Source organism: Musa acuminata, chromosome BXJ2-9 (assembly GCF_036884655.1).
Source record: "Musa acuminata AAA Group cultivar baxijiao chromosome BXJ2-9, Cavendish_Baxijiao_AAA, whole genome shotgun sequence".
In the NCBI taxonomy this organism is placed as follows: Eukaryota; Viridiplantae; Streptophyta; class Magnoliopsida; order Zingiberales; family Musaceae; genus Musa; species Musa acuminata.
This window is the reverse complement of record NC_088346.1, coordinates 37,616,652-37,688,740: the sequence shown is the minus strand read 5'-3', so window position 1 is coordinate 37,688,740 and position 72,089 is coordinate 37,616,652. Positions and strand designations below refer to the sequence as shown.

Below are 72,089 nucleotides of genomic sequence, written 5' to 3'. Positions count from 1 at the left end.
AAGATTAAATTTTTTTTTTCATTAAATCCATATTTGACGATGATGATATGTTAATGTTGAGCCAAGATTTGTGTTCTTGATGATACTATGATCCTTTGGTTATTCTGGAAAAGACTAATTGTAAACTTGTTATTATTATTGGTGATAGTAGAAGTTTGAGGTGGACTACGATCCTGTGATTTTTCCTGCATTGGGTTTTCTACGTAAAAATTCGGTGTCTTACTTTGTGATTGATTTATTATTTTATTATTTACGCTACTCTAGTTAATATTTGTATTTTGGTAATAAGTTGGTATTTTAATTAGGAACCTATTTTGATACGCAAAGAGAGAAAAGAATTATTCTACTATAATAGTTTTTCACAATAAGTGGTATCAGAGCTAATGTTGTTTGGCAAAGGTTAGAAACCTCATTACGAAAAAGACAATGGGAAAAATAATTTCTCTCCTTAGAAGGCTTGTAAATTTGAAGGATAAAGATGATTGAGCACATAAGCCTATTTGAGAGTCTTACAAACAAGTTGGTTACCATGGAAACGTATGTGGTCACAATTTATAACTCCACGCCAAAGGGGACTCTAACTATAGATATGGTTAAAGATAGTTTGCTAAATGAAGATACTAGAAGGAAAGAATAGGAAGAATCTTTTTCTGGTGCATTTGTTACTAAAAAATAAGAAAGACGTTAAAGAAGTCATAGTAGAAATCCATATGGTTATAGAGGAAAATCCAAGTCTATAAGAGATATCAAATGTTTCCACTATAACATGCCAGGTCACATGAAGAAAGAGTGTAGGTTTTGGAAGCGAGAACAAAATAAAAGAAAAAAGAGAAAGAGACCAATACAATTGCTACCGAAGGAGATATCATTATTGTTTATGATGACGGTTGTATCAATCTTGTAGCTCAGGACATTAATTGGGTAATTGACTCTGGTACTTCATTTCATGTTACTTCTTATGATGATTTTTTTAGATCTTACGTTGTTGGTGATTTTAGTAATGTTAGAATGGGAAACAGTGGTACATCTAAGATTATGGGTATTAGAGATATTTGTTTGAAGATCAGTATTGAGAGTAAATTGATTCTCAAAGATGTCAGACGTGTTTTAGATATTCATTTAACTTAATTTCTACAAGCAGATTTGATGATGAGGGATTTACACACTATTTTGGTGAAAGTAAATGAAAACTCACTAAAGGTTATCTAATTGTGATGAGAGGAAAGAAGCGTAACTCTTTTTATATCATGGAAGCTAAAATACATAAAGGAGAGATTAATGTAATTCAGAAGGGTAAAAGATCTTTGGCAAAAGAGACTTGGACATATCAACGAGAAGGAACTTTAAACTCTTGCTAGAAAACAGTTCTTACTAGAGTTACAATGTACATCTCTTAAATATTATGATCATTGCTTAATTGGAAAAATACATAGAGTTTCCTTTCATACATATCTATCATCTAGAAGATTAAATGTTATTGGTTTGATTCATACTAATGTTTGTACTATGCTAACTAGAACTCTTTGAGATGCTCTTTATTTTGTTACTTTTATTTGTGACTATTTTAGAAAAGTTTGAGCTTTTTTTTTGAAATTTAAAGACTAGGTACTCGACGTTTTCAAAGAGTTTCATATCAATATTGAAAGAGAAACTAACAGAAAGCTAAAGTGTGTTTGAGCAGATAATAGTGGAGAGTACAGGGGTGGTCCTTTTGAGAATTATTGTAAGTTCTATGGTATCAAGCTTGAGAAAATAGTTCCTAAAACTCATCAATAGAATAGTGTGGCAGAAAGGATGAATAGAACCATTGAAGAAATGATTAGGTGTATGCTTTCTCACGCCAAGTTACCTAATCAATTTGGGAGGAGACTATGAGAAATACAATTGACCTTATAAATCTCTCTCCATTAGTTCCTATGAAAGGTGATGTTTTAAAGAGTATATGGAAAGGAAAAGATATATCTTATAATCAATTGAGAGTTTTTGGGTATAAATCATTTATTCATATTCCCAAAGATGAGTGGTTTAAGCTTGATAACAAGGCAAAAGCATGTATCTTCTTGGGATATGGTTATGAAGAGTTTGAGTATAGATTATGGGATCTAGTAAACAAGAAGATTATTAGAAGTAGAAATGTTGTGTTTCTTGAAGGCCAATTATTTGATGATGGTGATAATATTGAGAAGCTAAAAACCTCTATTCCTTGGAGTTTAGGTCCGGTTCCTTCACTTGTAGTTTATGATGATTATGGGGGAGATGAACAATAAGATTGTGGTGAGAATGCCAGTGATGATACTCTTACAGTTGATGATGTTGAACTAACTGAACAAGTACCTCCACCACTAATTAAAATTCCATTGAGAAGATCCACAAGAGAACGATAATCATTTACCAGATATCCTCCACATGAGTATGTTATGCTTACTAATGGGGGAGAGCTAGAAACTTACCAAGAAGCAATTCTATATGAGCATAAGAATGAGTGGATTAAAGTCATGTAAGAAGAAATGAGATTCTTGCTTGAGAATCACACCTATGACTTGGTAAAGGTACTTGAAGAGAACAAAACTCTCAAGAATAAATGAGTTTACAAATTGAAGACTGAAAATAATAGCTCATAACAAAGATACAAGGTACAACTAGTTTTGAAATGATTTTGTCAGAAGAAAGGTATTGACTTGGAAGAAATATTTTCTCCTATGGTGAAAATATCCTCTATCCGAATTGTTCTTGGTTTGGCTACCCACTTGAATTCAGAAGTTGAGTAACTTGATGTGAAAATAATATTTCTTTATGGTGACTTAGAAAAAGAAATTTACATGGAGCAACTAAAAAGTTTCAAAGTCAAGAGAAAAGAAAATCTAGTGTTCAAGCTCAGGAAAAGCTTATATGAACTCAAATAAGCACCTAAATAGACAAGAAGTTTGATTCCTTTATATTGAGCCAAGGGTACAATAGAACCACATCTGATCATTGTGTGTTTACAAAGAAGTTTTCATATGATTATTTCATTATTCTCCTATTATATGTTGATAGTATATTGATTGTTAGCCATGATACTAGTAAAATTGAAAAGCTTAAAGGAAAACTAAGTAAGTCTTTTGTCATGAAAGACTTGGGATCGGTAAAACAAATGCTTGGCATAAAGATTCTTCGTGATAGGCAGAAAATGAAGATTTGGCTATCTCAAGAGACTTACATTGAATAGGTTCTTAAAAGATTTAACATGAGTAAAGCCAAAGCAGTTTGTTCTCCACTTATAGGTCATTTCAAGCTTAGTTCAAAACAATATTCTACAAGTGAGAAAGAAAAAGAAGAAATGTTCAAAGTGTCATACTCATCTGTAGTAGGTAGTTTGATATTGCTATAGTTTATACTAGGCCAGATATAGCTCATGCAATTGTAGTTGTCAACTAATTTGTCTCTAATCTTGGTAAAAAACATTGGGCAGTAGTGAAATAGATATTAAGATGTCTAAGAGGTACTTCCAGGTTGTGTTTATGTTTTGACAGTGATGAACATGTGCTAGAGGGGAACGTAGACATGGTAGGTGATACTGACTCTAACAAGTCCACTTTGGGATTCTTGATGATATTTGCAGGGTGAATAGTCTCTTTGCAGTCTAAGTTACAGAATTACATTGCTCTATCAACCACAAATACAAAATATATAACAATTATTGAAGCCTATAAGGAAATTTTATAGATAAAAAAGTTTCTATAGGAATTGAGCTTGAAACAGGAAGGATATTCTGTTTATTATGACAATCAGAGTGTCATTCACCTCTCTAAGAATTCAATATACCATTCTATATCCAAGCATATTGATGTTAGATATCACTGGATTTGTGATGCACTTGAGATGAAAAAATTGCACTTGAAAAATGTACATACTAATGAGAATATATCAGATATGTTAACAAATTCTTTGTCTAAGGAGAAGCTTGAAGCATATAGGCGAAAAGCGGGCTTAGTACAACCCATCATATGAGCTGGAGGGGGAGAATTATTGGGTCCAGCCCATATATGGGCTTCGACTAGATAATTTCGACAATAAGCCCAAATCTGATTTATTAAAACAAATGAAAAAGAAAAGGAAGAGACGTGCACAGTGAGGGCAGAGAACAACGAATGTGTGCATGCAGCGAACAATGGCAGCGTGAGAAAGAAACAGATAGAGAAAAGGAGAAAAAGTTAAGGTTTTTGGGGCTTTTGCTGGATGATTGAGTAGCTAAACTTCATTAGTTTTTGCTCAAATTTTATATAAAGAATCCTTGCAATAAGCTCTACAATCTTAATGTACTAATCTATAGTTTATCCTCTCTAAGGTACTTTACTACTATATATACTTTGTGAGACCTAAAATTTTCTTTTCATAAAATCCATCTTTAATGTTGATGATATATTAATGTTGAGCTAGTGTTCTCGATGTTACTGTTATCCTTTGGTTATTCGAGAGAAGACTTATTATAAACTTGTTATCATTATTGGTGATAGTGGAAGTTTGAGGTAGACTATGGTCACGTGATTTTTTCCGCATCATAAAAATTTGGTGTTTCACTTTGTGATTGATTTATTTTTTACTATTTATGCTACTCTAATTAATATTTATATTTTGGTAACAAGTTAGTATTTTGATGAAAAATCTATTTTGATACACAAAGAGGAAAAAAAAAAATTCCACTGTAATAATTTTTCCCAACAGATTAAAAAGGTCCAATGGTGCAATACGGTTTGAAACCAAAGTTAGTGCAACATTTACAGGTTTGCATGAGATTGGTGAGTGCAACATTTACAGGTCTACATGAGATTGGTGATCAAGAAAAACCAAAAGGATCACATGGTTGGTGATTGAGATGTCGTGACAGAATAGAGTATTTGTTCTAGCAATAAACCATAAATGTAATATGCAAGAGGTTAAAGATATGAACAAAAAAAAACTCATATTCTATGCTACTCCTATTTCTATCATCATAATTATTAATAAATATAAATAAAAAAGAAAATATGAAAGAAGAAATCTCTAGTTTATATGTTATATGATCCTTAAGAATTTTTGTCCATATATAGAAAAGAATAGATGATCGAAGAAGAGATAATTAGAATAGTCAGGTTATATGTTAAGGTTGAAGTGGATTATCTTTTTATTAATCGATAACCTTAGTTAGAATATAATTAAAATTTTAATATATCTTAACCAAAGTTAAAGATAATATAATACTCTATCACTTTGACACATTAACTAGTAAAACATAAAACAAAAGAGTTCAAAATCTTACCCAATTGAATTTTAAAAATTTTAAAAATATTTTGAACATACAAATTTTATAAAACAACTCAATAAAAATATTAAATATAATAGTATTATATTAAGTCTAACCATTAATGTGAATCATAATGATTACATGTCATCAATATCATACTTCATTCTATATATACTACAACAAGTTAATCTTTTTTAATGCAGTCCAAAATGATCCTTGTAATTTATCTGGTTAATATAATTTTGCTATCATATTTAACTATAATATACATATTTATTTATTTAAATAAATAATATAATTGTAATGTCTACTAAAAAATATATCATTATATATTTTATAGGTTGCTCACAAGCCTTATCATAATAATAAGTTCTTTTAATACTTTAGACTATAATACATTAACAATTCAATCATTAATCATTATAGTGGAACTTAGATTTTCAATTAATATTAGTTATTTTTGGACTTTTTTTTCTAACCATTAAGTACTTTGTATGATTAGAATCACCTAAGTATTTATCATTCTTAGAAAAGAAAACTGCTACAATGATCACAAAATGTCTTCAATGAAATTATAATCAAAAGATTAAATTTCACAATCATAAAGCTTGATTAGTGACTTCAAAGCATGTCATAAAATTAACTTATATTATTGATAATATAATTTACATTATACTTTTCTTATAAATCACCCCTCTATCTAATATAAATATAAGTTATAAACTGAACTTATTGAGATAATTTATAAAATAATATTTGAAAATACCATTATCTCATGCTGATATGATTTCTTGCATATGAGCATATATCCTTTGTCCCTTATAGATATCTTATTATTTTATTTATAATCTTCCAATATTTTACTCATGGCTAACTCTAATACCTACCTAATATTTCAATTACAAAACTAATATCTAGTCTAGTAGATGCTTGAGCATATAATAGACATTCAATTGTGTTATATAAGAAATATTAATTTTAGAATACTATCTTTGATTGAAAATTTTCATATTTGCTTATAAGGTGTATCATTTGCTGAACAAAAGGTCAATTTGGTTTTGCTTCTCTAGAATAATTATAGATCATTTTTAGCAAGATCTTGCTTGGATTAAAACTTCCTATCAAGCTTTTGGCTTGGTCACGTTAAGTGGCATCCACTTTTAGCAATGTCGAGTGGCATCTGTCAGCCTTCGTTAAGCATCATTTCAAGACATATCCATCTTGGTCGAAGTCTTTAGATTTTGGCCAAAATTGTAGGCATTGGCTAGCATCAAATTGATATCATAGTAGGTTATGCTTAGCTATTTTAAACTGAGTCCTTTGCCATTTTATAGATTAAACTATTTCTATTGACAAGGTGTTTCGAGGTCTATCTATTATTGGAAAGCTTTCACTGTCTACTTTCAAACAAAACAATAATGGTATATGATTTCGAGTTATCTGCTAAAAGTTATTATCAAATTATTGGGGATCTATCAAGATATCATAATTTTATTTTAGATCCCCAATTCTTCATCAATCGCTCATCAATGAAGGATAAACATTGAAGAAATTAATTTACATACAAATTGATTAAGTTACGTCAACCTAATGAAACTTTGTAGTAGATGCTAACTAATCTCCTCCGAAGAATTTTAGTTGATCTTACTCGAAGCTATCGAAGTAATTCAATAGTGCAAGAAGTGAGCATAGTAATGATGCAACTGATTCTTCTAATTCTATGGGGACTTTTGGAGATCACTGGGCCATGAACCAATTGATGAGAGCTCTTGAAGGAATAGATAGAAGTATTCAAATTAATGTAGTAGAGTTTGCAAGCATGGTTAATCCCAATGAACATTGTGATTGGATTGTCTCTTTGGAAACACTCTTTGAGTGAAAGGTGCAGTTTGCGGCAACAAAACTAAAGGACATAATTTGATAGTAAGAATATCAATGGGGACTTGAGCGAAGAGGTGTTCTAAGGGTTAGCCCATGGGAATGAAATAAAACTATAGTTGGAAGGGAAGTTCTTGTTAGGATCGGAGAGGTACTAAGAGGGGGGGGGTGAATTAGTGCAGCGGATTAAAACTTCGGTTTTAGAAAATCTTTCGTACGATAAGAACGGAGCTTGAAAAGCTTAACTTAGATGCGCGTTCGTAGAGAAGTGCAGCAAGGTTATAAAGTACTTAAGAAAGTTTGCAGTAAGATAAATTGCGAGAAGTAAATGCAAACCAGAGATTACTCTAATTTTCGAGTGGTTCGGTCAAATGACCTACATCCACTTGCGAGGCCCCTCTTCGATGAGGCTCCCACCTTCCACTAGCAAATCTTTTGACAGGGAAGGGTAAATACCCCTCTTACAACTCTTTACAAGCGGTTCACTCTCTTACAGATTTTCGAGAAGGAACGAGGTGAAGACTAGCAAATTGAAAACAAGACCTTCTAAGACTTTTCTAAGACCTTTCTCTAAGTCAACTGCTGCTCAAAAAGTTGTAATCTCAGCTGAGATTTGAGGGGTATTTATAGGCATCAAGATGATTCAAATTTGGGCTCCAAATTTGAATTCTCGTGGAGTTCCCGATGCTGGCGGTGCCACCGCCTGTCAATGGCGGTGCCACCGCTTGTCCGTGTCAGGCGCTGACAGTGCTGGGCGGTGCCACCGCCCAGCCTAGGCGGTGCTACCGCCTGGCTCTCGGGCACTGGGCGGTGCCACCGCCAGACTCTTTGGTTGACTTGGTTGGGCTTCAAACTTCGCCCAAAACAAGTCTAATTTCGGGCCCAATTGGCCCCTAACTAGGATATAGGATTATCTCTTAATCCTAATCCTAATTACAAGTTAACTACATAACAAAACACATCCTAAGCAATTTTTTAACCGCGAGCATCGAGTCTTGATCCGACGAGCTTTCCGACAAACTTCTTCCGACGGACTTCCAACAAGCTCCCGAACTTGTGATGACTTTAATGAGTAGCCGAGCCTTCTTGGTGATCTCCGTGAACCTCCGACGATCTCTTCGGCGAACTTCCGAAAATTCCGACAGGTTCCCGATTTCTTCTCGGTTGGTTCCGGTAGCATCTCCGACGATTCTTCGGACTCTTAAACGTCCATCGAACTTGACTCCGATATCCTTGCTTTGTATTTTCTGGTTATCATAGTTAATCCTGCACACTTAACTCAATAATATGGATTAGATCAAATAACCCATCAATTGATTTTATCATCAAAATACGAGATTCAACAATCTCCCCCTTTTTGATGATGACAATCAATTGATGACGGAGTTAAACATAACTCCCCCTATCTATATGCCATATGTTAGGATCGGAGCAGCACTAAGAGGGGGGGGTGAATTAGTGCAGCGGATTAAAACTTCGGTTTTTAAAAAAATCTTTCGTATGATAAGAGCGGAACTTGACAAGCTTAATCTTGAAGGCGTATTCTTAAATATGCGCAGCAAAAGTAATAAGGAACTAAAGCATATAAGAAGATTTGCAATAATGTAAATAGCAATAATGAAATGCAAACCAAGGATCACGCCGATTTTAGAGTGGTTCGGTCAAATGACCTACTCGACTTGCGAGGCCCCTCTTCGATGAGGCTCCCACCTTCCACTAGCAAGTCTCTTGAAATGGAAGGGTAAATACCCCTCTTACAACTCTTTACAAGCGGTTCACTCTCTTACAGATTTTCGAGAAGAGATGAGGTAAACACTAGCAAATTGAAAAGAAGACAAGCTAACACTTTTCTAAGACCTTTCTCTCAAACTCTTGCTGCTCAAAAAGTTGTATTCTCAGCTGAGTTTTGAGGGGTATTTATAGGCCTCAAGAGGATTCAAATTTGGGCTCCAAAATTTGAATTCTCTTTGGTTTCCCGATGCTGGCGGTGCCACCGCCCAGCGTTCGAGTGCTGGACGGTGCAACCGCCCAGCCCAGGAGGTGTCACCGCCTAGCACTCGGGTGCTAGGCGGTGCCACCGCCCAGCCACCGCCTGGCTCTCCGGTTCACTTGGTTTGGCTTACTTTTAGCTCAAACCAAATTTGACTTTGGCCCCAGTTGGCCCCTAACCAGGATATAGGATTATCTTCTTAATCCTAATCCTAATTACAAGTGAACTACATAACAAAACACATCCTAAGCAATTTATCAACCGCGAACGTCAAGTCTTGTTCCGGCGAGCTTTCCGACGAACTTCTTCCGACGGGGTCCAAGCACGCTCCCGAACTTGTGATGACTTTAATGAGTAGCCGAGACTTCTCGGTGATCTCTGCGAACCTCCGACGATCTCTTTGGCGAACTTCCAACAGGTTCCCGATTTCTTCTCGGTTGGTTCCGGCAGCATCTCCGACGATTCTTTGGACTCTTAAACGTTCATCGAACTTGACTCCGGTATACTTGCTTTGTGTTTTCTGTTTATCGTAGTTAATCCTGTACACTTAGCTCAATAATATGGATTAGATCAAATAACCCATCAACTGATTTTATCATCAAAATCCGAGATTCAACAATCTCCCCCTTTTTGATGATGACAATCAATTGATGACGGAGTTAAACATAACTCCCCCTATCTATATGCCATATTATGAGAAGATAAAAAATACTTGAATTCCATCCCATTGGATTCAAGCATAACCCGATAAGTTCTAACCGTAGAGCTTATCGTGATCCTCATTAAACAATAGTGAGTACGAAACTTCTATGAAAATCATAAGTTAAATGAAGAGGGATGAATTTTACTACGACAGAAGATAAAGATTTTCAATATAAATTTTATGATATAGATGTAAGGCATGCTTTCAATATGATCAATCAATCTTGTGATATTTTCAAGGATTTTGCAAGGCATATAAGTCATTCATATCACACAAGTTTTTGTGATCCATATAAGTCATGCTATCATTATGGTATAGGTCATCACTTAGTCATTACTTCTCCCCCTTTGTCATCAATAAAAAGAGACAAGCCAGCGAATTGATGATCATAAAAAAATTTAGCATTTAACAGTAAACAAGGTTCATCATTCAAATTTGCCAGAAATAGTTTATCCAAAAGAAATCATGCAGATCAAAACAGTAGTTATCTAAAAGGAAGGATCAGTTATCGTTTAATAGATGACAAACTTTGAACTTGTTGTTAAAAGCAAACAGAACAGAATAAAAAGATACATCAATTTAATCCTTAGGAGGTAATCCACGGTGCTGATACATGATATCTATTTTTTCATTCATTTGTCGTAGTGTCTTCAAAATTTCAACTTGTTGATTTTGAATTTGTTCTTGCTGTGATTTGATCTGAGACAGTTCCGCCATAATGCGATCTTCAGAGGAGGAAATAAGAGCTGAAGGTGCTGCGCCAAAAGGACTAGGAGGAGGAGATTCATTTCCCATAAGAATTGGTGTTTCGGGGTATTCTATTGGTGGAGGAATTGGATCCGTCCTTCTAGGCTGGGATGCAAATGTGCACCTAAGTCTTTTCAGCAGGTTTTTATTAATTATGTTATATCTATCATTTTGAATAGATTCTTCATCGGGTGGGATGCAAATGTCATAGGCATGAAGAAATCTAGTAATTAACCTCCCATATGGCAGCATAGTATCTTTAGCCATAATATCCTGCATGTGTTGCCGAATTGAGTACCCAAAACAATTATGCTGACCGGTCATAATCCAATACATGGTACTCATCTCTATTTGACTTATTTCGTCAAGATGAAATTGTTTGGGGAATATGATGCTTGTGATAATGTGATGAAGAATTTTAGAGTTGAAAGGCAGTAAGTGTTCACAGCTCTTGGGTAGGAAGTCAAGGTTTGGATTTTCAAAAATTGTTTCTACGGCTTCGGTATAGGTTGCTCCTATTGAGTTGACGTCCCATTTACCTTTAAAATAGCATCCTCTATCTTTTTCAGTTATGCCAATTAGCTCACAAATGGTGCTGTCAAATATTCTAATGGGTGTTCCTAGAAGGTAAGTGCTTAGGCTATCATTGTCCTCATATAGGTTGGCATAGAACAATCTAACTAATCGTGGATAGATTGGTTCATCTAGTTGTAGTAGAGGTAGAGCCTCTAGGTGTGCAAAACATCTAATGGGATCTAAGTCTTCTAGTTCATCCAAATCAACGTATTTTCCCTTATGGATACCTCGTCTTTCAAATTTTGGAAAACTAAGGGCTACCTCTTTTGATCTAAAAAGATCATGGTCAAATGAATCTCCTTCAATCCTTTTTCCTTTTGATTTCTTAGGAGCCATTATCTAGACAGGATGATGATGAAATTGTGAAAAATAAGCAAGGGAAAGAGAAAGGAAAAGAGGGAATGAGATACCAAAAAGAGGGATTTCAAGTGTTACCTTATGGAGATTATGTTGAGAGATGGAAGGCTTGGACCACCAAGAATCCTTCTCCAATGCTTCTAAGAGGTAGAATGAGGGTTAGAGGAAATGGGAGAGGGTTTTGAGAGCTCTTTCTTCGGGTTGGGGGCGGTATCACCGCCGGCCCTAACCCCTTGAGTTAATAAGGGTCGCTCGGTCGGTGCCACCGCCAAACCGAGCGGTGTCACCGCCTGGCGCCCGAGCGCTCAGGCGATGCAACCGCTAGATCTGGCGGTGCCACCGCTGGCTTCCTGTGGAGGAAAGAAAAAAAAATTTTCTTCCTCCCCCTCCCTTTTTTTTGTTTGCTTCCCTCAAGATAATAAGTTATACTTTAATGGATCATTTTGAATTGAAGAAGAAATCAAATCCACAAAGGAAAGGAAAAGGACGAGTCATTTTTCGTGAAGCTCATTTTAGGGACAATTTAACATGCCTAATTCCCTTCTAATGAATTCAAATTGATCTTCATTCAGAGCTTTTGTGAATATATCTGCTAATTGATGCTTTGTGTCAATGAATTCTAGAACAACATTATTGTTAAGGACATGATCGCGTATGAAATGATGCCTAACGTCGATGTGTTTAGTTCTAGAATGCTGAATTGGATTTTTAGTAAGACATATGGCACTAGTATTATCACATTTTATGGGAATATTTCTAAAGTGAATTCCATAGTCTTCTAATGTATTTTTCATCCATACAACTTGTGCACAGCATGCACTCGCAGCAATGTATTCGGCTTCCGCCGTAGATAGTGCAACTGAATTTTGTTTCTTGGAAGTCCAAGAAACAAGTGCATGTCCTAAAAATTGGCATGTTCCGGATGTACTTTTTCTATCTATTCTGCATCCGCCAAAATCGGCATCCGCATAGGCTATTAAATCAAAATTTTCATATTTTGGATACCATAATCCTAAATTTGGAGTTCCTTTAAGATATCTAAATATTCTTTTAACACTTTTAAGATGAGATAATTTAGGATTTGATTGAAACCTAGCATAAAGTCCTACACTAAACATAATATCCGGTCTAGTCGCGGTAAGGTAGAGTAGACTACCTATCATTCCCCTATATGTTTTTTGATCGAAATTTTCACTATTTTCATCCATATCTAACTTAGTCGCAGTACTCATAGGGGTGTTTATAGCTTTTTGAATTATCCATGTTAAATCGTTTTAACAATTCTAATGTGTATTTAGATTGGTTAATAAATATACCATCCTTAAGTTGTTTGATTTGTAATCCTAAAAAGAAAGTTAATTCCCCCATTAAACTCATTTCGAATTCATGACTCATAGATTTGGCAAATGATTCACATAGTGATTCATCCGAAGAGCCAAAAATAATATCATCAACATAAATTTGCACAATAAGAAAATTATTTTCAAAATGTTTAATAAACAATGTAGTATCAACCTTGCCTTTGGTAAAATTATTTAAAATAAGAAAGGAACTAAGCCTTTCATACCAAGCTCTAGGAGCTTGTTTCAAGCCATAGAGAGCCTTAGTCAATTTGAATACATGATTAGGAAAAAGAGTATTTTCAAATCCGGGAGGTTGTTCGACATATACTTCTTCGGAAATAAAACCATTTAAGAAGGCACTTTTGACATCCATTTGAAATAGTTTAAAATTATAACTACTAGCATAGGCAAGGAGCATCCTTATGGCTTCTAATCGAGCCACGGGAGCGAAGGTTTCTTCGTAATCGATACCTTCTTCTTGGTTGAAACCTTTAGCCACTAATTTAGTCTTGTTTCTAACCACGATACCATTTTCGTCTTGCTTGTTTCTAAAGACCCACTTAGTACCAATGACTAAATGGTCACTAGGTCTAGGAACAAGCTCCCACACCTTATTTCTCTCAAATTAATTTAATTCCTCTTTCATTGCAATAACCCAAAAATCATCTTTTATGGCCTCGTCAATGCACTTAGGTTCGATTTGAGAGAGGAAGGCGGCATTAGCACAAAAATTCTTGAAAGAGGAACGAGTTTGAATCCCTTTAGATGTATCCCCTATAATTAGCTCCTTTAGATGAGCATCTATATACTTCCATTCCTTAGGTAAGGAAATTTCGGAAGAAGGTGCATCCAAGTTGCTATTTTGAGGAGGGGGTTCATTTAAATTCAAATTATCAAAACCAAGATCATCATCAAAATCATTTTTCTTGAAATTTGAGACTTCATTAAAAACTACATGAATAGACTCTTCAATTACTAAGGTTCTTTTATTAAAAACCCGAAAAGCTTTCGAAACGGAAGAGTAACCAAGAAAGATGCCTTCATCGGATTTAGCATCAAATTTTCCTAAGGCATCCATTTCATTTAAAATAAAGCATTTACAACTGAAAACTTTAAAATAGGAAATATTTGGTTTTTTGTTATTCCATAATTCATAGGGAGTTTTTGATAAGGATGGTCTTACTAGGACTCTATTCATGATGTAGCAAGCCATATTTACGGCTTCGGCCCAAAAATACTTAGGTAAACTATGTTCATTTAACATAGTTCTTGCTATTTCTTGTAGGTTTCTATTTTTTCTTTCAACTACTCCATTTTGTTGGGGATTTCTCGGAGTGGAGAAGTTGTGATTGTATCCATTAACTTCACAAAAATTTTGAAAGTCGCGGTTTTAAAATTCGCCACCGTGATCACTCCGAATTGATGAAATCATAAAACCTTTTTCGTTTTGAGTGAGTTTACAAAATTTAGAGAAACACTTGAAACAATCACTTTTCTGAGTTAAGAAATAGGTCCAAGTGTATCTAGAGTAGTCATCCACAATCACAAAGGCATATTTGCTTCCACCTAGACTTGTTGTATCAATTGGTCCAAATAAGTCCAAATGGATCAATTGTAACGGTCTAGTGGTGCTAATTTGATTTTTTGGTTTGAAGCTTGTTTTTATTTGTTTCCCTAGTTGACATGCGTCGCATACCTTATCCTTAATAAACTTCATATTCGGAATCCCTCGTACTAATTCTAGAGATGAGATTTTAGATATTGTTTTCATGCTTGCATGGCCTAATCTCCTATATCAAAGCCAAGCATCAGCATTTACGGCGGAGAAACACATTTCATTACTTAGTTCATCAAGATTGATGGTATAGACATTATTTTGTTTTAAAGCAATCATAGTCATGTTATGATTTAGTTTTTCAATAATGCACATATTTGATTCAAATCTAACGATATAATCTTTATCGCATAACTGACTAATGCTCAATAGATTATGTTTCAATCCATCAACTAGTAACACATCATCAATGGAAAAACTTGATTTGTTACCTATGGTTCCCTTGCCAATGATTTTGCCTTTGTTGTTGTCTCCGAAGGTGACATAGCCTTCGTTCATGCTAGTGAGCTTGGAGAATTGGGATGGATCTTCGGTCATATGCCTTGAGCATCCACTATCAAGATACAATCTCTTGCTCCTAGCATGTGATGGTGTATGTTTCTACAAGAAGGAATTATTTTTAGGTACCCATTTACTTTTGGGTGCCTCAAAAACTAATCTAACTTGTTTATCATGTTGTATAGACTTGATCATGGTTCCTTTAGGAACCCAAATCAATTTGTTCGGACTAATTTTCTTGAATGGACATTGGTAAGTTATATGTCCATATTTGCAACAAAAGTTGCAATTGCTTTGATGTTGAACATGTAAGATAGGACCTTTAACGAAGGTGGTTGGATTTTGGTGAGTACTTCTCACAAATCCGATTCCACTCCTTTTAGGAACGTGACCTTTATTTATAAGGATCATGTTTAAGGACTTGCTACCGACCTCGAATTTCTTCAAGGTGTCCTTAAGTACTAAGTTCTCATTTCGGAGAGTTTCTAAATCATGGCATTTAACACATGGAGCTAGATAATCATGATATTCTGTTTTTAATTTATCAAAAGCACAAGTAAGACTATCATGCTCTTTTCTTAGCAATTTGTATTTTCTACTAATTGTCTTACATTCATCAAATAACTCATGGAAGGCATTTAATAAATCATGATAAGGTAATTCTGCATTAATTAAATTCGTTACCTCTTCTTCGAAGGCCATTAGGGCGTAGTGAGCAACTTGCTCGGTGTTGGACTCCTCTTCTTCGGATGTGCTTGAGTCATCCCATGTTACCTTGAGCGCCCTCTTCTTTGGTGTTCTCTTTTTGGCTTGAGGGCAATCGTTCTTGTAGTGTCCCGGTTTTTTGCATTCATAGCAAATCACTTGGTCCTTCTTTTGTTCAAATTTATTTTTTGTATTATTTTTAAATTTGTTCTTCCTTAAATATTTTTTGAATTTTTGAGTCAAAAGTGCAATGTCATTATCACTGTCCTCATCACTTGATGTTCCTTTCAAGTGGTCTTCTTGTGATTTGAGTGCCATATCCTTCCTGTTCTTTGGAAGGGGGTTCTCGAGCTCGTCATGTGCTTGACATGTCATTTCGTAGGTCATTAGAGACCCAATGAGTTCTTCAAGAGGAAATGTTTTAAGGTCTTTGGCCTCTTGAATGGCCGTAACTTTTGGATCCCAACTTTTAGGGAGGGATCTTAAGATTTTAGCTACTAGTTCAAAGTTAGTAAAATCTTTACCAAGAGCTTTGAGTCCATTGATGACATCCGTAAACCGGGTGTACATGTCTCCGATGGACTCACTTGGTTTCATTCGGAAAAGTTCGTAAGAGTGCACAAGAATGTTGATTTTGGACTCTTTCACTCGGCTAGTGCCTTCATGAGTGACCTCAAGAGTTCTCCAAATATCAAAAGCCGAATCACAAATTGAAACACGATTAAATTCGTTTTTGTCTAGTGCATAAAACAAGGCATTCATAGCCTTTGCATTTAAAGCAAAACCCTTCTTCTCCAATTCATTCCATTCGCTCATCGGAAGAGAAGATTTTTGAAATCCGTTTTCAACAATAGTCCAAAGCTCGAAATCCATAGAAATGAGGAAGATCCTCATCCGAGTCTTCCAATACGTGTAATCCGACCCATTAAACATAGGTGGACGTGTGATAGAATGGCCCTCTTGCATGCCGGAGTAAGCCATCTCTCTTGGGTATTAAACCAAATATGAGAGATAACCTCGCTCTGATACCAATTGTTAGGATCGGAGCGGCACTAAAAGGGGGGGGGGGTGAATTAGTGCAACGGATTAAAACTTCGATTTTAGAAAATCTTTCGTACGATATGAACGGAGCTTGAAAAGCTTAACTTAGATGCGCATTCATAGAGAAGTGCAGCAAGGTTATAAAGTACTTAAGAAAGTTTGCAGTAAGATAAATTGCGATAAGTAAATGCAAACCAGAGATTACTCCAATTTTCGAGTGGTTCGGTCAAATGACCTACATCCACTTGCGAGGCTCCTCTTCGATGAGGCTCCCACCTTCCACTAGCAAATCTCTTGATAGGGAAGGGTAAATACCCCTCTTACAACTCTTTACAAGCGGTTCACTCTCTTACAGATTTTCGAGAAGGAATGAGGTGAACACTAGCAAATTGAAAACAAGACCTTCTAAGACTTTTCTAAGACCTTTCTCTCAGTCAATTGCTGCTAAAAAATTTGTAATCTCAGCTAAGATTTGAGGGGTATTTATAGGCCTCAAGAGGATTCAAATTTGGGCTCCAAATTTGAATTCTCATGGAGTTCCCGATGCTGGCGGTGCCACCGCCTCTCCGTGTCAGGCGCTGACAGTGCTGGGCGGTGCCACCGCCTGGCTCTCGGGTACTGGGCGGTGCCACCGCCCAGCTCTCGGGTGCTGGGCGGTGCAACCGCCCAGTCTGGCAGTGCCACCGCCAAACTCTTTGGTTGACTTGGTTGGGCTTCAAACTTAGCCCAAAACAAGTCTAATTTCGGGCCCAGTTGGCCCCTAACTAGGATATAGGATTATCTCTTAATACTAATCCTAATTACAAGTTAACTACATAACAAAACACATCCTAAGCAATTTTTTAACCGAGAGCGTCGAGTCTTGATCCGGCGAGCTTTCCGACGAACTTCTTCCGACGGACTTCCAGCAAGCTCCCGAACTTGTGATGACTTTAATGAGTAGTCGAGCCTTCTCGGTGATCTCCGTGAACCTCCGACGATCTCTTCGGCGAACTTCCGAAAATTCCGACAGGTTCCCGATTTCTTCTCGGTTGGTTCCAGCAGCATCTTTGACGATTCTTCGGACTCTTAAATGTTCATCGAACTTGACTCCGGTATCCTTGCTTTGTGTTTTCTGGTTATCGTAGTTAATCCTACACACTTAACTTAATAATATGGATTAGATCAAATAACCCATCAATTGATTTTATCATCAAAATCCGAGATTCAACAGTTCCTACCTTTAGATTACCCTGAAACTCTCTGTTGATAATTTCACCAATTATCCCAAAAGAATGATCAATATGTTCTTGATTATATCGAGCATTTCTACAAGCTAATGAGTCAAATTAGCTGAATGAAAATAATGATCAACTTGTGGCTAGATACTTAAGTGGGCTAAAGTTCAACTTACATGGTGAACTTTTGATGCATTCTATTCACTCTCTTGAGGAGGCTTATCAAATGATACATAAGGCTGAGGAGAAAAGCAAATGAGGACTATTCAAGAAGTGCAAAAATTCTAAAACTACAAAGGAAAAAAAATGATATTCTAAGGTAAGAAAGGTGCAACATCTGATTATCAAAACTCACATGTTAGGGGAAGAAATAAAAATCAACAAAAGGGTAGTTCTTCTTAAGTACCAAATATTTCAAATTAGTGAAATTAGCCACTGTTCTTATGAGTGTCTTATAAAGAAAGTTGAAGTTAATTTTATAAAAGAGAAACCCAAAAGAGAGGATAATGATCCTATCTATAACAAGGAACCTAAAGGTACCATCGAAGAAGTCCATCCAACATATCATGATAGTGGAGAAGATGATCAATGATAGAGAAAAAATATTTTCAAGATGTATTGCTTATCTCATGGTAAGAAATATCTTATAATGATTGATTTTGGCAGTATAGAGAATATAGTTTCAAAGCTTATGGTGAATAAACTGAAGCTTACATCTGTATATCATCCAAAGCCATAAAAGATTTTATAGTTTAAGAAGGGTGGAGAAATCTTGGTGTCTCAAAGGTGCAAGGTAAAACTCTCTTTTGGGAGGTAAGGTTTCATAGTTCAAGAAGGTGCAAAGTCAAACTATTTATTAGGAGGTACGAAGATAAACTTTATTTTGATGTAGGATGCATATTATTTATTTCTTGGTAGGCCATGGTAATTTGATCAAAATAACCACTAAGATAGGAGAAAGAACACTTATTCTTTAGTTAAAAATGGAGTGAGATTTTTTTTTGCAGCCATGAAAAATAGTTCCTACCAGTTTACAATTTGACAATTTAGTTAGTTTGATAAGTTACAAAGAGTTTGAGTAGTCTAACGAGAAAGGGAGATGACAAAGAGGGAGCTAAGGAGATTCAGAAGAAGTGAAAAATATGATAAGACCAGTTTGAAGGGATGGCTCTATATGACCTTTCAACTAGTTTACCCCCTCTTCATGATATCCAACATTAGATCTATTTCATTTCAAGTGCTATACTTTATAATTTTTTTCATTTTCATATATCATCAAAAGAAAATGCTAAATTACAAAGATACATAGAGAGTTAACAATGCAGAGGATTGATCATAGAATCACAAGTTTTTAGGGTGTTGACATATTTAACATGCTTATGGGTACTAGGGTCTAGCTAAAATTGACCTTCATAATGATTATTACTAAATTCATATTATACGGAGTGTTAAATAAAAGATGACTTTTAAAATTAAAGAGGGGTTATATGAATAACTTGTCATACTATTTTAACTTACCAATTCCCTTAGCACTTTTATAAGGTTGATGACTCCAGCCTTGAAAGGGTTTATAGGAAATTATGTTCTTGTTTTTTTTTTATGATATCTTGGTATATAGTCAAAAGAAATTATATCATCTAGAGTATTCAAAAAATATGTTGAAGGTTCTCCACAACAATCAGTTATATAATAATCTCAGAAAATGTTATTTCATGACTAATAAAATTATATTTCTAGGCTATGTGGTAATTGCAGGTGGCTTGCAAATGGATAAGAAAAAGATGAAGGCTATTCTTGTTTGGCCTACACCTAAGAATTTCACTAGTATTTAAATCTTTCATAGCTTGATATCATTTTATCAATGGTTCATTAAAAATTTTAGCACCATTGTTGCTCTTATTGAGGATGTCTTGAAGAACAAATAATTTATAGGGAGCAACAAAGTTAAAGAAAGTTTCAAATTGTTGAAGAAAAGACTTGTACAAACACTAGAATTAGCAGTGGATAAAAATGACCAATTTAAATTATTTTAGAAAATATCGTATGATGAAACTCTTAGTTTCATGAAAAATCGTTTTGAGAATATGTTTAACTTGAATAAACTTGTAAGTGAGTTAAGAAGAAGGGATTGGACAGTTTGCAATGAAATGATGTAGCAAAAGTAAAGTATGCACTAAGAGCACGCCAATTTTATAGTGGTTCGGTCGTCCGACCTATATCCACTTTTGATTCCTCCTCTATCAAGGTCATCAGCATTTACTAATGGTTTTCCTTCAATAGGCAAAGACCAACCACATTAAAGCGCTTTCTCCTTTTCACGAGTATAGGAGATAGTCCTTATAAGTCTCACACATCTTCTTGGATGATTACAAAACTAAAGAGAGGGAGGAGGACGACGATTTGCACTTTTACGACTCTTTTACACACCAATACTTAAAGATTTTTTTTCACTATGTTTACACTTTGTTACCCTTTCATGCAGAAAAAAGTGGGATATTTATAGGCTCCAATGACTTCAAAATTAGAGCCAAAAATTATCTTATCCTTGGTTTTCAGGGTACTGACAGTACCAACGCCTAACACTCTGACATTGGGCAGTACCACTGCTTGACAGAGTCTTGGATATTGAGCTCTAGCATTACTATTGTTTGATAAGATGGTACTATCGCTTGGCAATAATAACTACCGACGGTACCACCACTCAATCTGGGTAGTACCATCGCTTAGACCACCTAGGAGATTGTTCCCTAGGTAGTTCCACCGCCCCAGTCTAGTGGTGCCACCGCTAGACAGGGTCCGATAACCTAGTTGGGCGTTCAATCTAGCCCAAACCAATCCAATTATAGGCCCAGTTGGCTCTTAATATGGTTAATGGGATTACCTCTTAAACCTAACCCAAATCATGTGCTAACTACTACTTTTAAGGCAAACACTAAACAAAACAAGCCTGGTAAGTCTATGTTTCTTCCGGCGAGCTTTCGGCAGACTTTAGATGATCTCTTGGCAATCTCCCAATGGACTCCCAGCAAGTTGTTGGACTTCACGTTGATCTTCTTGGCGAGTTCCGACGAGCTTTTTCTCTATCAATTCTGTTAGCATTTCCGACGAACCTCTGGATTTCTGTCGAAGTCTCAAACTCCCAACGAAATCTCAATCTTGACTCTGACACTTCCTTTTGCTTTTTGCCTCAATCGCTATCATAGTTAATCCTACACACTTTTCTCAACATATAGATTTGATTAAATAATTTATCAATTGATTTCATCGTCAAAATCTAAGATTCAACAATACTCCTTTTTTTATGATGACAATCAATTAATGATAGAGTTAACCTTAACTCTCCCTATCTATATGTCATACTTGAGAAAAGACACTCTTGAATTCAAAGCTTTTGAATTCAAGCATCAAACTGATAAGTTATATGTATTTAAACTTATCGACATACACATCATGATACCAATCATGATTTACCATTTCAAAATATGATATCACGTATTTATCACAATACAAATGATATCAAGGCATGACATCCATTTTTAAGTCCAATATAGAATGATGATAGACAATCATCATTTTCAAGTATGATACGAATTTCAAATATTAAATTTAGCAAGATTCAAATTTCAAAGATGACATTTCATCAATATGAGGCATGATATCAATTGTAAGTAGGAAATTAAGTGTGATAATCACGATGATAGACATTTATCATTTTGATATGAAATCAAGTATGATTTTAAGAATAAAACATTTTCAAGTATTCATACCACATTACGATATGTTTCAAGCATTTATGATACATATGCAATACATTTTGATAATTTTCAAGTATTTACGATGTATGTGTCCATTCCAATCATATTTCAAGCAATCACAAATTATTTACGATAAGATACATTTGACACATTATTTCAAGCATTCATAATGTCAATTTGTCATCAATTTATCACATTTCTCCCCCTTTGTCATCAACAAAAAGGAAATGGACAATCGTCTCAAGCAAGGAAAGGTTCATGAATAGTGTATTTATCAAAAAGAATTGAAATATTGAAAGTTTATGAATATTTTATGAGATAAAATTGTAAATAAAATCCGTTTCTAAAAAAAAATTCACATAAGTGAAATCCGTGATAGATATATTTGTCAATGAAATCCATAAGTGAAGAGACTAAGTGTACCAAAAATCTAAGTGATGGAACAAGAGTATGAAGTAAATTTGATACCAAGTTACGAGTAAGATAGAAATTTCAGATTTCATGATAACTTTAATTGTGAAAAATTGAGAAAGTCCGAAAAGATATACAACAAACTCATGTATTCGGATAATTTAACATCCCTAACTTTACAAATAATCATCACAATCTATAAAAATTCTTCTTTCATGGGGAGAGTAAGGAAGAATTCATGGGAAAGAAGCATCAAATGAAGGATAAAAAATCTATAAATAAATCAAATGCTTTTTCTTATAAATAAAAGAAAGAAGAATTCATAGGAATTAATAAAAGATCAAGTCACTAATCCAAAAATCCATGAATCATGGGCAAATAGAAGGAGGAAGGACTCATGATCATCACATGAAAATAAGACATCAAGTTGTAAATACCGAAAGTGGAATCTTTTCTTTTGTAAATATCACGAGAGAGAAAAAGAGCTCAAGTTACGAAAAAAAAAGAGAAGTTCAAAAAAATATATCAAGGAATTTATGCATTCAAAAGATTTATCATGCCTAATTCTTAGAGTGTTGCATGTATTATACCATCATCAAGAAATACATCATTGAAAAGCATATTATGTCGAAAGGTACATTATTATCATGAGTATTACATACATAATCAAAGTGCATTGTATCATCATACCTTTCTCCCCATTTGTCATCAACAAAAGGGAGAAAAATACAACTAGTATATTTTTAAAACATGCAATTTCTACTTCACTATAAAATATGCAAACTTAGCAAGTTTTAGAGATATGAAAATTAGAAAAAATAATTTTTTGAGATGTACAAGATAGTATGTCTTTGCATCTTCTTGAAATCTGTAAGTTAGCAAATTTTGCTTCTCTTGAGATTTACAAAATATCACTTCTTGCTTCTCTTTTGATATGAGGAAGCTAGCAAGTTTTGCTCCCCCTTTGTCATTGTAAAAAAAGAAGGGATGGTTACAATAGTGCAAAACTTTTCTCATTACATTATTTTTCAAATCATCATATGAAATATACCAAGAAAAATTAACCTGAGGATGAGATATACAATTCATGAAAATAAATTTTAAGTTGTGAATATCAAGAGACAAATTATGATTCTTTTAGATAGCAAAACAAAGAATCATATTAAACAATCTTGATTCATAAGAATCTCAAGTTATTATTATCTAAGAATCAAGATCATGATTTATATATTAAAAAAAATCACAAGTTATAATTCAAAAAATCATGATTCATAAAAAAAAATCTTCTCTTTAGTAAACAACAAGAAGAAAAGAGAACTTGGTTTATGCATAAGAAATATTGAGTCATCAAGTGAAGGAATCATGATTCATGTGACAAAAAGATTATCGATTTATGTATTTGAAATGTTTTTAAACTATCATTACTTCAACTCATTATGCCTAATTTTAAAATGTAAAACCATCAAGTTTGATACAAACATTTATTTTCAAAATAGTCATCATTATTTTCAACTCATTCAATTTGTCAAATCATCAAAATCACTTTCAAAGGATTCTAAATGACGTAAATAGATTTATCAATTTCTTATTAAAAACTCAATAAAATTTTAGTGATAGAGACATTTTTAAGAATAATGCATTCTCCCTTATTTATGAGTTTCAATTTATGTGATATATTTTATACAAACATGCCTTTTTCTTTTTTATCAAATAAAAACATGCATCATCCTTTAAAACCGAAAACCAAAAAAAATCTTCAAGACAAAGTGTGTAGCACATAATCTCAAACCATAGGATTTCAAATTATATCATTAAATCATCAAGCGTGATTTCATTGAATATAAAACATCTTCATTTAAATTTATTTTGTTACCGATAGTTCTAATTCTAATGATATTTCCTTTATTATTTTGGCTAGAGAGCTTTATGAGGTATTTTGGATCTCCGGTCATAAGCCTTGAGCATCAACTATCATGGTACAATCTCTTGCTCCTAGCTTATGATGATAAGCATTTCTATAAAAATAGTGATTTTTAGGTAACCATTTGAACTTCGGTACCTCAAAAATCGATCTACTCAACTTATCATCTTGCATGGAGTTCTTTACGGTTCTTTTAGGAACCTAAATCAATTTATGTGGATTATATCTCTTAAACGGATATTTACAAGTAATATGTCTAATTTTACAATAAAAGTTACATTTGGTGGAGGGTGATATATGCAAAGTAGGACCTTTAACAAAGGTGGTTGGATTTTTGCGATAGCTACTCATAAATCCGATTTCACCTCTTCTATGAACATGATCCTTATTGGCAAGGATCATGTTTAAGGACTTGCTACCAACCTTAAACTTTTCTAAAGTTTCTTTGAGTAGCAAGTTTTCCTTCTCAAGTGCCACTAAATATTCACACTTAGTGCATGGAGGTAATGAAGGATTATTTAAAAGGGCATGCTCCTTTTTTAAACAATTAAACTTTTTGCTCATTATTCTTAATTTATCAAACAAATCATGAAAAACACTTAAAATCTCATTGAAAGATAAATTTGCATCTAATGAACCACTTACCTTAACTCCAATAGTAATTAGTGCGTAGTTGGCAATTTCCTTGTTGCTTTGTTTTTCGTTTTCAAAATCGTTTAAGTCATCCCAGTTTGCTTTGAGTGCCTTATTCTTCTTTGGTTGTTTCTTCTTCATTTGAGGATATTCACTTTTGAAATGTCTCGGTTTTTTGCATTCATAGCATATAACTTGTTCTTTCTTGGGTTCAATTTTATTTTTAGTATCATTTTTTGATTTATTTACTTTTATGAATTTTTTGAATTTTCTTGTCAAGAGCCCCAAGTCATCATCATAGTCCTCATCACTTGAATTTCCTTTCAAGTGGTCTTCATGAGTTCTTAGTGACATATCTTTCATGTTCTTTGGAAGGTTGTTCTCAAGCTCTTCATGAGCATTATAAGTTATTTCATAGATCATCAAAGACCCAATAAGTTCTTCGAGTGGAAAGTTATTCAAGTCCTTGGCTTCTTGAATTACTATTATTTTAGGATCCCAACTCTTTGGGAGGGATCTTAATATTTTGTTAACAAGTTCAAAATTAGAAAAACTTTTACCAAGTCCTTTTAGACCATTGATAACATCCGTAAACCGGGTGTATGTGTCTCCAATTATCTCACTTGGTTTCATCTGAAACAATTCATAAGTATGGACCAAACGATTAATTTTGGACTCCTTTATTAGTGCCCTTGTGAGTAATTTCAAGTGTATGCCAAATATTGAAAGCCATTTCATAAATAGACACTCGATTAAACTCATTTTTATCTAAAGTGCAAAATAAGACATTCATAGCCTTGGTATTCAAAGCAAAAGTCTTCTTCTCCAACTCATTCCAATCGTTCATTGGAAGAGAAGACTTTCGAAAACTATTTTCCATAATGTTCCATAACTCAAAATCCATATAAATTAAAAAAATCCTCATTCTAGTTTTCCAAAGGTGTAATCTATCCTATTGAATATGGGTGGACGTGTAATTAAGTGACCCTCTTGGTTACTGGTAAATGTCATCTCTCTTGGGTTTCAAACCAAAATGAGAAGAACCTTACTCTAATACCAATTATGAGGATCAAGAATGATACTAATTTTGGAGGTGAATTAGTGCAGTAGATAAAAATGATCAATTTAAACGATTTCGAAAACCTTCATATGATGAAACACTTAGTTCTATGAAAAACCATTTTGAGAATATGTTTAACTTGAATAAACTTGTAAGTGAGTAGAGAAGAGGGGATTGGATAGTTTGCAATGAAGTAATGTAGCAAAAGTAAAGTGTAAACCAAGAGCACGCTAATTTTCTAGTGGTTCGGTTGTCCGACCTACATCCACTTCTGATTCCTCCTTCGTCAAGGTCACTGGCATCCACTAATGGTCTTCCTTCAATAAGTAAAGACCAACCACATTTTTATAGTGCATTCTCCTTTTCACATGTTTAGGAGATAATCCTTACAAACCTCACACCTCTTCTTGGATGATTACAAAGCTAAAGAGAGGGATGAGGACTCTTTACACTTTTACGACTCTTTTACATCCCAACACATCAAATTTTTTTCTCACTATGATTGCACTTTGTTACCCTTTTATGTAGAAAAGGGTGATGTATTTATAGGCCCTAAAGACTTTAAAATTAGAGCAAAAAAGTATCTCATCTTTGTTATGATCGGAGCGGCACTAAAAGGGGGGGTAAATTAGTGCAGCAGATTAAAACGTTGGTTTCAACAAATCTTTCGTACGATAAAAATCGGAATCGGAAGTGCTTAACTTGAAAGCGTATTCGCAAAGTTGTGTAGTAAAGGTAATGATGAAATAAAGCAAGTAAGAAGGTTTGCAGTAATGTAAATAGTAGTAATGAAATGCAAACCAGATATTACACTGTTTTTGAAGTGGTTCGGTCAAGTGACCTACATCCACTTGCGAGGCCCCTCTTCGATGAGGCTCCCACCTTCCACTAGCAAATCTCTTGAAAGGGAAGGGTGAATACCCCTCTTACAACTCTTTTACAAGCGGTTCACTCTCTTACAGATTTTCAGCAAGAAAGAAGGAGGTGAACACTAGCAAATTGAAAACAAGACTAGCTAAGACTTTTCTAAGGCCTTTCTCAAAATGTTATAATCTCAGCTGAGATTTGAGGGGTATTTATAGGCCTTAAGAGGATTCAAATTTGGGCTCCAAATTTGAATTCTCGTTGGGTTCCCGATGCTGGCGGTGCCACCGCCTGTCAGTGTCAGACGCTGATAGTGCTGGGCGGTGCAACCGCACAGTCTGGCAGTGCCACCGTCAGACCCTTCGGTTCACTTGTTTGGGCTTCAAATTTTGCCCAAACCAAGTCTAATTTTGGGCCCAGTTGGCCTCTAACCAGGATATAGGATTAACTCTTAATCCTAATCCTAATTACAAGTGAACTACATAACAAAACACATCCTAAGCAATTTTTCAACCGCGAACGTCGAGTCTTATTCCGGTGAGCTTTCCGACGAACTTCTTCCGATAGGCTCCCAGCAAGCTCCCGAACTTGTGATGACTTTAATGAGTAGCCAAGCCTTCTCAGTGATCTCCGTGAACCTCCAACGATCACTTCGGCGAACTTCTGAAAATTCTGACAGGTTCCCGATTTCTGCTCGGTTGGTTCCGGCAGCATCTCCGACGATTCTTCGGACATTTAAACGTCCATCGAACTTGACTCTGGTATCCTTGCTTTGTGTTTTCTGGTTATCATAGTTAATCCTGCACACTTAACTCAATAATATGGATTAGATCAATTAACCCATCAATTGATTTTATCATCAAAATCCGAGATTCAACTATCTCCCCCTTTTTGATGATGACAATCAATTGATGACAGAGTTAAACATAACTCCCCCTATCTATATGCCATATTATGAGAAGATAAAAACACTTGAATTTCATCCCATTGAATTCAAGCATAAACCGATAAGTTATAACCGTAGAACTTATCGTTATTCTCATTAAGCATAATGTAAATGCGAAACTTCGATGAAAATCCTTTTCAAGTCGAAAGATAAGAGACAAATTTTACTACGACAGGAGATAAAGATTTTCAACATGAATTTCATGATATACATGTTAGACATGCTTTCAATATGATCAATCGATCTTGCGATATTCTCAAGGATTTTGCAAGGCATTTAAGACATTTATCGATCGATCACTTTTCTCAAAGATTTTGCACGGCATATTCTCAAAGATTTTGAAAAGCTTTTGTAATTCATATAAGTCATGCTATTAAAATGATACAAGTCATCACTTTTCTCCCCCTTTGTCATCAACAAAAAGGGAATGAGACTTGAAGCACATAGTTTGTCATACAAAGATTTTATCATTCAAAATTAAGTATGCTAAAATATTTACGCATAGTTCATCTTAAATGAAAATTCAGCATTCATCCATATTATCAAATCTCTTCGTTCTATAAGTAACAAAAGTTGTAGATGTACAAGGAAAAGATTGGGATAAGACAAAAAACATTTCAAGTAGTAACTCCAATAAGTCAAGATCATAATTCGAATACAGATTCATTCAAATTCAATTCGTCAACTTGAAACTCATAATCAAGCCATCAAAATCAATTTCGAGATTCAAAATATCATAAAATCATTAATCTTGATCAGATGGGAGCGGTGTTTGACTCAAGATAGGATAAGAAAATTTAACATGTCATTAGAATCGAAAGAGAAGGATCAGTTCACCGAGGAACGGAGAGAGAATGAAAAACTTTACGAAAAATCCATTCAAACAAGTTTATTGTTTAGGGACAATTTAACATACCTAATTCCCTTCTAATGAATTCAAATTGGTCTTCATTCAAGGCTTTTGTAAATATATCTGCTAATTGATGCTTTGTGTCAATGAATTCTAGAACAACATCATTGTTAAGGACATGATCGCGCATGAAATGATGCCTAACGTCGATGCGCGAGTGCTGAATTGGATTTTTAGTATGACATATGGCATTAGTATTATCACATTTTATAGGAATGTTTTTAAAGTAAATTTCATAGTCTTCTAATGTATTTTTCATCCAGACAACTTGTGCACAACATGCACTTGCAACAATGTATTCGGCTTCCGCTGTAGATAGTGCAACTAAATTTTGTTTCTTGGAAGTCCAAGAAACAAGTACATATCCTAAAAATTGGCATGTTCCGGATGTACTTTTTCTATCTATCCTGCATCCGCCAAAATCGGCATCTGCATAAGCTATTAAATCGAATTTTTCAAATTTTGGATACCACAGTCCTAGATTTGGAGTTCCTTTAAGATACCTAAATATTCTTTTAACACTTTTAAGATGAGATAATTTAGGATTTGATTGAAACCTTGCACAAAGTCCTACACTAAACATAATATCCGGTCTAGTCGCAGTAAAGTAGAGTAGACTATCTATCATTCCCCTATATGTTTTTTGATCGAAATTTTCACTATTTTCATCCATATCTAACATAGTCACAGTACTCATAGGGGTGTTTATTGCTTTTGAATTATCCATGTTAAATCATTTTAACAATTCTAATGTATATTTAGATTGGTTAAGAAATATACCATCCCTAAGTTGTTTGATTTGTAATCCTAAAAAGAATATTAATTCACCCATTAAACTCATTTCAAATTCATGACTCATACATTTGGCAAATGATTCACATAGTGATTCATCCGAAGAGCCAAAAATAATATTGTCAACATAAATTTGCACAATAAGAAAATTATCTTCAAAATATTTAATAAACAATGTAGTATCAACCTTGCCTTTGGTAAAATTATTTAAAATAAGAAAGGAACTAAGCCTTTCATACCAAGCTCTTGGAGCTTGTTTCAATCCATAGAGAGCCTTAGTCAATTTGAATACATGATTAGAAAGAAGAGAATTTTCAAATCCGGGAGGTAGTTCGACATATACTTCTTCAGAAATAAAACCATTCAAGAAGCTTTTGACATCCATTTGAAATAATTTAAAATTATTACTACTAGCATAGGCAAGGAGCATCCTTATGGCTTCTAATCGAGCCACGGGAGCGAAGGTTTCTTTGTAATCGATACCTTCTTCTTGGTTGAAACCTTTGGCCACTAATCTAGCCTTGTTTCTAACCACGATACCATTTTCGTCTTGCTTGTTTCTAAAGACCCATTTAGTACCAATGACAAAATGGTCACTAGGTCTAGGAACAAGCTTTCATACCTTATTTCTCTCAAATTGATTCAATTCCTATTGCATTGCGATAACCCAAAAATCATCTTTTATGGCCTCGTCAATGCATTTAGGTTCGATTTGAGAAAGGAAGGCGGCGTTGGCACAAAAATTCTTGAAAGAGGAACGAGTTTGAACCCCTTTTGATGTATCTCCTATAATTAGCTCCTTTGGATGAGCATCTATATACTTCCTTTCCTTGGGTATGGAAATTTCGGAAGAAGGTGTATCCAAGTTGCTATTTTGAGGAGGGGGTTCGTTTAAATTCAAATTATCAAAACCAAGATTATCATCAAAATCATTTTTCTTTAAATTAGAAATTTCATTAAAAACTCTTCTATTACTAAGGTTCTTTTGTTAAAAACCCGAAAATCCTTAGAAACGGAAGAGTAACCAAGAAAGATGCCTTCATCGGATTTAGCATCAAATTTTCCTAAGGCATCATTTTCATTCAAAATAAAGCATTTACAACCAAAAACTTTAAAATAGGAAATATTTGGTTTTTTGTTATTCCATAATTCATAGGGATTTTTTGATAGGGATGGTCTAATTAGGACCCTATTCATGATGTTGCAAGCCATATTTACGGCTTCGGCCCAAAAATACTTAGGTAAACTATGTTCAGTTAACATAGTTCTTGTCATTTCTTGTAGGTTTCTATTTTTTCTTTCAACTACTCCATTTTGTTGAGGATTTCTCAGAGTGGAGAAGTTGTGATTGTATCCATTAACTTCACAAAAATTTTGAAAGTCACGGTTTTGAAATTCACCACCGTGATCACTCCGAATTGATGAAATCATGAAACCTTTTTTGTTTTGAGTGAGTTTACAAAATTTAGAGAAACACTTGAAACAATCACTTTTGTGAGTTAAGAAATAGGTCCAAGTGTATCTAGTATAGTTATCCACAATTACAAATGCATATTTGCTTCCTCCTACACTTGTCGTATCAATTGTTCCAAATAAGTCCAAATGAATCAATTGTAATGGTCTAGTGGTGTTAATTTGAGTTTTTGATTTGAAACTAGTTTTTATTTGTTTACCTAGTTGACATGCATCGCATACTTTGTCCTTAATAAACTTTATATTTGGAATTCCTCGCACTAATTCTCTAGATAAAATCTTAGATATTATTTTCATGCTTGAATGGCCTAGTCTCCTATGCCAAAGCCAAGCATCATCATTTAAAGCAGAGAAGCACATTTCATTACTTAGTTCATCAAGGTTAATGGTGTAGACATTATTTTGTTTTAATGCAATCATAGTCATGTTATGATTTGGTTTTTCAATAATACATATATTTGATTCAAATCTAATGATATAACCTTTATCGCATAATTGACTAACACTCAAGAGATTATGTTTCAATCCATCAACTAGTAAGACATCATCAATAGAAAATTTTAATTTGTTACCTATGGTTCCCTTACCAATGATTTTCCATTGGTTGTTGTCTCCAAAGGTGACGTACCCTTCTTCTTTGCTAGTGAGCATAGAGAAATGAGATGGATCTCCAGTCATATGTCTTGAGCATCCACTATCTAGATACCATCTCTTGCTCCTAGCTTGTGATGATGTATGTTTCTACAAGAATAGATTATTTTTAGGTACCCATTTTCTTTTGGGTGCCTTAAAAACTTATTTATCATATTGCATAGAATTGATCATGGTTCCTTTAGGAACCCAAATTAGTTTGTTCGGACTAATTTTCTTGGATTACATTTATAAGTTTTATGTCCATATTTGCAACAAAAGTTACAATGGCTTTGGTGCCGAACATATAAGACGAGGCCTTTAATGAAGGTGGTTGGATTTTGGTGAGGACTTCTCACAAATCCGATTCCACTTCTTTTAGGAACGTGACCCTTATTTGTAAGGATCATGTTCAAAGATTTGCTACCAACCTCGAATTTCTTCAATGTGTAATTAAGTAGCAAGTTCTCCTTTTGGAGAGATTCTAGATCATGGCATTTTATATATGGAGCTAAACTATCATGATATTCAGTTTTTAATTTATCGATATCACAAGTGAGACTATCATGCTCATTTTTTAACAATTTATATTTTCTACTAATTATCTTATATTTATCAAATAACTCATGGAAAGCATTTAATAATTCATGATAAGGTAAATCTGCATCAATTAAATCCGTTACCTCTTCTCCGATGCCATTAGGGCATAATAAGCAACTTGCTTGGTGTTGGACTCCTCATTAGGGCATAATGAGCAACTTGCTCGGTGTTGGACTCCTCTTCTTCGGACGCGCTTGAATCATCCCACAATGCTTTGAGCGCCTTCTTCTTCGATGTTCTCTTTTTGACTTGAGAACAATCGTTCTTGTAATGTCCCGGTTTTTTGCATTCATAGCAAATCACTTGGTCCTTCTTTTGTTCAAATTTATTTTTTGTATTATTTTTAAATTTATTCTTCCTTAAATATTTTTTAATTTTTTGAGTCAAAAGTGCAATGTCATTGTCACTGTCTTCATCACTTGATGTTCCTTTCAAGTGGTCTTCTTGTGATTTGAGTGTCATATCCTTCCTATTCTTTGGAAGGGGGTTCTCGAGCTCATCATGAGCTTGACATGTCATTTCGTAGGTCATTAGAGACCCAATGAGTTCTTCAAGAGGGAATGTTTTAAGGTCTTTGGCCTCTTGAATGGCCATAACTTTTGGATCCCAACTTTTAGGGAGGGATCTTAAGATTTTAGTTACTAGTTCAAAGTTAGTAAAATATTTACCAAGAGCTTTGAGTCCATTGATGACATCCGTAAACTGGGTGTACATGTCTCCGATGGACTTACTTGGTTTCATTCGAAAAAGTTCGTAAGAGTGCACTAGGATATTGATTGTGGACTTTTTCACTCGGCTAGTGCCTTAATGAGTGACCTCAAGAGTTCTCCAAATATCAAAAGCCGAATCACAAATTGAAACACGATTAAATTCATTTTTGTCTAGTACACAAAACAAGGCATTCATAGCCTTTGCATTTAAAGCAAAAACCTTCTTCTCCGATTCATTCCATTCGCTCATCGGAAGAGAAGATTTTTGAAATCCATTTTCAACAATAGTCCAAAGCTCGAAATCCATAGAAATGAGGAAGATCCTCATCCGAGTCTTCTAATACGTGTAATCCGACCCATTAAACATAGGTGGACGTGTGATAGAGTGTCCCTCATGCATGCCGGAGTAAGCCATCTCTCTTGGGTATAAAACCAAATATAAGAGTGAGCCTTGCTCTGATACCAATTGTTAGGATCGGAGCGGCACTAAGAGGGGGGGGGTGAATTAGTGCAGCGGATTAAAACGTTGGTTTCAACAAATCTTTCGTACGATAAAAATCAGAATCGGAAGTGCTTAACTTGAAAGCGTATTCGCAAAGTTGTGCAGCAAAGGTAATGATGAAATAAAGCAAGTAAGAAGGTTTGCAGTAATGTAAATAGCAGTAATGAAATGCAAACCAGAGATTACGCAGTTTTTGAAGTGGTTCGGTCAAGTGACCTACATCCACTTGCGAGGCCCCTCTTCGATGAGGCTCCCACCTTCCACTAGCAAATCTCTTGAAAGAGAAGGGTGAATACCCCTCTTACAACTCTTTTACAAGCGGTTCACTCTCTTACATATTTTCAGCAAGAAAGAAGGAGGTAAACACTAGCAAATTGAAAACAAGACTAGCTAAGTCTTTTCTAAGGCCTTTCTCTTAAACAATTGCTGCTCAAAAAGTTGTAATCTCAGCTGAGATTTGAGGGGTATTTATAGGCCTCAAGAGGGCTCCAAATTTGAATTCTCGTTGGGTTCCCGATGCTGGCGGTGCCACCGCTTGTCAGTGTCAGATGCTGACAGTGCTGGGCGGTGCCACCGTCCAGCTCTCGGGTACTGGGCGGTGCCATCGCCCAGCTCTCGGGTGCTGGGCGGTGCAACCGCCCAGTCTGGCAGTGACACCGCCAGACCCTTCGGTTCACTTGTTTGGGCTTCAAATTTTACCCAAACCAAGTCTAATTTTGTGCCCAGTTGGCCCCTAACCAGGATATAAGATTATCTCTTAATCTTAATCCTAATTACAAGTGAACTACATAACAAAACACATCCTAAGCAATTTTTTAACCGCGAACGTCGAGTCTTGTTCCAGCGAGCTTTCCGACGAACTTCTTCCGACGGACTCCCAGCAAGCTCCCGAACTTGTGATAACTTTAATGAGTGGCCAAGCATTCTCGATGATCTCCATGAACCTCCGACGATCTCTTCGGCGAACTTCCGAAAATTCCGACAGGTTCCCGATTTCTTCTTGGTTGGTTCCGGCAGCATCTCCGACGATTCTTCGGACTCTTAAACGTCCATCGAACTTGACTCCGGTATCCTTGCTTTGTGTTTTCTGGTTATCGTAGTTAATATTGCACACTTAACTCAATAATATGGATTAGATCAATTAACCCATCAATTGATTTTATCATCAAAATTCGAGATTCAACAATCTTATGTTTCTTGGGTACTGATAATACCACTGCTAATACTAGGCGGTACCACAGCCTGACACTCTGACACTGGGTGGTACCACCACTTGATAGAGTCTCAGATACTGAGCTTTAGTTGTGCCATCGCCTGATAGTAATAACTGTCGACGGTACCATCGCTCAAGTTGAGCAGTACCACCGCTTAGTCTGGGTGGTACCACCACCTAGATCACTTGGGAGACCATTCCCTGGGTGGTTCCACCACCGCCAGACAGGGTCCAACAACCTAGTTGGGCCTTGAATCCGGCCTAAACTAGTCCAATTACGAGCCTAGTTGGCCCTTAATAGGGTTAATGGGATTATCTCCAAAATCTAACCATAATCATGTGCTAACTACTACTTTTAAGGCATACACTAAATAAAATAAGCCCGGTAAGTTTATGTTTCTTCCGGTGAGCTTTCGACGAACTTCTGACGATCTCTCGGCAATCTCCTAGTGGACTTCTAACAAGCTCCTGGACTTCACGACCATCTTTTTGGCGAATTCTAATAAGCTTCTTCTCGATCAATTCCAATAGCATTTCTGATGAACCTTCAGACTTTCGACGAACTCTCGAACTCCCAATAAAATCTCGATATTAACTCCAGTACTTCGTTTTGCTTTATGCCTTAATCGCTATCGTAGTTAATCCTGCACACTTTTCTCAATATATAGATTTGATCAAATAATTTATCAATTAATTTTATCATCAAAATTCGAGATTCAACAGCTCTTATGGTGGATGTCTTGAAGAACAAATAGTTTATAGGGAGCAACAAAGTTAAAAAATGTTTTATATTGTTGAAGAAAAGACTTGTACAAACACTAGCATTAACATTGTTCCACTTCTTCGAGACATTTTTCGGGATCGATGTAGACGAAATGAATACAATTCTACACTACAAATAAGGAAGTGGAATAGATAGAACATTGAATCATGCGACATCACTTATTTTATTCTAGGGATCTTACATAACCTATTAATGCATAACATGATTCTGGTACGATCATAGAAAATGTTCTTTCAAACGAACCGACCTATCCTCTACTACATAGGAGGCTTATGTGGTGGTTGGATGTGGAGACACATTTGGTTGTGAATTCCAATATGACAGATAAAATTACTTATTTTAGTAAGAAAATAAGTGACTATAGGTGGGAGTATACAACATATGACAGAGTTGTATATGGTACATTATTTAAGCCTTGTGGCATTGGAAATGGTATCTTTGTGAAGGTTGTTCTTTATTCATACCATCAAATTTTAAGGTTCCTCAAGGTATAAAAGAAGCATGCAAAATGTTCGCTTACTTGGAAACTTCAGCTTTGATTTGAATCATAAGGCTGGTTCATGTAATAAGGTAGCAGATGCCAGTAGGAAATATAGCTTGTTGATCACTCTTTCTTATGAGATTGTTGGATTTGATCTTTCACCAAAAAAACCCTTTCTTCTCTAAAGTCTTACAAATGTTGGAGTAGGAAAAAATAAAGATTACATAATATGGATAGCTATCTTTTCAAAGGAAATTAGCTTTGCTTGCTAGAAGGTTCTTTATGAGTATTTATCATGAAAGAATTGCATGGTGGTGGGTTGGAGGATATTTTGGATAAGACAAAAAAGAAGCATTTATTAAAGAAAGTACTTTTAGCCTAATATGAAACAGAATGTTGCTTGATTTGTATAAAGATGTCATATTTATCAAAATACTCCCAAGGAGTAGCGCATAATACTAATTTATACTAGCCCCTTCCTATTTCTAATACTCCTTGGGAGGATGTCTCGATGGATTTTGTTTTTGGTTTGCCTAAAATACATCATGAGTATGATTGCATTTTAGTGGTTATTGATAGATTCTCAAAGATGGTTCACTTCCTACCTTATAAAAATTCTCATAATGCCTCACATGTGGCCAATTTATTATTCATTGAAGTAATTCTATAGTTAGAAGGTCTATTACTTCATATTATGATATGTGAATTGTCAATCAATTTTGGAAGATACTTTGTAGGCTTGTGGGTACTAAACTAGAGTTTTCTAATGCCTATCTTCCATGGCCAAACTAAGGTGATAAATCACTCTCTTGAGAATTTATTAAGAAGCTTGTTTGGCGACAATCCTAAAAGATGGAAGTTCATTCTTTCTTAAGCTAAATTTGCCAACAATAACTATCTAACAGATCAATAAAAAAAGCTCAATTTGAAGTGGTTTATGGCAAAAAAGAAACCTTAATCAAGTTGTGGACTTAGTTTTACCTATAAATCAGTCACCTGTTAGCATTCATGATAAGCTCATGAATAATTGAGACAAACTTTCTAACTCTACAACTCGAAGGCAGATGTGGGGTATAAAAAGTTTGAAAGAGGTGATTTTGTCATGGTTTATCTTTCAAAAAAAAGATTACTTTCTGGGACATATACTGAACTTAAGCAAAAGAAGTTTAGCTTGTCAATTTAAAAAAAGCTCGAGTCAAATATTTATTGTTTGGAGTTACTGGATGGGTTAGCAATCAATCTAATTTTCAATATGTATGACTTGAGCCCAATGGGGATGAGTGTTAATTCTAAATTTTAATGATGAAATCAATTAATAAATTAAATAAACTAATATGCTTTTAATATTAGTTATGTAGAAAATACATTAATTATAGACTTAGACTATCGAATGACCAAAAATACCGAGTAATATAGTTGGACATTGTGTCAAAAGATTATCATGCCAAAAATTCAATATCGAGATCGAGGATTGACCGACGAGCTAGATGTTAAAAGTTTATATTTCATATCGAAAGGATTGTATATTATGTTAAAAGATCAAATGTCATGATCAAGTCAATATACTTTAGGATTTGATGATTTGGTGAAGGATAAAATGATATACCACATATTTGAATGAAGTATCGAAAGATCAAATAACATATTAAAAATAGTGGATAACATGTCGAAAGCTTTAAATGTGTGTTAGATGAGTGGTTGATTCATCGAGATCTTAATCAATATCATTTTATGCTAATTTAAGTCAGTATTAAGATAAAATATAATCTACTAATGAGATAGATATGCACTATTGGTTCTATCAAGAAGCAAGCCACGATGAGGTCATCACAGCATAAAAATAGTAAACACATATTAATTGGATTGGTATTATTGTTAAATTTTGTCTTCAATCAAATCAAAATATTATCTTATAAATGATCTGATGCGTAGTGGATTTTAGACAAGCAAATAAATTATGAGGGAACACTTAGGACGCACTTCATTCGACTTGTCATATTATACACGTGGGTTGTTTTCGTTTTAACAAAGAACAAATTATCACCCACGTAACAAAGCTATCATCATCGGCTCCACCACCATAGTGAGTGCAGATCCATATTCCAACAAAAACCAAAAAAGAAAGGTATTATGACATGTGATGCTCGGCTCCATGTTTTCTATGTATTTTATATCGTATTAATTTTTTATCACAAAGAACTCGTGTCACTTCCGCGGATATTGCTTGATGTCTTCAACCGGTCTCCTTCCTCTGAGTTCCACCTTCTCCCAGTTGTCAAAAACTATTCTTAGAGTGGACTCAACTTTTGCAACTAAACGGTATATTTTAGCTTCAACAGGAAGATGCAGTTTGCGCATGCTATTCACATTTCTGCCTAATCCTCCCTCACTTTTTCTTGATTATGGTGCAAACATTGCATGAAATATTAATATCAAGTCCCATTCACGAAACAATAGTAGCACTGTGTAATACTCCCAAACTGCCAACCAAACATCTAGATGACTTCCTTCCTATACTCTCTAATCTCTGTAGGAGATAAAACAATGATAGATTGTAAAGTAAATTTCCAACCATAAAGTTTGAACAGATAGCATGTCAAAGATGAGCTGTCTCAAGAAATTTACCAAACAATAATTTTGACAACCCAACAAAGATAATAAAATAGAAAAATAAAGAAAATATAAAAACATCAAATTTACGTGGTTCGGTCAATTGATCTACATCCAATGAGGAGCAAATCACTATTATAAAAGGGACCATTACAAATACCTTAGGAAGATGTTCCTAAGCCACAAAACAGGCTTCAAAACTCATACCCTTATTTATAGTTGCAATGGGAGATGAAAGCTTGATTTTCCTGATATGGGACTATGTGGGACTTGCCAAACTAACAAATCTCCACCTTGGCATGTCCCAACAAAACTTACTCCACCTTCTTCACAAAAGCCCCAACGAACAATCACCAATAACGAACACTAACCAACTCCAAGCACTACTTGAACTTATAAACCGGAAGAGACTTCGTAAGCATATTAGCTGGATTGTCCTTCGTATGAATTTTCTAAACAAGGACCTTTCCCTCAACAATGGTATCCCGAATAAAATAAAACTTCACATCGATGTGTTTCGTCCTCTCATTATACATCCGGTCTTTAATCAAATGAATAACACTTTGACTATCACAATAAATTATAGTAACATCTTGATGCAGACATAATTCGCCGAACAAGCCTTTTAACTATAAGACTTCTTTGATCGCCTCTGTAGTTGATAAAGCCACAACAGGTTATAAGGAAGCTTTCCAACTAACTGTACAACCGCTAACGCAAAAAACAAAGCCTGTCAAAGATCTTCGTTTATCAAGATCCGTAGCATAATCAGAGTCGACGAAACCAACCAAAGTGTCATGATTTTTCCCAAACTCCAAACAAGCATCTAAACTCCCTTACAAGTATTTGAGAATCCACTTCACAGCCTGCAAATGTGTTTTACCCCAGCGAGACATATATCTGCGAACCACACTGACTGCTTGTGAAATATCTGGACGAGTACAAACCATTACATACATAATACTACCGATGACACTGGAATATGGAACTTGCACCATATATTCTTTCTCTTCAATTGATTGTGGTGACTGAGCAGTAGATAACCGAAAATGGCTAGCAAGAGGAGTACTTACTGGCTTAGCGTTTTTCATGCCAAACCTCTCCAAGACTTTCTTGAGGTAATTTTTCTAGGTCAAAAATAATTTTCCAACTCCTCATTTTTTTTTTATCTCTTTGCTAAGAATTTTCTTAGCTGCTCCCAAATCTTTCATTTCAAATTCACAACTCAGCTGCATTTTTAAAATTTGAATTTCTGATAAATTCTTAGTTGCAATAAGCATGTCATCAACATAAAGTAACAAATACACAAAAGAATAATCAGTTAACTTCCAGAAGTAGACACAGCTATCATACATGCTCCTCGTGTAACCATAACCCAACATAAAAGAATCAAACCTCTTATACCACAGTCTTGGAGACTGCTTCAATCCGTACAAGGATTTCTTTAACAAGCCAACATGATCTTCCTTACCATCAACTTCAAATCCATGAGATTTCTCCATGTAAATTTGTTCTTCCAGTTCACCATATAAGAAAGCTGTCTTGACATCAAGTTGCTCCAATTCCAAATCATACATGGCAACTAAAGCAAGCAAAACACGAATAGAGCTATGTTTAATAATAGGTAAAAATACATTATTAAAATCAACACCATGTATCTGACTATAGCCCTTTGCAACCAATCGTGCTTTGTACTTTGCATCTTCAACCCCTGGAATACCTTCCTTCCTTTTGAAGACCCATTTGCATCCAACAATTTTCTTACCCGAAGGTGACTTCACAAGATCCCAAGTTCTATTCCGATGGAGAGATTCAATTTCTTCATTCATCGCTATTAACCACTTAGCGGAATTATCACAAGAAACTACATCTGAGTAGATAGTAGGCTCACCAACTTCACTTATTTTTTTTGCAACAAACAAAGCATATGCAACCAAATTTGCATATCTTGGTGGTGGTCGAATATCTCTCCGTGGTCTTTCCTTGGCTATGGAATAGTGCTCTTCCTCTATATCATCTTCGTCAGTAGACTTAGGACTATCTACTGGCATTCTTTTAGTAGAAGAGTTTAACTTAAAAGAATATGAACTACCAATCTCAAGCTCCCTGCGCACTATCATTTGTACAACTAGTAGATTCCTCTTTGGAATATAACATAGATAATTCATCAACAGTAACATCTCTACTGATTATAAATTTTTGGGATTTGGGATCAAAACACTATAATCTGTATCCTTTCACCCCAGAAGCATACTTAAGGAAAATACACTTTTTCGCTCGAGGCTCTAATTTTCCTTCATTTACATGCATGTATGTTAGACACCCAAAAATTTTTAAATCAGAGTAATCAGTAAGAGTACCTGACCAAACTTCCTCCGGAGTTTTAAAGTTAAGTACTGTAGAAGGAGCACGGTTGACAACGTAATAGGTCATATTAATCGCCTTTGCCCAAAAGTCCTTTGTCAACCCTGCATTTGAGATCATACACCTTGCTCTCTCAAAGAGTGTTCTATTCATACGTTCAACCACACCATTTTGCTGATGCGCCATCCTAACAATGCGATGCCGAACAATTCCTTCATTTTTGTAGAATTCATCAAAGTCACCTTCACAATCTTCCATGTCATTATTTGTTCGAAGCCGCTTAATCCGTTTACCTATTTGATTATCAATCAAAGCCTTCCATTGTTTAAAGGTTAGAAAAATATCATTTTTATGCTTTAGAAAATAAACCCAAACTTTCTTGGAATTATTGTCAATGAAAGTCAACATATACCTGGCACAACCCTTAGACTGAACACGAGCTAGACCCCAAAGGTTTAAATGAATATAGTCAAGAGTACCTTTCATTTTGTGAATTGCCAAAGAATTGAAGCTGACTCTTTTCTGCTTTTCAAAAACGTAGCGTTCACAAAAATCTAGTGGCCTAGTACTCTATTCGCAAAGAAGACCTCTTTTGCTCAATATGCTCAAACATTTTCACTCATATGACCCAAACGTATATGTCATAATTTGGTGATTTCAGAATCAGACAATGATAATGACGAGACTACAACTAAGCCTGGGAATAGTAGTTCCCTACAAAATATACAAGCTACCAGACCTACAAGCTTTCATAACAATTAGAGCACTTCTAGAAACTTTCATAACTCCATCTTCAACTACGTATTTACACCCAAGAGTCTCCAGGGTGCCTATAGAGATGAGATTCTTTTTTAAATCAGGAACATGTTTAATATTAGTGAGCATCCTTATAATACCATAATGTATTTTAATTCGGATTGTGCCTCTACCAACAACATCACACGCGGTATTATTGCCCATCAAAACAATTCTACCATTACAAGATTCATATGTGGAAAACAAATCTCTATTAGGACACATGTGATAAAAACAACCTGAATCTAAAATCCAATCATTTTTAGACCTCATCCTGTCATCAGTAGCAAAGAAAATATTTCCAACATTCTCATCAGCCGCTACACTAGCTTCAGCGGACTCAGTAGTTTTCTCAATAATTTTTTAATTTAAAGTAATCAGCCTTAATGTGCCCTATTTTATGATAATATCTACATTCTAAATTTCTATGCTTGGATTTAGATCTAGATTTAAATCTACTACTATTAAATTCTCTTTTATCCATTCTACCCTTGACAACTAGACCTTCAGCCTGATTCCCTCTACTTTCCCCAGTGATATCCTTGTCTATCTACTCCTTAGATTGTAGTACAGATTTAATTTCCTAATACGAAATTATTTCTTTTCCATAAATCATAGTATCACAGAAATACTTAAAGGATTGGGGAAGAGAACACAAAAGTAATAAGGCCTTATCCTCGTCATCAATTTTCGCATCTATATTCTCCATATCCATAACTAAGGATTTAAATTTATCAAGATGTGAGAGTATAGATGTACCTTCAGTCATCCAAAGTATATACAAACTCTAATTCAAGTAGAGATAATTCTCCACTATTCTCTTCATATACAAGGCTTTAAGTTTGTCCCAAATGCTCTTAGCCGTAGTTTCTGTAGCTACCTCCTATAAAACCTCGTTAGAGAGATTTAGAATAATGCTTGATCGAGTCTTTTTATGCATACCCATAATATCTTCCTTTGACGTACCATCTGGAATGTTCTTAGCCCCCTATAGTGCCAAATCAACTCCGTTTTGAACCAGAATGATTTCCATCTGAGTTGTCACATGCCGAAGTTGATATTTCTGTCGAATTTCTTAACAACGATCTTTATTATTGTCATCGCTGCCAAAAGATCCCGAAACCATGCTCTGATACCAATTTGTTAGAGCTGGCCCCAAGAAATTTACCAAAAGATAATTTTGGCAACCCAACAAAGACAATAAAGCAGAAAAATAAAAGAAAGACAAGAACACCAAATTTACGTGGTTCGGTCAATTGACCTACATCCATGGACGAAGGAGGAGCAAATCACTACTATAAAAATGACTATTACAAATGCCTTAGGAAGATGTTTCTAGGCCATAAAACACCTGAAACTACTAAACAAGAAAAGTCTAAACAAACAATTAGGTTTTCTTGTAGTCCCTTATTTATAGTTGCAATAGGAGATGAAAGCTTCATTTTCCTGATATGGGACTATGTGAGACTTGCCAAACTAATAGATCTCCTTTTATTTTGATCACTAGTATAACATAACTAACAACACTGCTCCTAATGTCAAAACTCTTACTAAAGACCATGCTCATATTTGTAATACCTTACAAATAACAAAGGATCCATTTCATAGCCTTCCAATGAACCTTACCTTGACAGGGTTACTCATGTAGAACGAGTATAAACCATAGCATATATAATGCTCCCAACTGCACTAGCATAAGGAACACAAGAAGTCTGCTCCTTTTCCTCCTCGTATCATGGCAATTAATATACTGAAAGCCTAAAATACACTACAAATGAAGTACTCACAGGTTTAGGCTTTTGCAAACTAGAATATTCAAAAACTTTCTCAATGTAGCTTTTCTAAGAGAACCAACTTTCCATCTTTTTGTCCCCATTTCCATGCCTAAATTTTCATTGCAGCACCTAAATCATTTATTTCAGATGGGATTATAAAGGGATATATTTTTTTGTATACGAATAAATAATAGCAGGTCATAACACATAGTAGAATTAAATGAAATCACAATCAAATAGAATACCAAGATTTATATGGAAAAACCTCTCTAACATGAAGGATAAAAATCAAGGGACAAACCAGAGATAATCCACTATAAGAATAATGAATATATAAATCTCAGTCTTTTGCCAAAAACCCAAGTAACAATCTCAAGAGAATAATTTGGATACAAGGATTACATTACTGTGCACAAAATTCAAATTCTCAAGTAATCACAATAAAAATTTACGGTAAATCTGATCTAACCTAATATAAGAACACTACCTAGATGATTAATAATAGTCTCTCTGCATTGTCTTTGTCTTCTTCCCTTTCCTTCTCTTATTTCTCTATCCTTTTCTCCTCTTTTTTGAATCAAGTTACTACCGTAATTTTCTGCCTTGTTGTTGTAGGCTTTTCCCCTATTTTTGTAGCCACCATACATCCCTTATTAGATCTAGGGTTAGGTTAAAAGAGTGGTGGGCTATGGGCTGTTAAAGCCCACTATAGGCTGAACTTATGGGTTGTTAGCCCAATAACCTCCCCCTTTAGCCCATAAGGGAAGCTGTACCATGACTCCTCGATGTGAAGTCATGCCAACCAGCTGTCGGCATATCTTCTGCCTTTCTTTTGGTAAGGTCTTTGTCAACATGTCTTGTTCGTTGTCATCTGTGTGAATTTTCTAAAGCCACAACTGTTTCTCTTTAAGTACATTTCGAAACAAATGTTATCTAACATCTATATGCTTTGACTTGGAATGAAAAGTTGGGTTCTTACATAAATAGATGGCACTCTAGCTATCACAATTCATCACATAATTTTTCTATTTAAGCATCAATTCTTGTAAAAATTATTTCATCCGTAATATTTCTTTACAAACCTCTATAGCAGTAATATATTTTGCCTCTATGGTGGAGAGAGTAATACACCTTTGTAATATGGATTGTCTTGACATAGGTCCCCCTGCAAAAGTAAGTACAAAACCTGATGTTGACTTCCTCGTATCAATATCTTTTATCATATCTATATATATAACCTGTCAATATACGTGGTCCTCCTCCAAAGCTTAAACAAACCTTAGAGCTCCCTTTGAGATATTTAAAGATCCACTTCACTACTACCTAGTGTTCTTTGCCTAAATTTACAATAAATCTGCTAGTAACACCCACTGATTATGCAATGTCCGACCTCAGAGATTGTGCCATAATGGTTCCACTTATTGGGTCACTATTTAAGCCTTTCACTCGGCCCAACATAGCCTAAACTTGGGCCTAATTGGATCTTAATTGAGTTGGCCCAATTTCAACCCAATTACGCCTAAAACCTACTTTGATCTAGACAATTATTATAAAGCTAAATCAAATATTGTCTGGCATGTCATTAGTTCATCGACGCCTCGTCCGATTCTTTGACACATCATCCTCTCTTGTGGCCTATTGCCCAATCGGTCAGTTGTCCTCCACAACTCTGATTTTCTTTGCATAATTTTCACTCTTCTTGACCCGATGCCCAATCCAATGGCCTGATGCCTTCTATCAATATGTCGACTGATCCTCCGACTCGACATCCAATCTTCTGACATGTTCCACTCCAACCCAACATGATTCTTCCTGCTTTAATTGTCTTTCCCTAATCAAAGCTTCCTGTATCACTCAAAACGCATATTAGATAAATACTATCAATTGGTTTTATCGTCCAAATTCGAGATTCAATAGGTACCACCACTTAGTCTGGGTGATACCACCGTTTGACAGCTTGGAAAAGTGTTCCCTTAACTTTTCCAACTCATAAGTGGTTCCATTGCCAATTTGCCAATGCCACCACCTGACCCAACTTTTGGATCATTGAATAAGCCTTCCAATCAGCCCAAATTAGTCCTAATTTAGGCCAAATTAGCTCTAAATTAGATGCAATATCAGATCTTTCTGGCCCGATGTCCAAACTTATGGCATAAAGTCCTTATATCGGCACGTCGACTAGTCTTCCAACCCGACGTCCAATCTTCTAAAATGTTTTATTTTAGCCCAACTTTTTATTCTTCCTACTTCAATCAATTTACCTTTGCATGATCGAAGATAGTTATGTGTTACTCAAACACTGATTAGATCATAAATTCATCAATTATTTTCATCATAAAAAATCGAAGTTCAACAATCTCTCCCTTTTTAATAATGATAATCAATTGATGATTGAGTTTCACCAAACTCCCCCTATCTATATGTCATAATTTCAATCATGAATCATATGCAATACATCATATTAACATAATCATTACTTAAGTTGAAGTATTACATGCATAATTTTAAATCATCATATATAATTTTAAAATATAAAAGTACATCATAACATGCATGATTCAAATTTTAAATCATCATCATAATTTCTCCCCCTTTGTCATCAACAAAAAAGAAAAAAAATACAACTACCAAGTTTTTGAAACATGCAAGCTAGAAATTCTTTAAAGATGTGTAAGCTAAAAATTCTTCTCTCTCTTCCTAACATCTTTCACATCATTTTGATAAAAATAAGAAAAAAGAGAAAGGATAGAGAAAAAGAGTTAAGGGAATTTAATTATGGAGGTAAATATTTTGTTTTCTCGTAAACAAGATGTTTTTTCTTTGGCTTAATCTATCAACAATTGATTATAAAAAATCTTAAAGATTGATAGAACCATAGATACGAGTTACATGAATCAATTTTGATAGCTACATTCATAAACTTTATAATATTTAATCTATCAAATTTACTACTAATTTTTAATTTTATAACCTATAGAACCTCAATCTTCATGATCATTTTATCCTGTTATAACCTCTCTCTTCTCTCTTTAAATCATAGAAGTTCACGATTATTTTTATCATGAGAAATATTTGAATTATCTCTTTTAACTAAATTTATTTCTATTAACTGTGAAACACCTAATAATAATCTACAGATCCGGTTTCATATATCGCTTATGAGACAATTACGTCACGCCAATTATTATTACGCATGCTAATTAGCCATGTAAGTGTAACTTTGTTTTCTATCAAATTATAGATGGGCTTATCGGAAGTGCAGGTAAGCAAAGTGTTTTCCTGTCAAAGCATCAGGCGTGGTCAAGGGATTCTCGGGACCCACCACAATCACTGTGATAAACATGGTTTGTTTTTTATTTTAATAAAGAATAATTTATTATCCACGTTACAAAGCTTTCATATTTGGCTCCACCACCATCTACGGTGAAACATATACATGTCAGTATGAAAGTGACGTGACATGACTCCATATATTTATATATTTTATTAAAGGAATATATGTTCTGCTGAAACATGAGAAAAAACTTCCACAGTCACTGCTTTCTTCTGTCTTTTGGTATCATTTCTACGAAGCCGTCCATCACCATATTCTTAAGAGTGGTCTCAACAAGAACTCTTAATTGTTCCAATTAAAGGTTACATGTCTAGATTCAATCAAGAAGATGCTATTTATGTTTCTGCAGAATTCCTCTTCAATTTCTTTTGGTTATGGCGCAAACGTTGTGTCAAACAATCGAAAAATGATTGAAAAGTCCCACTGCTGCCACTTTGCCTTTTCAATCACTTGTTCTACGAGTGAACATTGCATTCATTTTGATAAATATAATTTAATTTGAGAAGAAAAATGATTATATCATGCAATAGCTGCTCAACTGAAAAAAACGAAAGACGTTTGGTGTCTCATGTTCTTTTAATAAAAATATTTTTCTAACATAAATTCTTATCCTCCAAATAACTTGTCTTTCAAAAATTGCAAAGCATACTTCTCAATCCAATACTGATAAACTCTGTGACGGCAGCATAAGAGTTCAATGAGGCCTACTTTTATGTATTATATAATTCTATATCTAGTATAATATTGGAAAGAAAATTCCTATTTATAACCTTTTACTACCATTTACAATCATATTTTAAATTTTTTTAAAATTATATTTTATTATTTTTTAAGTGATTGTTAATAGTAAAAAATTATCACTAGTAAAGAGGACTGAGAATAATTAAACTTCTATAGAAAATAATACCAAAATTTACTGATAATATTATACAATGGGAACGGAGGATGGGTAGAAAATATATATAATCTAGCTATTTGACTTGGAAAGGAAGAACAACAAAATCGTTGCGCACGGGTGTCTCCACTTGAAACTAACGCTATGTGACTTGGATGAAACTAACGCTACAATTAGAGAGGAATCTCACTCTATAAATCCCAACGAAAACATTCCCCTCTCCAACACTCCAAGCTAAGTAGCCTTCCTCCTCGTCTCATACTCCATCATCATTTCCTCTGCAACCTTAGCTAACTAGTAGTATGGCATCCACCGATAACATTCAGCAGCTGACGCTCGAGGAGGAGGAGGAGGCAGGCGCGCGCGCCTTGCAGTTGGTGAACAGCTGCGTCCTTCCCTTCACCCTTAGAGCCGCGATCGAGCTCCGGCTCCTCGACATCATCGTGGAGGCCGGCCCGGACGCCTCGTTGAGCCCGGTTGAGATCGCCGCCCGGCTGCCGACCAAGAACCCGCAGGCGGCCACCACGGTGGACCGAATACTCCGCTTGCTCGCGGCTAACAGAGTGGTCAGCTGCAGCACCGTCCACACAGGGACGGATGGCCACCCTTTGAGGAGGTACGGCGCGGCTCCCATCTGCAAGTACCTGACAAAGAACGAAGACGGTGTGTCACTGGCTGATATGGCATTGGTGCATCAGGATAAGGGCTTCGTGGATGCATGGTAATTTAGAAGGCGAAGCATAGAGTTGAGACCATTAATTCTTGATATATTTTCTTCTTTCATTTGCCGAGCAAAAATACTGAGAAGGATTGATGGCAGGTACTATCTAAAGGATTCCGTGTTGGAGGGAGTCGTCCCTCTGAACTCCGCCTACGGGATGCCGATGTTCGATTACATAGGAACAGATCCACGTTTGAACAAGGTGTTCAACGCTGGCATGAGGGGCCACTCCAGCGTCATCATCAACAATCTTCTCCGTGTCTACGGTGGTTTCGATGATGTGGAGATGCTCGTAGATGTCGGTGGCAACGACGGTGCCACCCTCCAGATGATTACCTCCAGGCACACACACATCAAGGGCATCAACTACGACCTGCCCCATGTCATCTCCGGTGCTAGGCCACTGCCAGGTCTCCGCTTTCTTCCATCATAAACAGCAACCTGCCTGTAAAGAAAGAAAAAGAAGAATTATTATTGTATCGCTTTCTTCCATCGTAAACAGCAACCTGCCTATAAAGAAAAAGAAGAATTATTATTGTATCGTTATATATTTGGGCTTACGTTGATGGCATGTCATGGTTTCTTTGCAGGTGTTAAACACGTACACGGAAACATGTTCGAAACTGTTCCGAGCGGAGACGCGGTGTTCTTGAAGGTCAGGACTTCTCATCCTTTCTGGCTTAATATCCGATAGGCTGACCTTGCTCTTTGTTTTCATTTCTATTTTTCTTAATATTTCGAGTAGCTACATGCATCGGTTAAGCTAAAAAAAGAAGAAACTCAACCACCAAATCACTCTAAGGGGGACTGTCTGGGCCCGTAACTAAGTGTGACAAGGTACAATTCATATGGTAACAAAAAGCCCTCTTCATAAACTAACAACGCTATACCACGGACTAAGGGTCAAAAGTCAAAAAGAACAAAGAATGGTTGACAAAGCTGGGGTCAACCATCTAAATCACAAATTATTCAAAATGATATCAAATTATATGTCTTCCGTCCCAAGCCATAAATCCCAATCGTTTCATTCTTGTCGTATGACAAACTTTAAAAGAAAAAAAACCGTTAGTCACGAACAAATATTGTCATTAAGACTTGAAAAATTGTCACTAAAAGAATTAGTGACAGAATCAACACAGAATTAGATTGGCATGAGTGATCGTTCATCAGGGTCTATTTCAAAATGATTAGGGATTTCAGTGCAAATCCCGCTAAAAGAAGAACTCAACCTTGAGTGTACAATTAAGTCGTGTTTTCGATATGTGTTGTGTTGAGAGCTAAACTTGAGCAAGTTCAAAACTTGCAGTGGATTCTTCATGACTGGAGCGACGAACACTGTATGAAAATATTGAAAAACTGTTGGAAAGCGTTGCCGCAACATGGAAAGATAATTGTGGTAGAACATGTGCTTCCAGCAGTCCCAGAGCCGACTGCAAATGCTCAAGCTGTCTTTCAATTGGATCTTGCCATGCTGGTTTACTGCGTTGGTGGGAAAGAGAGGACTGAGAAGGAGTTCAAAGCCTTGGCAACGGAAGCCGGGTTCCCAGGGTTCAAAGCTTCTCATGTGTTTGCGGAGACTTGGGTCATGGAATTCATCAAGTAGATGATTGTTACGGCTTGTTGCCGGTTGCTTGAAGTCACAGAAATAATGTTTCTGTATCTGATACTAAATATGAAGGATCCATCGTATTAGTGTGTGTTCATCCATCGACTCATGGTCTGCTTTGTTCGAATGAATTCATCTAAGTGTGACTGTGTACCCACAAAAGATTTGACTCTTGCCACCATCAGACAGACTGCTATCCAGCTACGACATTGATGAGTAGGTAAGAGGTCCAAGAAACGGACAAAGAGGTGCAGATAATCAAACTTGGGCAATTTATACAAAATAAAAGCCCCTACTAATATGCTTTTCCTGGGTGAAATATCTGAATTCGGAATTTACCAAAATAATGCGTGTGGGAAGTTCAGAGGCTCGATCTCTATTAAAAGAATTCGATAAAGGAGTTAGGTACGGAAGTTGACTGAGCACCCAATCCATAGCTCCTTCGTCAATAGAATAACCATAGCTGTTTTTGAGTAAAAAGAGTGTAGCGGCAAAAAGCAGGGCTGCCCAAAAGGATGCGTCGGGGTTACTGTAAAACTGAATCTTGAAACACGTAATTTAGTCCCATGGGTATGGTTTGGTTCGTTGGGTCCTTTCTTATTATTGCTGCTAGTGCTCTTATATCTGTACCTATGAGTTGACTTCGAACTTAGAAGGGGAAATCGGATACTGTGCTAGATCGTACCAATGAGTTGAAGAACAACCAGAGACTCCAGGAAGTGAGACTACGAGCGGGGAATAGCAGACTGCAGCTAAGAAGCAAGGATGCCAGGGTTAGCCCCGGCTCCATTCTAATAGGTGATATTTAAAGCCTTATTTCTTAGTTGTTTTCTTATTCGCACTGGTTGTTGCCTTAGAAGCTGTAGTTCGACTCTATTACTGCATACAATATATCTCATCAATAGAAGAATTACAGAAGTAAGTCAAAGAATCAGATAAAGGATAGTACGGTTGATGCAAACACAAGTAAGGCTGGGAAAGCAGCCATATGAACAAGGCTCTAACTCACAAGCAAGAAAGTAAGGAGTGTTGAAGCCATTAGTACGGTTTTGGTATGAAAGTAGTAAGTCCTATTTCTTTGCTTTAGTTGAAGTCAGCAGTTAAAGTCGAGTATGCCTAGAGGTAAAGTAAGTCCGATTCTACGAATCAGTAGCTCAGCCTGTTTGCCAGCGGCTAAAGCACGAGAAGTACAAGTTTTGTTTTGATGGCAAGGGGATAGAAGCTATGTTATAATGTTATGTTATACTGGTATAGTAAAGCAAGGTTCCGTGGTAGTGTATAAGTACAAGTGGAACAAGTACAAGTAGAACAATTAAACAAGCGAGTAAGAATGTGATAAGACCCTAAAGTCTTATCATAAAAAAGAAGAAGAGAAAGGGGATGATCGCTTCGAGGGGATCGGCCTCCTTGATCGCTTCGAGGGGATCGGCCCTCCTTGATCGCTTTGAGGGGATCGCCTCCTTGGGTTTGTCAAAAGACAGAATAATATTTTTTATAGATGATCGAAAAGAAACAGTTACATCTCTATTTATAGAGTTTCGACTTTAGGTAAACTAAACAGACTTAATAAATACGCAGAAAATAAAAAGAAAGCACAGGAAAAATAAAATGATCCTAACAATCTTGCCTCCTTCAATTCAACCTTGTCCTCAAGGCTGAGCAGCATCAAATTCTGGAAACTTCTCCTTTAGCATGTTGTAGGATTCCCAAGTGGCATCTTCCTTTGGTAAGTTGGCCCATTGCACCAGCACTTCAGTTATAGGATGTTTGCGGTACATTACAACTCGTCGATCAAGTATGACTTGTGGTTGAGTTTGAACTTCCCCAGTAGTAGAAGTGTTTGGCAAGTGGCACTACACTATTGCATCTTCTACCAATTTCCTTTTAAGGCATTCAACATGAAAGATTGGATGTACTTTAGAGCTAGCAGGCAAATCCAAGCGGTAGGCCACTGGTCCATTGCGTTCTACTACCTCATAAGGTCCAAAAAACCGAGGAGATAAATTCATGAAAGATCGGACCTTTATGGAAGTTTGCTTGTAGGGTTGAAGACGAAGGAAAACCCAATCACCTATAGTAAATTCTCGTTCACTTCGGTGTTTATCAGCTTGTTGTGGAAGGCGTGAGAGGGCATATGCTACTAAATTCTCACTCCCATTTTTATAAATGATCTCATAATCGAATCTCAGTAACTTTGAGACCCATTTCTGTTGCTCTGGAGAAGAAATCTTTTGCTCTAGAAAATATTTGAGGCTTTTGTGATCAGTGCGTATTTGGAACCGTTGACCAATTAGGTAGGGTCTCCACTTTGTGACTGCATGTATTATGGCTAGCATCTCCTTGTCATAAATAGATAAACTCAAATGGGAAGGGGAAAAAGCTTTACTAGCATAAGCGATAGGCCGACCTTCCTGCATTAATACAGCCCCTATTCCAGCTCCAGAAGCATCAGATTCAATCACAAACATCTTGTTAAAATCGGGTAAAGCCAGCACGGGTGTAGTAGACATTGCAATTTTCAAGAATTGAAATGCCTGAGTTGCCTCTTCTGACCATCTGAATGTATTTTTCTTTAGAAGTGACGTCAAGGGGGCACTAATTTTGCCATAATTCTTCACAAACTTTCGATAATAGCCGGTTAGTCCCAAGAACCCCCTTAAAGCTTTGATTGACTTTGGAATTGGCCAGTCTATCATCACTTGGATTTTTGAAGGATCAACTGCAACACCCTTTTGAGATATGATATGGCCGAGGTACTCAATCTCAGGTTGCCCAAAACTGCACTTGGATTTCTTGACAAAAAGACCATGCTCACGAAGAATATTAAAGACAGTTCGTAAATGTAATAAATGACTTTCTAGGGAATGATTGTATATTAAAATATCATCAAAGAAAACCAAAACAAACTTACGGAGATGAGCCCGAAATATATCATTCATTAAACTCTGGAAAGTAGAGGGCGCATTAGTTAACCCAAAAGGCATGACTAGAAACTCATAATGGCCATTATGTGTCCTGAAGGCAGTTTTCTGAACATCTCTTTCATGTACTCTGATTTGATGATAGCCCGATCGTAGGTCCAATTTAGTGAAGATCTGTGCTCCTCCTAATTCGTCCAATAGTTCATCCACTACTGGAATAGGATATTTATCTTTCACTGTAATGTTGTTAAGTACTCGATAGTCGATACACATCCGCCATGAGCCATCCTTCTTTGTGACTAGTAAGACTAGGGAAGAATATGGGCTAACACTAGCTCGTATAACTCATGTTTTGAGCATCTCTGTGACAATCCTCTCCATCTTTGCCTTTTGGAAATGTGGATATCTATACGGTCAGACATTGGTTGGTGCCTTCTCGGGTAATAGTGGGATCCGATGATCATGACATCTAAGAGGTGGAAGTCCGTGTGGCTCTGCAAATATATCCGCAAACTCTGTTAGTAATGATTCAATATTTCCAGCCGGAATGTTCACTGTCATTTCCTTTTCAATGTTATGTAATTGCACCAAAAATATGATGTGTGTCTTCCAAAGGACCCGCTCTATCCGATGGCTGGTGATAGTTATAACCTTACCTCCACGTCTTCCTTTAAGAGTCACCTATCTTCCATTAATAAAGAACTTCATAATCAGTTTAGAAAAATTCTAGGAGACATCACCTAGGGTTGATAGTCATTTAATTCTGAGCACCACTTCATAGTCTTCCAAGGGTAATAAAAAGAAATCCACAAATAATTCTTGACCTTGTAAAATTAGTTTTATCTTTGAGCACTTGCTGTCACAAGTTAAAATCCGTCCATCGGCGACCTTGACTTCAAATTTGTCACAACATTCGATGTGGTAAGCTAATCGGGCTGCAATTTTCCTATCCATAAAATTATTAGTGCTACCAATATCAATCAAAACAGTGACAGACTGGTGTTTCATAATTCCCCCAATTTTCATAGTTTGTGGATTAGAGTAGCCAGCCAATGCATGCACCGTATGTGTGACAGCTTCAACATCATCATTAGTTTCCACTTCTTCATGATTGGAATCTGATACTTCTACTTCTGATTCCTCCTCGATCGGTTCAATCATCAAAAGTCTTCCTTGTTTGCATCGATGCTCCTTACTCCACTTTTCATCGCAATGCCAGCACAAACCCTTCGTTAACCTTTCTTTGAGTTCTTCTCGGGTTAGTTTGCTAGTGTTATAGTTTCGACTAGGAGTAGATGAGGTAGGTTGCCTGCTAATCACTTGTTTATTGGCACCTTTGTTTCGACGATATTCCACGCTGATTTTTTCTTCATGTAAACGTGCAAATGAAATCGCAGCCAATCATACCACTGAATTGCATCTCCATCGAGCTAGATTGAGGCCACTTCTACCTTGGATTCTTCTGAAGTTCTGTGAAAACGAAAAAAAATTTCTGCCCTAGAGATCCAATTGGTCGGATCCCCATCTTCCCATCGTGGAAATTCTACCCTGATACATGGGTAGTGTGTGTCACCATCCTGGGGCCCTTTTCCTGTATCTCTCGATTTGTTCAGCGTAGAACTTGAGTTTCCATCTTGTTGAAAGTCGCTAAAGTGCTCCAACAAGCTCTTTTTGAAATCATGAAGAGTTTCTTGTAGCAGATTTTCAATTCTGGTTTCCAACGCTTCCATTTATGCTTTCACTGAGTTATCGGTAGCCATTGCGTACGATTGCAAGTCGGTAATCCACAGTTCTTGTTTCTGATGTCTAGTCAAGGGCATGTGCACAGTAGTTGGGCAGTAGCAGCGATAGTGGCGACAGCCAGCAAGGGAACCCACGCGATTGTGGCGCGGCTGAAACAAGGGCAACTCAAGTGTGCTCTGTTTCGGTTAGATGCAGATCAAGGTGTGGCGCGGCTGAAACAAGGGCAGAGCAAGTGTGCTCTGTTTCGGTTAGATGCAGAGCAAGGTGGAGCGGCGGCAGCTGGGAGGTGAGCGGCGGTCGTCGCACGGTGGCCTACAACGGTGATGGGTTGGCTGGGCGGCAACGGCACTCGAGGGAAAGAGGAGTGCTGGAGGAGGCACGGCTGGTGGAGTCGCGGCTGGAAACAAGGGCAGCAGCAGTGAGTTGCCCTGTTCGGTCGCCGTGAAGAGGGGGGCAACCGGCGGTTGCGGCTGCGACCCGGGGGGGGGCACGGTGGCAGAGAAATTAGGGCAGCGTCGTAGAGAGTCTCAACGACTAAGGGGTGGTCCATTAGCAGGGAGACGGCGCCAGGGATCCTTCTCGCTCGAGCTAGACGGGAAAGCGAGGAGGAGAGGTCGCCGGTTGGGGGGCAGCGGCGACGTTGGTCGATCGGCTGGGAAGCAGCGCCGATGGTGGAAAGGAGGCAGCACGGGAGGGCGCGGCCTGCCGGAGAGCAGGGGCGGCGGTGGGCTGGCCGCAAGCAGAGGAAGCACGGGTGCATGGCTGCGGCTTTTCTTCTTCTCTCTCTCCCTTCTCTCTCCCTTTCCTTTTTTTTTTTTTTTTTTTTAGTTACTTGCAATGAAACGTCAAGGATCGCCGCTCTGATACCAAATGATAAGACCCTAAAGTCTTATCATAAAAAAGAAAAAGAGAAAGGGGATGATCACTTCGAGAGGATCGACCTCCTTGATCACTTCGAGGGGATCGACCCTCCTTGATCGCTTTGAGGGGATCGACCTCCTAGGATTTGTCAAAAGACAGAATAATATTTTTCATAGATGATCGAAAAGAAACAGTTACATTTCTATTTATAGAGTTTCGACTTTAGGTAAACTAAATCGACTTAATAAATACGTAGAAAATAAAAAGAAAGTACAGGAAAAATAAAAGGATCCTAAAAGAATGTCAAGAAAGGAGTGTAACCCTACAACTTATAGGTTGAGACAAGAGAAAGAGGTAACGAGGATTGAAGCTAAGCAGTACAAGTATTAGACTAAACCAAGAACCTAGGTATGTAAGGCAGGAGTTGAAAGGGCAAAGTACGAGAATGATACTACTAATAAATCATAAGAGGGGCCCGCAAGAACTTTAGGCATGAGTTTAAGAGTAAGAGCTAAGGACAGGGTAGTAAGTTTGAAGCTATAACATAGGAGTTTCAGGCTACGGATGTTGGATCAGGAGTCTAAGAGCGAGGGGAGTAAGTAGTAGCGGTTTGGAAACAAGAGATACGGAACGCAACTAAGCAGTAAGACTTGGACTACCGAGTAGGATTCCTTATTTTCACTTTTCTTCTTGTACTAGTATCTGAGTTGAACTATTCTGGCGCGTTGGAGTCTACCATTATTTTATTACTTAGCCCAATTCTTTGTTTACTACTTGAAAGAAAGGCTGACAATGTTTATAAAAGAGAGAGTATAAGCCCTAGAGTTGAGCTACAGAATTGAGGACAGTATCGGAATACCAAGAGTAACAAGCTAGTCTTGGAGTGCCAGGCTAACAACCGCATTGCAGTAACAAAAGTGTAGGACTGGCGAGGCAGGGACCTAAGAAGGTGGGGCAAGTAAGGCTTAGTCTACTAAGTGAAGATAAAGGGCTTTCCACTACCGACTATCAGATTGAAACTACCGATTCGACACTCTTTGACTTGATTATATCTAATTCTTAAAGTACTCCTCTTTAGGTTGTATTATACCTTTGATTCTTTCCCACTGCTGGGAGATGTCCTTGCTTCTTAGTTCGAGCCTACCTCTCTGGGTTTCCACCTAGAACTTGTATCCGATAAGACTGACCCCTCCGCTAAATAATCCTTTTCCTCATACCTAGGAATACGGAACTGAACTCATAAGCAGAAGAATACATTTAGTATGAGTAAGGGGTGTTGGGTTGAAGGTCAGCTTATTTGGGCAGTAGGCAAGTGCTTTAGCCAGCAGCGCAAAGCAAAAAGATGAATGAAAGCCAGCAGCAGTAATAGATGAGTTTACTAGTTACTTTAGCCTATGTGCACTCAAATTCTCCTCTTCTTAAAGCAAGGCAAGGCAGTTCGCAAGGGTCGAATAAGTTTGTTTGTTCCCTTATTTCTATAAGTCATACTTTTGCACGCGCTGTACACCATGATTGTGAGTTGTTGGCTTTCACACCTGATTGAGAGTTTGACTTCGTTTGGGGTTTAGGCTTGAACACCAACCATCTTTAGAGTCCCGTCCGAGATAGAACAAAGCTTCTGATTTGGCCGTTGAACTAGCTTCTTTACTTGCTTTATATTCTTACTGTGTGTACTTATAGCTTAAAAACCCGACAACTGGACTTGTTTCTTGCTTAGCATTCCGACCTCGACACTGATTGAATTCCTGCTTGCTACAGCTTACTTCTCCGACTTGACGGAACACCTCTTCTCTTCTTTTAGTGCCCTCTTAGTGCCCTACCTCTCTACCTGAATTGTCTATTCTCATTTCGAACTCTGATTACCGAGACCTATACTCAATAGTCCGTAGGTTTCTTTATCCTGCTTTCCTGCTTGAGGTTACGAAGTGGATGTTGCTATGCCCGGGCACTCCAATGATTGATTGTGCAGCTCTATTCTATTAGCGACCAAGAGAAAAAGGAAACACGGACCGTACTCGATTGACCCCCGACCTTACCCTATACTATAAATGAATAATGGGAAGGCAGTAGTGGAGGAACGTGGTATCTCTCTTCTCTTATCCCGAAGCGAAAGGATCAGCCTATTCTATGTTGGTACTTTCTTGTAGCTTATATATCACGTTTCGTTGTGGAGGTCCGGAGCTGCTCTTGAAGAGGAATATTAAGTATTGTGACTTCCCATTCTCTGATGACTCTAAAAGGAAAAAAAGAGAATAAGCTCTATTATAATATCAAATAGGAAAAGCTATATTAGTTAACTATAGGGGAAAAAGCGCCATATTAGTTAACTGCCGCCGGTGCTACTTCCTTCCTTAGTAAAAGAAAAGAACCCTGACAAGAAGATTGTGATTTGGCTAACCTTAGTGGAAGAATGCCCTAAAATATTCTCACTCTCGTGCGTGACACAAAAATATTCTATAAGCTTATTTCACTCCACTCATTGCTCTTAGTGGAAGAATGCCCTAAAAGTCCCTCGCGGCTGCCTTGAAGAATCCTATTCGTAGTTCCGAATAAACCTCCAAGTCAATCCGGACGGGAGAACTTTCGAAGGATCATGCCGAGTTCAAGAAATATTCTGTGTTTTTTTTATTCAGCTCTGCAAGACCTGTCGCTTCTTATTGAGTTGAAAGTTCCAGCTTATAGGCACCTTATCTTCTTTAGTGTTTTCTGAGTTATTGATCTCATTATGGTTAAGGCAAGGCTTGTCTGGTATGGTTTTGGGTGCTCATGCTCCTATCTTGCCTGCTTCGGATGTTCATTTAAGTCATAAGGATTGGACACTTTTGTTGGCATTTTTCGATTGTTGTTTGTTGGTTCTTAAGAGCTGACGAGATTCGTCCCCGGCACTATCACTATAACAATTAGCTTCCGGATCTCTATTTCCTACTCAAGGAAGCCGTCTTTTCACGATATAAAACTCTTGGCAAGAGATTACGAATGGCTGCACGTAAAAACAAACTGCTGTCATTCTGATTCAATTTGCTGGCGCCCTTTCTCAATGACCTTAACCACTACCATCTGAAGTAAAAAAAGCCTTCAACACAAGCAAGCGGCCAATCGATCGCAATACAATAAATACGAAAGCCTCCAGTCCAGCTCTCAAAAGTCCTTGCTCCCGTACAATATCCATACTGGGGGTTTGGGTGATGGGAATATAAACAGGAATAACGTTTGTATATGAATAAATACTAGAAGACCATAATATGCAGCGGAATTAAATGAAATCATAATTAAATAGAACACCAAGATATACATGGAAAATCCATTCATTATGAAGGGTAAAAACCACGAGGCAAACTAGAGATAATCCACTATGAGAATAATAAATATACAAATCTCAATCTCTTACCCTAAACCCTAGCAACAATCACAAGAGAATAATTGGGATACAAGGACCACGTCACTATCTATAATATCTAAAACCTCCATAAGTAATCACAACAAGAGTTTACTGTAGATTTGATATAACCTGATATGGGAACACTGCTAGATGATTGAGAACAGCCTCTCTGCGTTGTCCTTGTCTTCTTCTCTTTCTTTCTCTTCCTTTTCTGTCTTGTTTTCATCATTTTCTTTGGAATCTCATGGCTGTTTTCTTCTCCCACGTTGTTGTCCTATTTATGCCTTTTTCTGCCTCTAAAACGCAGCTACCACACCCCCCTAATGTTAATTAGGGTTAGGTTAAGAGGAGGTGAGCTGTGGGTAGCCCAAGCCCACTATGGGCTGAATTTGTGGGCTATCAGCCCAACAACCTCCCCCTTCAGCCCATAAGGGAGGTTGTCTCATGACTCCTCAATGCGAAGCCATGCCGACCAGCTGTCGGCATATCTCTTGTCTTTCTTTTGGTAAAGTTTTTGTCAACATGTATGCTCCATTGTCATTTGTGTGAATTTTCTAAAGCTACAACTGCTTCTCTTCAAATACATTTCGAATCCAATGGTATTTGACATCTATATGCTTTGACTTGGAATGAAACATTAGATTCTTACACAAATGGATGGCACTCTAGTTGTCATAATGCATCACATAATTTTTCTGTTTCAGCCCCAATTCTTGTAAGAATTCTTTCATCCATAACATTTCTTTGCATTCCTCTGTAGTAGCAATATATTCTACTTTTGTGGTGGAGAGAGCAATACACCTTTGCAACCTAGATTGTCATGACACAGCTCCCCCTACAAAAGTAAGTACATAACATGAAGTAGAATTTCTCGTATCTATGTCTCTTGCCATATCTGCATCTGTGTAACTTGTCAACACATGTGGTCCACGTCCAAAGTTTAAACAAACCTTAGAGCTCCCTTTGAGATATCTAAAAATCTACTTCACTACTGCCCAGTGCTCTTTGCTTGGATTTGCAAGAAATATGCTAGTAACACCAACTGCATATGCGATGTCTAGCCTTGTACATACCATTGCATACATTAAACTTCCAACTGCTGAAGCATAAGGAACCTTTTGCATTTTCTCCTTCTCCTCATCACTTGACAAACTCTATTATGAGCACAACTTGAAGTGACCTGTAAGAGGAGAACCAACTGGCTTTGCATTGCTCATACTGAATCTTTCCAATATCTTCTTGATGTATTTCTCCTGTGACAACCAAATCTTCTTATTTTTCCTATCACGGGAAATCTGTATACCTAGTATTTGCTTTGCTGGCCTCATGTCCTTCATTGCAAAAGACTCACTTAGTTCCTTCTTCAATCTATCAATTTTAGATATATCTTTTCCAAGAATAAGCATGTCATCAACATAAAGTAAGAGAATAATAAAATCCTCACCAAACCATTTGATGTACACACAATGATATCAAACTATTCTTTTGTATCTGTTAGGATCGAGAGCACTAAGAGGGGGGGGTGAATTAGTGCAGCGGAAATCTTACAGCGATTAAAAACCAAAAGCTGCGTTCGTTCAAAAACTATTATGATGCAAAAGCAAATTCTCAGTTTGTATCTAAGTGCAGTTTGCGTCTAAGCGCAGATTGCGTCTAAGCGCAGTTTTGCGTCTAAGCGCAGTTTACGTCTAAACTCAGATTTACGTCTAAACGCAGTTTTACGTCTAAACGCAGATTTACGTCTAAACGCAGATTTACGTCTAAACGCAGATTTACGTCTAAACGCAGTTTTACGTCTAAACGCAGATTTACGTCTAAACTCAGATTTACGTCTTAAACTCAGATTTATGTCTAAACGCAGATTTACGTCTAAACGCAGTTTTACGTCTAGACGCAGATTTACGTCTAAACTTTGAAACTCGTTTGTATACTCGCAGAAGGCAGTATGCAGTTGAAATCAAGACGTAAACGTGAACTGAGATCTGATGATTGAGCGAGGAAAGCCGATTTACGTCTGAATGCAGTTTTACGTTTAAATGTTGAAACTCGTTCGTAAAATTGTAGAGGACAGTTTGCAGTTATCAATAGGATCAAAATGTAAGTGTAAACTGCAAAGAAGCTCATTCGTAAAAGCACGGAAGACAGTTCTGCAGAATCAAACGTAAACGTAAACTGTAATGTATGAAAATACGAATTTACGTCTGAATGCAGATTCGGAAGAACAGCACTTAGAACTTGTTCGTGAAAGCGCAGAGAGCAGTAGTAATGAAGGAGGTTTGCAGTAATGATAAAGTGCTCGAAAATAAACGCAAACCAGAGATTTAGAGTGGTTCGGTCAGCCTTGACCTACTCCACTTTTGGCTTCCTCCACCGACGAGGTTGCCGACGTCAACTAGGGGCCTTCCTTCAATAGGCGAAGGCCAAACTGCCCTTTTACAATTTCTCTCCTTTTGACAGGCTCAGGAGACAACCTTTACAGACCTTTCTCTCCTCACTTTACAACTGAAAACTTGAAGAACAGAAGGAGGAGACTTAAAGGCTTTACAACACTTTTGAGCTCTTAGAATCACAGAAAAGATCAAGATTTCGGTGTAGGTCTGTATCTTTTCAGTGCTGAATGGGTGGGGTATTTATAGGCCCCAACCCAGTTCAAATTTGGAGCTCAAAACGATCAAATCGATCAAATCCCAGAATTCTGGGATCAGGCGGTTGCACCTCTTGACTGGAGAGGTGGCACCGCCTGGCAGAGCTCGAAGACTGAGCTCAGGCGATTGCTCCTCTCTGCCAGAGCTCGAAGACTGAGCTCGATGGTTGCATCACCTGGCAGAGCTCGAAGACTGAGCTCGGTGGTTGCACCGCCTGGTAGAGCTCGAAGTCTGAGCTCGGTGGTTGCATCACCTGGCAGAGCTCGAAACTGAGCTCAGGCTGATGCACCTCTCTGCCAGAGCTCGAAGACTGAGCTCGGTGGTTGCATCACCTGGCAGAGCTCGAGACTGAGCTCAGGCTGATGCACCTCTCTGCCAGAGCTCGAAGACTGAGCTCGGTGGTTGCATCGCCTGGCAGAGCTCGAAACTTGAGCTCTGGCGGTGCTACCTCTTGACAGAGGAGGTTGCACCGCCCAGTCTAGCTCGAAGATTGAGCTCTGGGCGGTTGCACCTCCCAGCCTCGCAGCCCTGGCGGTTGCACCTCCTGGCTGGGGCGGTTGCACCTCCCAACCTCACAGCCCTGGCGGTTGCACCTCCTGGCTGGGGCGGTTGCACCTCCTGGTGCAATCAGGGTCCGAATGGTTCGCTCCATTCGGCCCAATTTGAATCTTTTCAGGGGCCCAATTGCCCCAAGATTAAGCTAATGGGATCACCTCCCATTTTCAAGCTTAATCATCATGCTAACTACGATTAACTCTAAGACAACTTCTGCAGCTTTGCTCCGATGCGTCAATCGCTTCTTCCGGCGAGTTTCCGGCCAACTTCCGTCGATCATCCGATAAACCCTTGGTGATCCTTCTGCGGACATCCGGCATACTCCTGGACTTTGCGACGATCCACTTGGCGAGTTCCGAGCTTCGCTTGGCAAGCTTCTGGACTTCTCGGATCTGTTCTCGCTGAACCTCCGACGACCGTCCGAACTTCCGTCGAACTCTCGAACTCCCAACGTGATCATGATCTTGACTCCGGCGCAACACCTGCTGCTTGTCTTACTCTCATCGTAGTTAATCCTGCACTCTTATCTCAACACATAGATTAGATAACAAATGACAATTGACTTCATCATCAAAATCCGAGATTCAACAATCTCCCCCTTTTTGATGATGACAATCAATTGATAAAGGAGTTGTCCTTAACTCCCCCTATCTATATGCCATAGTTGAGATAAGTCAACCTTGAATTCAAGACCAAAGAATTCAAGTGACGTATTGATAAGTTAGATCAGTTAAACTTATCAATGCTCTCATCATGATGCCCATCATGATGTATCTCTTCAAGAATGATGTCAAGGCATGACATACATCATCAAGTTTGTATGATAGTGTTTGTAACTGTTCATCATGTAATCATATAAAGCTACGAAGGACTTTTTACATGATGCACACATTTGAGATTTTCTAGCAAGTTTGCATTTTCTATAGAATATCAAATCAAGATATGATGCAAACTATAGCAATGTTCACATATCTCTTGGTGATGCAAGGATGGCATAACATTGTTTATAGCATCACTCAAGTATTTGCAACTATGACATAGACATGATTATGGCAGTTCAGTTATGACATAGTGTTTATCAATTCATATGTTTCTCCCCCTTTGTCATCAACAAAAAGCATGATAGCATTATCAAGCACATAAAGGAAGTCATGACACATATATCTCTTTATTGTTTTTGCTTGACGGAGGAAAGTCATTTTTCAAAGAGTTTTCATAAGAGTGTACAGGAACATCCCATTTTTAGCATACAAACCGAAAAATGAACTTCTTACATGCATTTGGTTAAAAATATTTGTCACATAATTTGCAACATGTTATTTGATCAAGCGTTGTCAAGGCATGTAATAGTAATAACATCCGAAAAATAATTTTAACTAGTTTAAGTATTTGGACAAATCAACATTCCTAATTCTTTTCTTATGTAATCAAATTGTTCTTCACATAGGGGTTTTGTGAAGATATCAGCCAGTTGATGTTTGGTATCAATAAACTCTATGGTTACATCATGATTAGAGACATGATCTCGTATAAAGTGATGTCTAATATCAATGTGTTTGATTCTTGAGTGTTAAGCTTTTGATGTAGTAACACAATTATTTCAAGTGCAGCATTCTATCATATTGCATAGCAAGATTTTTATTTTAGCAAGTGTAGCATTGCATCACATGGTAAGATATCAGCTCGTACGATGCAAATTTTTGTTTGATATCTTGATACATGGCATGATAGCAATCATATTAGTAATAGCAACCATATCAATGTCATACTGCTGTCTTATCAACTACATTGGTATGTTGCTTCATATTTTTCAAGGCATAGGCTTTTAAACCTTTTTAGTTTCAGTGCAAAAACCGAGATAAACAACAAGAGATGTTTGCAAATATGCTTACACAAACAAAGATAACCATATCAGGGTAACATATGTACAGCATATCAGGTAACCATAAAGACAAAGTCCTTCATGAATAACATAAGGAGTTTACAACATGTCATATCAAAAACAGCAGATGTTCATACAAGCTTATTCATGAGGTGGAAGATTAAAGTGCCTAAGTAAAGAGTCAAATTGTCGATGGATTTGCTGCAGCTCGGTTAGGATTTGATCTTGTCGAAGTTCAAGCCGTTCTTGTCTTTGTTCAAATCGGTCCATCCGAATCCCGATATCTTCGATGGATGATGTGTGAGTTTGCTCAACCGGATGTGTTTCCTCAAAGGGACAGATCGGAGGAGATTGGGTACTCCTAAAGACTGGGGTTTCCGGCTCTGGTTCAGGTTCAGGTTCAGGCTGAGGGGGATCAGTTCTTCTAGGCATTCTAACCCAGTTACCGTTTCTATAGTGACATCTTAGTCGGTGAAGTAGATTTTTGTTTATTATGCTGAATCTATCTGCTTTCATTACTTCTTCTTCTAGTGGTATTTGAATGTCGTAAGCTTTCATTATTCTAGTAATTATTCCACCATATGGGAGCATCATATCTTTCGTAGATAATTCTAACATGTTTTGTTGGATCAGATAGCCAAGACAAATGTCACGTCCTTTCATGATTAGGTACATAATTCCTAATTCCAATTGACTCACTTCATCATGATGGTATTGTTTAGGAAGAATTATACTAGTCATGATATAATGAAGTATCTTAGTGTTAAAGGGCAATAGATGTTCACAACTTTTAGGAACAGATTCTATGTTAGGATTGGCAAGGATTGTTCCTAAGGCTTCAACGTAGGATGTTTCAATGGTTTTTTCATCCCATGATCCTTTAAAGTAAAGTCCTATGCTTTTCATGGGAATACCTATCATATCACAAATGAATCTATCAGTGATTGAGATGTGTTGTCCTAAGAGATAGGTTGACATCCTTTCTTCATCATCTATTTGCATGTTGTTGTAAAACAATCTAACTAGTCTAGGATAAATGGGTTCGTTGATCTGCAAAATTGGAAGTAGATTTAGGTTTGCAAACCATTGGATAGTCTCTACATCTCTTAGTTCATTCAGATCTACGTATTTTCCCTTATTGATGCTTCTTAGTTCGAAGGAGAGAAATTTTTCAGCATGGTTTTTGGAATCAAAAAGAGTGAGATCAAACTCTTCTACTACTCTCCTCTTTCCCTTGTCCCTTGAGGATCTTCTAGATCCCATAACTACTGCTGTTTAGAGGGATGATGATGAGCTAAAGTAAATGAAGAACAAAACAGAATTTAAGAGCTTCTTAGAGAGTACCTTTGTGAAATCTTCAAGAGAAGGAAGGATTCTTGATGTTTTGCTCCGAAATGGGAGGTATTTGGAAGGCTTAGAGGAGTGAAATGGGAATTGAGGAGACTTGGAAGAGTAGAGGAGGAAATGGGGGTGAGTTGGGGTCGGTTCCATAGCCGGCCCTAGTGTGGGTTTAAAGGGCAGAGCTGCTGGCGGTTGCACCTCTGGCTGGAGCGGTGCAACCTCTGGCAACCCGTGATAGCTGGAGGTGCCACCGCCAGCTGGAGAGGTGCCACCGCCTGCAGCCAGTGAGCACCTAAGATGATTTGATTAGGGAGCCTTTGCCTTGAGGAGAGTTTCAGAGCAATTAATGTTTGTTACATGATTTCGTATGAGTTTTTATTTAAGGAAGAAGCTCTTTGTACGATCAAGATAGATCTTTTAACGTGCATACGTATGTTTGTTTGGTATCCCTTTTAAGATCATGACATATTTAGTTTCTACAAGAATTAATTCGTAGATGAACGGGTTTTGAAGATCAGGGGGGTATGTGAATTTGGATATCATATGTTTCTAATAAGGTTGTATCGTATTTGTGATTTCACAACTTCCACTTGTTACTTAAGCGTTGCGAGTTCCTTTTTGATTCTTGGTTTATGACCATTGAGAGTCAAGGAGCAGAATATTATTTCTTGCTCCGGCCTAGACTTTTAATGTTTTTATAGGAAGGGATGATCTTTAGGAACCCATTTGCTTTTGGGTGCCTCATAAATAGATCTACATTTTCTATCATGTTGCATAGAGTTTATCATGGTTCCTTTAGGAACCCAACTTAATTTGTTTGGACTTATTTTCTTGAAGGGACAATAATGTGTCTTGTGTCCAAACTTGCAACAAAAGTTGCACTTGGTTTGGTGTTGAACATGTAAGATGGAGCCTTTTATGAAGGTAGTTGGATTTTGGTGAGGACTCCTCACAAATCCAATCCCACTTCTTTTGGGAGCATGACCCTTGTTTGTAAGGATCATGTTTAATGACTTGCTACCAACCTCGAATTTCTTCAAGGTGTCCTTAAATAGCAAGTTTTCTTTTTGTATAGTTTCTAAATCATGACATTTGATACATGAATTTAAACTATCATGATGTTCGACTTTTAACTTATCAAACTCACAAGTAAGATTATCATGTACCTTTTTTAGCAACTTGTATTTTCTATTTATAACTTTGCATTCATCAAATAAATAATGGAAGGCATTTAATAATTCATCGAAAGATAAATCAGCATCTAATAAATCTGTTACCTCCTCTTTGATGGCCATAAAGGCGTAATGAGCAACTTGCTCGGTGTTGGACTCTTCTTCTTCAGATGCGCTTGCGTCATCCCATGTTGCTTGAAGAGCCTTCTTCTTTGATGTTCTTCTTTTGACTTGGGGACAATCATTCTTGTAGTGTCCCGGCTTTTTACATTCGTAGCAGATCACTTGGTCCTTCTTGGGTTCAAGTTTATTTTTCACATCGTTTTTAAACTTGTTTCTTTTGAAGAATTTCTTAAACTTTCTTGTCAAAAGTGCCAAGTCATCATCACAGTCCTCATCACTTGAGTTTTCTCTCAAGTGGCATTCAGAAGTTTTAAGTGCCATATCCTTCCTGTTCTTTGGAAGGATGTCTTCTTGCTCTTCATGAGCTTTGCAAGTCATTTCGTAGGTCATTAATGACCCGATTAGTTCTTCAAGAGGGAAGTTGCGCAGATCCTTTGCCTCTTGAATGGCAGTGACTTTAGGATCCCAACTTTTAGGAAGGGATCTTAGTATTTTATTTACAAGTTCAAAATTCGAAAAACTTTTTCCGAGTCCTTTTAGACCGTTGACGACATCCGTGAAATGGGTAAACATGTCGCCAATGGTTTCACTCGGTTTCATTCGGAAAAGTTCAAAAGAATGCAGCAACAGATTGATTTTTGACTCTTTCACTCTACTTGTGCCCTCGTGGGTCACTTCAAGTATGTGTCAAATATCAAAAGCAGTTTCGCAAGTTGAAACACGATTAAACTCGTTTTTATCAAGTGCGCAAAATAAGGCATTCATAGCCTTTGCATTAAGAGCAAAAGCCTTCTTTTCCAACTCATTCCAATCGATCATTGGAAGAGAAGACTTTGAAAATCCGTTTTCAACAAGGTTCCACAGTTCAAAATCCATAGAAATAAGAAAGATCCTCATTCGGGTCTTCCAGTAAGTGTAGTCCGTTCCACTGAACATGGGTGGACGTGTAATCGAATGCCCCTCTTGGTTTCCGGCGTATGCCATCTCTCTTGGGTTTTAATCCTTTAGAGAGTTAACCTTGCTCTGATACCAATTGTTAGGATCGAGAGCACTAAGAGGGGGGGTGAATTAGTGCAGCGGAAATCTTACAGCGATTAAAAACCAAAAGCTGCGTTCGTTCAAAAACTATTATGATGCAAAAGCAAATTCTCAGTTTGTATGTAAGTGCAGTTTGCGTCTAAGCGCAGATTGCGTCTAAGCGCAGTTTTGCGTCTAAGCGCAGTTTACGTCTAAACTCAGATTTACGTCTAAACGCAGTTTTACGTCTAAACGCAGATTTACGTCTAAACGCAGATTTACGTCTAAACGCAGTTTTACGTCTAAACGCAGATTTACGTCTAAACTCAGATTTACGTCTTAAACTCAGATTTACGTCTAAACGCAGATTTACGTCTAAACGCAGTTTTACGTCTAGACGCAGATTTACGTCTAAACTTTGAAACTCGTTTGTATACTCGCAGAAGGCAGTATGCAGTTGAAATCAAGACGTAAACGTGAATTGAGATCTGATGATTGAGCGAGGAAAGCCGATTTACGTTTGAATGCAGTTTTACGTCTAAATGTTGAAACTCGTTCGTAAAATTGTAGAGGACAGTTTGCAGTTATCAATAGGATCAAAATGTAAGTGTAAACTGCAAAGAAGCTCGTTCGTAAAAGCACGGAAGACAGTTCTGCAGAATCAAACGTAAACGTAAACTGTAATGTATGAAAATACGAATTTACGTCTGAATGCAGATTCGGAAGAACAGCACTTAGAACTTGTTCGTGAAAGCGCAGAGAGCAGTAGTAATGAAGGAGGTTTGCAGTAATGATAAAGTGCTCGAAAATAAACGCAAACCAGAGATTTAGAGTGGTTCGGTCAGCCTTGACCTACTCCACTTTTGGCTTCCTCCACCGACGAGGTTGCCGACGTCAACTAGGGGCCTTCCTTCAATAGGCGAAGGCCAAACTGCCCTTTTACAATTTCTCTCCTTTTGACAGGCTCAGGAGACAACCTTTACAGACCTTTCTCTCCTCACTTTACAACTGAAAACTTGAAGAACAGAAGGAGGAGACTTAAAGGCTTTACAACACTTTTGAGCTCTTAGAATCACAGAAAAGATCAAGATTTCGGTGTAGGTCTGTATCTTTTCAGTGCTGAATGGGTGGGGTATTTATAGGCCCCAACCCAGTTCAAATTTGGAGCTCAAAACGATCAAATCGATCAAATCCCAGAATTCTGGGATCAGGCGGTTGCACCTCTTGACTGGAGAGGTGGCACCGCCTGGCAGAGCTCGAAGACTGAGCTCAGGCGATTGCTCCTCTCTGCCAGAGCTCGAAGACTGAGCTCGATGGTTGCATCACCTGGCAGAGCTCGAAGACTGAGCTCGGTGGTTGCACCGCCTGGCAGAGCTCGAAGTCTGAGCTCGGTGGTTGCATCACCTGGCAGAGCTCGAAACTGAGCTCAGGCTGATGCACCTCTCTGCCAGAGCTCGAAGACTGAGCTCGGTGGTTGCATCACCTGGCAGAGCTCGAGACTGAGCTCAGGCTGATGCACCTCTCTGCCAGAGCTCGAAGACTGAGCTCGGTGGTTGCATCGCCTGGCAGAGCTCGAAACTTGAGCTCTGGCGGTGCTACCTCTTGACAGAGGAGGTTGCACCGCCCAGTCTAGCTCGAAGACTGAGCTCTGGGCGGTTGCACCTCTTGGCTGGGGCGGTTGCACCTCCCAGCCTCGCAGCCCTGGCGGTTGCACCTCCTGGCTGGGGCGATTGCACCTCCCAACCTCACAGCCCTGGCGGTTGCACCTCCTGGCTGGGGCGGTTGCACCTCCTGGTGCAATCAGGGTCCGAATGGTTCGCTCCATTCGGCCCAATTTGAATCTTTTCAGGGGCCCAATTGCCCCAAGATTAAGCTAATGGGATCACCTCCCATTTTCAAGCTTAATCATCATGCTAACTACGATTAACTCTAAGACAACTTCTGCAGCTTTGCTCCGATGCGTCAATCGCTTCTTCCGGCGAGTTTCCGGCCAACTTCCGTCGATCATCCGATAAACCCTCGGTGATCCTTCTGCGGACATCCGGCATACTCCTGGACTTTGCGACGATCCACTTGGCGAGTTCCGACGAGCTTCGCTTGGCAAGCTTCTGGACTTCTCGGATCTGTTCTCGCTGAACCTCCGACTACCGTCCGAACTTCCGTCGAACTCTCGAACTCCCAACGTGATCATGATCTTGACTCCGGCGCAACACCTGCTGCTTGTCTTACTCTCATCGTAGTTAATCCTGCACTCTTATCTCAACACATAGATTAGATAACAAATGACAATTGACTTCATCATCAAAATCCGAGATTCAACAGTATCCATTTTATATCATAAATGAATCAAACTTTCTGTACCATTGTCTTGGAGCTTGCTTTAGCCCATACAAGCTCTTCTTCAATTTTCAGACAAAGTTCTCTTTACCTTTAACTTTGAAACCTTCTGGTTGCTCCATATAAATTTTCTCCCCCAAATCCCCATGAAGGAAAGCTGTCTTTGTTAGGATCGGAGCGGCACTAAAAGGGGGGGGAGGGGTGAATTAGTGCAGCGGTAAAATAACGTTGGTTTAAAAACTTTCGTACGATAAAAACCGATTTCGATGAAAACCGATTTTGGAAGCTTAATAACTTAGAAGCATATGGAAGCGTAGTGACTAAGTAAAGTAGTTTATAGTATGTAAATGGAAAGAATAAAATGCAAACCAGAGAACACAGCAGTTTTAGAGTGGTTCGGTCAAAACGACCTACATCCACTTGCGAAGCCTTCTTCGAAGAGGATCCCAACTTCCATTAGCAAATCACTTTGAAGGGGAAGGACTAATACCCCTCTTACAACCTTTACAAGTGGTTCACACTCTTACAATATTTTTTCAATAAGAAAGAGGGAGGTGAACACTCAAGCGATTTGAAAACTAGACTTGCTATGACTTTGCTAAGGCTCTTTTCTCAATCTCTTGTTTCTCAAAGGTTGTGATCTCAGTTGAGAATTGAGGGGTATTTATAGGCCCCAAGAGGATTCAAATTTGGGCTCCAAAATTTGAATTTTCTTGGGTTTCCAAGGCTGGCGGTGCCACCGCCGGACCTCTCGGGTGCTGGGCGGTGCCACCGCTCAGATCTCGGGTTCTGGGCGGTGCCACCGCCTACACTATTTCAGCTCACTGGTTGAGCTCCAAACTTGGCCCAAACCAGTCCGAACTCGGGCTCAATTGACCCCTACTTGGGTTATAGGATTAACACATAATCCTAACCCTAATTAACATGTTAACTACGAATTTAAAGACATTTCCTAAGCTATTACAAAGTTCGTAAGTCAAGACTTCTTCCGACGAGCTTTCGGCGAACTTCCGACGGTCTTCCGATAAACTCTCGGAAACCATTCTATGGACTCCCGGCAAGCTCCTAAACTTCACGATTTGATCTTGGCGAGTTCCAACGAGCTTCTTCGACAAGCTCCGATCTTTCTTGGTAAGCTCCGTGAACTTCCCACGAACCTTCAAGCGAGTTTCCGAAAAACCCTTCGGCAAGCTCCCTACTCATTCTCGACTAGTTCCGGCAGCATTCCCAACGAACCTTCGTACTTCCGTCGAACTCTTGAACTCCCAACGAATCCTTCGCGCTTGAATCTGACACTTTGTTTTGCTTTATGTCTTCATCGTTATCGTAGTTAATCCTGCACACATAAGCCAAAACTCTACTCCGATCTAGATAGTTATTATAACGCGAATTGACATTCTGTTGCCCGGCACGTCATTGGTTGGCACTTCGTCCGATTCTTCAGCGCATCGTCCTCTCTTGCGGCTTGTTGCCCAATCGGTGGTTGACCTCCGTAACCCCGATATTCTTGGTGCAATTCCGCTCTCCTTGGCCCGATGCCTGACATCTGAAGCCTTCTGCCGTCCAATATCCTAACGTGATCTCCTCCGGCGCAACGTCAATTCCTCCTGCATCAACTGTCTAATCCTGATCGAGTAGACCTGCATCACTCAAAATGCAGTTAAACATCTAAACACAATCAATTAGTTTCATCATCAAAATATGAGATTCAACAATCTCCCCCTTTTGATAATGACAACTAATTGATGACTAACAGAGTTAACCTTAACTCCCCGGAGTTTAACCAAACTCTCCCTATCAATAAGTTGTATTGATAGAAACTCTTGGATTCAAGAATCCAAGCAACATATTATCATAAACTTATGCATAACATGTCATTTCATCATACTTCTCCCCCTTTGTCTTCAACAAAAAGGAGAAGTTCCTACTCTTATGTGTTTTAGAGATAAAAAGTTCCATACATTGCATGAAAAACATAGTATCAAATTTTATCATCATGCAATCTAGCAATTAAAGATGTGTAAGTTTAGCATGTTTACTTTTCTTGAGATAACAACTAATTGCTTTTCTTTAGACTACAAGCCAACAATTTTCATGATATGCAAGTTGCAAGCTAGCAAATTTTTGCTTCCTTTGCAATGTTTGAGCTAGCAATTTTGTTTCCGTAACAAGTTAGCATGTTTTGTATTTTGAGATAGGCAAGATAACACATTTGCTTTTTTTTTAGATAGCAACTCTTTTGAGATAGTAATCTTAGCAAATTTTACATCATGCAAGGTAGCAAATTTTTGTGATGTTCAAGATAGTAAGTTCTTTCTTCTCTTTTGAGAAGTGCTATTTTCGCTTCCTTTACAAAGTGCAAGCTAGCAAAGTGTTTGAAAAAGTGAGTAAGTTT

The 72,089-nt window shown here is 37.3% G+C and overlaps 1 protein-coding gene across 1 annotated transcript; it reads left to right on the top strand.

The window, feature by feature from the left end:
* Positions 1-47,597: 47,597 nt before the first annotated feature.
* On the top strand, positions 47,598-49,804 carry LOC103974740 (flavone O-methyltransferase 1). Its single transcript, XM_065127419.1, has 4 exons — positions 47,598-48,112; positions 48,212-48,522; positions 48,703-48,767; positions 49,419-49,804. The coding sequence occupies exons 1-4, from the start codon at positions 47,694-47,696 to the stop codon at positions 49,713-49,715; spliced, it is 1,092 nt and encodes a 363-aa protein (XP_064983491.1). The 5' UTR covers positions 47,598-47,693; the 3' UTR covers positions 49,716-49,804.
* Positions 49,805-72,089: the final 22,285 nt, after the last annotated feature.

What these genes read in the sequence shown, in the direction of transcription:
- LOC103974740 (XM_065127419.1), top strand. Translation starts at nt 47,694, where the DNA reads ATGGCATCCACCGATAACATTCAGCAGCTGACGCTCGAGGAGGAGGAG. An exon ending in AAGGGCTTCGTGGATGCATG is followed by an intron (nt 48,113 to 48,211) that starts GTAATTTAGAAG and finishes GATTGATGGCAG; the next exon opens with GTACTATCTAAAGGATTCCG. An exon ending in CGGTGCTAGGCCACTGCCAG is followed by an intron (nt 48,523 to 48,702) that starts GTCTCCGCTTTC and finishes GTTTCTTTGCAG; the next exon opens with GTGTTAAACACGTACACGGA.